This window comes from Apodemus sylvaticus, chromosome 9 (genome assembly GCF_947179515.1).
Source record: "Apodemus sylvaticus chromosome 9, mApoSyl1.1, whole genome shotgun sequence".
Taxonomy (NCBI): domain Eukaryota; kingdom Metazoa; phylum Chordata; class Mammalia; order Rodentia; family Muridae; genus Apodemus; species Apodemus sylvaticus.
The window spans coordinates 112,075,704-112,147,792 of NC_067480.1; the positions used below are offsets into that span (position 1 = coordinate 112,075,704).

General features: G+C 40.3%; 1 long non-coding RNA gene across 2 annotated transcripts; it reads left to right on the forward strand.

Moving 5' to 3' along the window:
• Positions 1–3,834: 3,834 nt before the first annotated feature.
• Positions 3,835–19,135, forward strand: LOC127692409 (uncharacterized). 2 transcript variants are annotated; one of them, XR_007979459.1, is made up of 3 exons: positions 3,835–3,975; positions 14,754–14,883; positions 18,662–19,135. It is a non-coding gene; the product is annotated as an uncharacterized LOC127692409 (long non-coding RNA). The 2 variants fall into 2 exon arrangements; XR_007979458.1 differs by having other exon boundaries at positions 18,701–19,135.
• Positions 19,136–72,089: the final 52,954 nt, after the last annotated feature.

The following is a 72,089-nucleotide window of genomic DNA, read 5'->3' on the forward strand; positions in this document are numbered from 1 at the left end:
AAGCTGACATCATCGCAGCGCGGCTGAGAGGGGAGATTGTTCCTGGGCACTGAGCGGTTTTGTGTGTGTGTGTGTGTGTGTGTGTGTGTGTGTGTGTGTGTGTGTGTGTGTGTGTGTGACAACAGATTCCGGGGTGGGGATGCAGATTTGTACCATGCTAAGCTGGTCTTTCTTTGATTTACAGAAGACAATTGGATCAGGTCCCCAGCTCCAGGGAACACCAGGATTATTTCTTCACAGTCAGCTCCTTATGGCCAGTCACATCGAATAATAAACTGGGTACCAGTGGCACATGAGCTCGGCAAAGGTGGAAGCATAACGGGGTGGGTTGAAATTTTGGACAGGAGGGTTGCTGGGCCATGGGGCAACTCCTCAGCCCCTGGCAAGGAACCATGTGATGGTTTCGGTGGGGGACACACAGGCTGGTTGCTACTGCAGGAGTCTGCCCGCTCTGCAAAATGGATGGTTTCATGGGAAGCAGCAGAGACGCCGAGCGAGCTTATTGCTGCTTCCTGTGTAGAGTGTGCCTGTGTGTGTTGCAGGATCAAGGTCTGCCTTTCAGAGTGACTGGCAGCTAGCCTCAAGAAAGCAGGAGGTATGAGCCATCCACCGGAAGCGCTGACTCCCCAATCGCCTCTACAGCTGAGGAGGACCTCTTGTAGATTTTCCTGTTTCCCCCCAAGACTGGCTTTGCCACTAGAAAAAGGAGAAGTAGCCTATGTTATTTGCTTATCATAACGGATTTCTTATAATTGTTTGCGGTTGCTCCCAAAGGAGTGAGAGTTTCTTGTGTTTCTTTTAGCACTCCGGTTCTGATTGCCCTGATGTCTGCTGGTGACACTGGACTCAAACTCCGTTGGCCCATAGTGGCCAAATCCATGCCAGGACACTATAGACCTTCCTAACTGAATAGCCCATTCAGGTACTTTTGCCCATCTCCAATTTCCTCTACCAAAGAAAAAGAAAGAAAAAGAAAAAAAAAGTTCAGTTCTACAAAAATATTGCCGTCCTATCTCCCCGAGGGGCTCTGGTATTAGTTTGTTCTAAGTAGCTCATGATTTAGAATACAAAGGCATTTCCAGAGTGCATGTTTAACAAAATGACATAGCAGATAATTGAAATTTATTTGCAATTTTCAAACTACAATAAACACAATTCTCCTTTTCTTTCATTAATAATCGCACGGCTAATGCATAGCAATCCCTGTGCAGCTTTTACAAGCAAACTTGAGCTGCCGTGCTGTAATAGCTGGAAAAGTTAATGTAGCTTGAACGAGGTTTCTAATTGTCCCTGTCTCTGTCATATTTGTCTACTTGAATGGTCCTAAATACCACAGCGATTAATTACTACAGAGCAGGTATTACAAGATGTTATCATCTTTCCCCAACCGTCTGGGTGAATGGAGAGAAGGGGAGATTGTTACAGTGTTTCATCTCTGCTCTTCCTGTAAGACACTTTAACCAGAAGATTTAACGTGTCAAAGTTAACAGCGTTTCTAGCAGATATTCACATTCTAATTAAAGATTAAGAACGTACTACATTACACTGTGATTTGTCATACATGGCTTGTTAAATAGGAAACCTACCGGGATTCCCTAACATTTTATAAACATTATTCAGGGCTTTTAATGTGGGCAAAGTGAAAGATTGTTCAACTGCATTGCAGCACAGAAAGCAGGTCGCCCTCAGTCCCTCCCCCACCCAGCTCCCAATAAATAACAAGATGAGACGAGTTAGGCTGTTGAGAGGCTGGCTTGCAGTGGAGGTTCTGCTGGAGCCATGAATCACCTCTGGTTAGTATTTGGTGGTAGAGGGAAGATCTTTATTATTAACCCTAGACTCCCTTTTTTTTTTCTTCTTTTATTTTTCTCTTCTTTCTTTCTTTCTTTCTTCCTTTCTTTCTTTCTTTCTTTCTTTCTTCCTTTCTTTCTTTGTTTTTTCCCCCCACTTTTGCTTTTGGCTGCTTGATAAGTAGAGGAAGGTAAGAGTCTTTGTTTAAATCGGAGTACCAAAGGACAAAATAAAGATGAAACAGTATTTCGATATGCAGCCAGAGCCCTCAGCTGCTCCTAGGGGCCCTGATCGGACCAGGTCTGGTACTAGTGGTACAGGACTGGCTCACATTCGATGACTGCCTGCTGAATAAATTAATTAGATACTGAGCATTTGCATATTCACTGATGCTTGCTAGGTAGAAAGGGAAGGCCAGGTGTGCTGCATTTGGGGGTTAGAAGATGTACTAAGAAGTCACATCTTTCTCTTCCTCAGAAACGGGGTGCCCTAATAGTAAAAAACAATAGTCAGGCAAAACTCTTGCTTAATGAACACTCTGAGTAATTATAGCAGGGAGGTGAAGCAAGGCAAGGAGGATACTTCTAGCTTACAAGCCCCAGTGAAGCCAATGTACTGCCCTAGTTATAGAGAGGCCTAGATGCAATAGTTCAGGGGCATAAAGAGAACAAATCCCACTTGCTCTCTCTGGATTTTAGGTTTTAATTATGCTGGTGGTGTGCCATGGTACCTAATGCAAAGTTATCAATTGAAGGAGACCTTACACTTGTAAACATTATTATTGACTGGTTGCCAGTCTAAGCTGGAACAGGGGAAAGCTGTTCTAAGAAAATTACAGGCAAACCCAAACAGGGGGATGGATCTGGGCTGTTTCCATTAGGAGTGTGGGTCTCTCTATTTCCTCTGCTAGTGGCTGCTACCAGGCTGTGGAAAAAGCATCTTGTTTAAGGCATTTGTGTCTCACTGTGAAGCTACGTTTCTGTGCAGCTGTGGGTCCTGACTTGGAGGCTCCCGCAGAGCTGAAGGGTGCACAGCATACTCCTCAGGTCCCCCGGGTGATTGTAACACAGAAGAGTGACACCCATGATTTTCAGAGCATTGTACAGTGGGAAGTGCTATCTCGCATTTTTAATATTTTGCTTTTATTTTATATAGATAGTTTTTTTTCTTTCAAAATTGCTTTTATTTTCTCTTTCAAGAAAACAATTGGACAGCACTCAGCCTCTAGGAACTGATTATCAAAATGAAAGGATAATACAATAAGTATTTTAAAAAAAAAAAATGATGCCTATGCACTAACAAGTCCCACTCTGCCTCTGATTTCACGGGATCTCCTCCTGGCCAAGGCAGGCAGTGACCCTTCGTTGGAAACAGTATGTATACACACTGCAAGTGTACACGCATAATAAACAGATACCCACAGATTCCACAATGGGTGTTCTCTAGCTGAGTCTTTTTACTTAATTTAAAAATACTATTGCCAACATCTAAAGCTCTTTTTTAAAAAAAAAAGACTTTCTCCCCCATATTTACAAATGGTCTCTGAATATGAATTATTTAAGTGCCTTCCCAGGGAAAAATCAAAGAGGCTCTTAGTACCCGTTTCAGTGCTGCTTAGAACTTAAGCTTTTAATTTATTTTATCAAGGCTCAGAGGGTACAGTAATTGTCAGGACAAGCCCTCCACCCCCCCTCAAAATAATCTACACATGTTTGAAAATTCAATTTCTTTTTTTTCCACATACAAATTTTGGTGTGCTCATAAATACATAGAAATCAATTATTTCTGTGGTAAAATTACATCCAGGAAACTACATATCCTCATAAACTAAAAGAATATAGATTTATTAATATGTATCCAGAATAACACTTAAGAATTTTTTAACGTGTTTTTCACCTTGAAAGGACCTGCTTGAAGCCTGCACAGCAGCGGAAAAACCCTGTAGTCCAGGGTTTTTTTGTCACACACACAGAGCACAGATTTTTTTGATTATGTAGATTTCTTTCCTTACTGCAGTTTCATATGCAAAGCATGTATCGGCCACATCCATGCTATCTCCTAAAGCAGTCATTCTGAAACCCAATCTGGGGACAGTGCAGACTAAATAAAATTTCATTTTGATTTGGCCTCCTGCTGCGAACGGGACTGCTTTGTCTCAGCCGGCAGAATCAGCAAGCCAGAAAGGTATGTGGAGCATTGCAAGGCTGGTGGAGTGTCTGGAGGCTCAGGGTCGCCTCTGCTCCTGGCTCGCAGCTCTTCCACTTCCTGCTCCCCTTCTTCCCTCAGTGCTGCATGCCTTCTACCTGCAGGGCAGAGTGGTGGCTAACCCGCACCAGTCGTTGACTTTGGCATCTGTTTTATCGCTCCTGCGACTGTTTGCATACCCCCACCCCCCACTGTCTTTGTTATTGTTATGCTTTGGTTTTGGTTTTGGTTTTCTTTTGTGTTGTTTTCTCCTCTGCCTCTATTTTCTATTCTTGTTTTTTTTTCCCTTCTTCACATTGGTCTTCCATGTTTCTCAAGGTGTTGAATACTAAAATACTGAATGAAAGGGGAATTGTGTAAGTGCTGTGCTAATGCTCCAGAGATTCCACTGGAGAATTTGTCATGCTGGATTTTATGATAAATTTGAAGATGCGTTTAACAGTTTTGAAGGACTTTAGCATTCATGGCCCTTTGGAGTGGCCCTGGCAGAAAAGGAGTCACCCATTTTAGAGAAAGGGAGACTATAAAATAAAGAATATCTTCTCAGGGGACTGGATTGTTTGGAATCATGATATGTTGTGTGTGTGTGTGTGTGTGTGTGTGTGTGTGTCCTCAAATGCATTGTGGCAGTGCCTGCCTGCATCCCCCTGCTCAATATGGTCTCTTTTGAACAATGACCTTCACTTGGAGTCATCTCAGGAGAGGCCAATTGTGTCAAAGCTCTTCTTAGACTTGTCCCACCTTTCTGAGAGTGGAAGGGCCATCAAGGGACAACCTGCTGTGATGTTCTCAGAAGCTTTTCACACAGTGGCAGAGGGCCAGGGGATGGCCATTCTGGGAACTCAGTTTTCAAGTCTGAAGGTCTCCTTGGAACTGTCACTGCCCTTGACCAAATTCATAAGGTGCTGTGAGGGAAAGATGTGTTTCTCCCTGGTTTACATATTGGCATGTCATTAATCTAAATTAGATTATAGCAAACTGGTTAAAATGGATACAGAGTAAATGAAAAATAAATTGCCTAAGAGGAGTCCAGGGAGTAACTTCATTGTGACTCAGGAGTTCTGCATAAGTAATTCCACCTAAGAGGTGGGTGAGTGGGTGAAAATATCAAATAGCTTCACAGGGACCTCCCTGCCTCACCCAAAGCAAATGCAAAATAGGTCATGTCATGTAACTTTGTACAGGGTTGGAATTAACTTTTAGAAAGCACAGATTTTGCATCACCCCAGCCAATGGCCTTCTGCCTCTACTTGATGTGTTATTGACATTCATAGATGAGCGCCATGGCATCCCCAAGCTGGCTTCCTGCTTCTGCTGAGCAAGTCTTGGCTACAGAGGACACACACCCACAGCTCAGTTGTTTGTGGTGAGGCTCCCTACTATGTCACCATGTGGAACAAATGGAATAACAAAGTGTAAGTTGAAGATGTTGGAGAAATAGTAACAGGAATACAAAGCCAAATGTTGCTTGGTGGAGACATTGCCATATATGAAGAAAAACATGGAGATGCTAGGCCTTTCTTGAAGGTTTGGCTTAGGAGGTGGGTGGTTCCTAATACTACGGAGTGTCTTTTTGTTATAGCCTGAATATGAAAGCTACATGGTTATTTCATAGCTGTTCAGAATCAAATACAAGTTTGGTTTTATTTCTAAGAGGCCACTTATTTAGGTGTTATGTAAGTTTTCTTTAAATTAACAACTATTAAGCAAGCATGCCATCTTGAAAAAGCAGAATTTAAATAGATATTTTTAAAATATAAAGTATAAAATATAGGAACACAAGGGTTTGTGTTTTGAGTATGTATAAGTATATAACTATTTAGAAATAATGTACACATACATATGAATATGAAAAGAGACTGAATTAGTTATTTAATGAGAGTCAGCAAGATCATATCAAAAATAAAAGTTAACAAACGTATGTAGTATATCTAAACTCTAGTTCACTGGATATGTATAATATGCACCAAGGGTTAGTACTAAGCAACAGAATAGTATTAATTGATAGGTTCATTTTGGACTCATCTGGACTCTCACTGAAAGATAAAATTATTATAATATCATTTAAGCAATCATGAATTTGGGTGGGGCTCAGTAAAGAAGCAGTTGGGATGATGTATCCTACCTCCCTTTGTGATATCTGCAGAGCCTGAAGTATATCACCCTCTAAGTTCATGGGCTCCATAAACATAGCACTTCTATGTGTTTTCCAGCCCCAAATATACTCACTGAAAGGAATGTTGACAACTGTAATGGGGTCTCTTGTGGCATATTCCTATTTGTTTTGTGAGGAGCATCATCTAGCCTTGCACATTTTATTACCTGGGTCTGTTTAAATACAGAAGGACAGCTAACAAGAGTTTCACATGCAGTCAGGCCTAAGACAGAGAATTTAAGAAGCCAATTCCCGTACTGTTAGTCTTGGAGAAAGTGGTGGTCAAGGATGATCAGTGAAGGAATACATGAATGGAAAAGCACTGAGGGAGAACACAGAGGGCACATGCATCCCTAGGTCTCTCTCTTCATGCTACCTGGGAACCATCATTTGTGGGAGAAGATTTAAAACTCACAGATCCTCACCTGTGGGCCCCAGAGACCACATAGACCTGTTCACAGACTTGTGTGTTCCCTAAGGAAATTGCTTACCATGGTATGCTCAACTCTCCAAAGAGAGCATCTAATTTCCAAGAACCTGTGCATTCTAAGGTCAGGTCTCTCTTTCTCTCTCTCTCTCTCTCTCTCTCTCTCTCTCTCTCTCTCTCTCTCTCTCACACACACACACACACACACACACACACATACACACACACACACACACACACATACACACACACACACACACACACACACACACACACACAGGTCTAAGCAGAAGAAGGAGAATTATGACATTCTGTGAAACAGTCAGTATGAAAACCATAATAGATGTTCAGTTGACTTATATGCTGTAACTACTTCCCAGCTACAAAAAAAATCCCACAACATTTGCATAGAATTCATTTTACATTTTCATACATGAGACCATTAAAAGTCAGTGACTAAAGAAAAAGCCAGCTAGAATCCTGGTCCTGGGCTCTGGTGAGGCACCACTGGGAAAAAAACAAGCTCTTTAGTAGGATTCCTCAGAGTAGTATTCTTCACCTGGTCTTACAATAAAGCAAATTATCCTATCTTAATACAAATAAGTTGATTCAATAAAAGGTCATTTACTATGACCACCATGACATCTTAATTTGAAAAAGAGCCACAGTATTTACAAGTATGTAATAAGAGACAATAATCTAGATCCATTAGCTCTATGAAGAAGCATTCTTTTTCTTTACAATTAGGCAACCTTGGATAATTCCAACAGTTCAAGTGACTAGGGAAAGAATAGACAGTGCTAGTCTTTGGACAATAGCAAACCCAATTTTGCACGTGAAGATGGGACTTGTGAAGGGTAGTGGGAAGCCCTGCAAATCACAGCTTCCCTGTGCCAGGAGATGATCCCACACAACAATGTTTTATCTTATGGGATTGCAAATTTTAAAGTCTAAGTTAGATAGGCCCTAGAGATGTGTGGACATTCTCCACAGGATCTTCTCTAAGAACAGAATCCCTGTCTCTGTCTTCTCGTGCACATGGAGTGAAAAGTGTTCTTGCTTCATGGTTAAGTAGAGGAAGGACCTGAGTATCGTTGGTTACTCTTGGCTATGTAAAGCATAGGTACTGTGGTCACCAGGCCAAACAACCCTGCGTAAGCACAGCTGTACTGAAATCACTGCAAGGAGCCAGCGTCCTGTAGGCAGAGGGATAGAGGTTGTGTGTGCAGGAATAGTTGCTGGTTTTCCATGGTCAATCTGTCCAATTCCAAATAAAGGGTCAGATTCTTACCAGTCCTACTGTTATGGACTTCTATGGTATGCTTCTCTCTTGAACAATGACCTTCATTTGGAGTCATCTTATGACTAGCCATTTAGGGTACATAGAGATGAGAGATGCTGGAGTTCTAAAATTAAGATCCCTGGCTGCTTGCTGCTCTCCCACAGGACTTGGGTTCAGTGGATTGAACCTCTATCATCCATGTGGTGGCTCACAGCCTGTTTATAATCCCAGTTCTAGGAAAACCGATACCTTCTTCTGGACTCCTCAGACACCAAGTACGAACACGGTGCACAGTGCAGAGATATGTACTTTGGCAAAACACTCCTACACATAAAATTAAGATAATGTTTTAGGGTTTTTTTGACAAATAAGATTGAGTGACAAGATTTGAGGGCGGCACTAAGTGAATGGAGGAATCACTATTTATTCCTGTAGCCACCAGCACCCATAAAACATACACACACACACACACACACACACATATGTCCATTCTCCACCTTTCAGAACACTATCGTAAAGAACAGAAGGAGCATAGAAAGGAAACATGAGTCTGGGCAGTTTATCCAAATGTAAGAATGAGCACCAACTGAGAAAGACTGTTTAAATTATCAGGCATGACAGCTCAAAACTTGATTGGACATTTAATTAATTTCTCTCCCTGTCCTCACTCATGACTGACTGAGAGCTTGGGAAGAAGTCTCGATGAGCTGCAACTAAAACACAGAAAGTCAATTATATTTTCATCTTATGGACAAGTACTACCTCGACTGAGACTTTGAAGGTCAGGTACATCTGAAAGATTCCAGGTCAGGTTTTCACCTCTGTGTCTTTGCTGAAGGACTCAAAAATAAATAAATAAATAAAAAGTTAAGACTGCATATGTTAATCTCAGAAAAATCCAGGAGAAGTGTATGAATAAAAACTGATTGCATAGGATGAGTTAAACTTCTCAATAGCTCTGTGTAATGTAGCTTTAAGTCTAGAGAATCACATGTCTCTACTGTATGGATTTCTCCCAGTAAGTTCCCCTTCTATGAAAGGGATATTTAGAGCACAAAAGTGGGGCCAAATGTATTGTCAATGTCTGGTGTCTAAATCCACGGTCTAGTTTATGCACCAGGCTCAACGGGGGGTCCAAATAGAGCCACTGTCTCTCTCAGGAATTTAGAACATAAACATAAAAGCTGGCTTGCTGGAATTGTTGGAACAGGATACATTTGATGACATGGCAGAAGACACATAATGCATACATTTTACATTTGTTCCATGAAGCTAGAAACTGGCCAGCTTTCTCCTCCATAGTCCTGCTTGGTCAACTCACGTTGTGTTCTTTGAAATGCCAGAGTGTGTCTCAGCCAAATCCCTCCCTTATGCTTAAGTTGGCTAAAGTTTATTTCAGTTGTTTTCAACTTAAAAGAGCGTCGTGTTGCCAAAAACATGTGAACAAGAAATTCTTAGAAATTGCTGTACCATTTTAGACCTTCTAACACTTAGCCTAAGGGGGAAAAGATAGTGAATGCTCACTTAGACTTTGCTCCTGCATTAAGACTGAAGGGCTGTTGAATCTGATAATGGTGGCAAATATTCAAGATTTCTTTCAGAAGTTTCTAGAAGGTAAAATAAATACTAGGGATGTGACTACCTTGGAACCAAAGGCTGTCATGTTACAGCGATTGATCCTCACTTGTGGGTTGCAGATCAGAGATCCCAGATCAGATATTTCCATTACAATTCACAACAGTGGCAATATTACAGTTATGATGTAACAAGGAAATAATTCTATGGTTGGGGTGGTCACCGTGAAAAACTGCATTCTGGAGTCACAGCATTCGGAAGGTTGAGAAGCTCTGTGCTAGCTGAAATGTTCACAGGATAATTCCCTGAGAGATGCTCAAGGCTGCTTGCTCCTACAACTTGGTTAGTCTTGTAAAACATGCATCAGGTTGAATGTCAACTGAATATTGACTTAAAACCCTGACAATAGACAAAATAGCAGAGAGTGCCACTTTGCCCAAGGATCCAGGCCAGCTCAATCCACTACTGAAAAGATCTAGATCTATTAGTGCGAGGGAGGAGTACTAATTATTTCTGAAATGATTATCAGAAAGAAAGTTTTTTGAAAGCAGTTGGATAAGTAATCTCTCTCTCTCTCTCTCTCTCTCTCTCTCTCTCTCTCTCAAGCAATGTGAGGGCTTGCAACACAAGCAGTCTTTTTGTTTTTAACATTAAACTAAGTATGTGGAATGGTCCAAACTCCAAACTTCAAACAGAACAATCCATGCTGTTAGTAAAGCATAAACCAAATGCATGAAATGCTCTAAACTTTTGATAGAACAGTTCACGCAACAGATAAAACATAAACTGAGGCCTAGCGCTCTTAAAGAGCACCTTGCAATGCTGTATAGAACCACAAGGCGATGCATGTTTTAGTAGCATTTTATATACTAGGTGCTATAACACACCTATTATGTATGTGATATTTAATATTATAGAGTACTAAATATATCTGTGCAATACAGGAGTACATATAAGATAGGAAACTTTACCCAAGTGGTCCAAGGGCTTGTTCACGTCTGAAGGGCAAGGATAGGTGGCTCTAGTGTGACCATCACCACTTGGCCACATTGAGGATGCATTTATCCCCCTGGCCCATTACAAGCTGCTGTGCTTGCCATTTTCAGACCTTTTCTCTTGTTTTGCCTATTGAGAAAAATGCTGGAAATTTTCATGTTAAGGAAAGAATTTTAAGGGAAAAAATGTGTATTCTGAGAACTGATATAAAAAAGTCCTATCTGTGGCTTAACTACAGCTATGAGATGAACTGCTGCTTTTTCTTTCTTTTTCTTTGCCAGCTATTTATGAGTGTTTGGAGAGTGTGCAAACAGTAATGAGGGTGAGGAACTGGGCGGAACAAGGGGATCGGGGTTGGAGTAATGGCATGAAATTAAGAAAAGGGAAATTTAGGTTGATTACCAATTACCAATTGAAAATCTTCTTAATGCCAAGGTCTATTAGACTGTAGGGCAATCTTGTGAGGGAAGTAGGGGAACTCCCATTGCTTGGATGTTTCGAATTAGAGTGGACAGAGCGCCATCAAGGGCACCCTGTGGCGAGCCATCTACCCCGTTGTGTGAATGAGTGAGTTCACCTTGGTTGCCTTTATAGGCTCAAACTTCCATTCGACCTGGGGACAGAAGAGAAAAAAAAGCCACATAGCTGGGTCTGCCCCACATAGCTCAGGATTTACCCAAAAGATCCTGGGATCATCTGGAAATATTTCTTCTGCTTCTCATCTGGGGCAGTCTCTGAACACTTTGATGAGAGTTCCAAAGAGACAGTTTTGCTGGCAAGAAACACCTTCCCAAGATATATGTTTTCCACCTGGGAAGCTGACATCTTTCTGAGATTCATAGAAACCAATATCTTGTGTCATGCAGCACTCGGCTTCTCAGTAAAGTAAAAACTAAAGCAACCAGGCAAGTGACATTTTAATAACATGGCTATTGGGGCACGGTGGGTGTGCATAGTCTCTCCTTCCTAAAAGGCAAACAGATGAGAGGAAAAGATGATGAGAAAGAAAGTTTGAAGGGGAAGGGGAACAGGTTTGATTAGCGATTGATAAGCATTCTGACATTTGTCAGCAGCCAAACAAAGTAGACATCCTTAAAAATGTGAAAAAAAAAAAAAAGGTCATTTCTCTTTGTCTCTGGGAATTCATCTTGTCATATGTGAGAGGATTTCAGTGAAAGGTTTTTAGTTAGTAGGAATATCTGTAGAAGTTAATGTGTCCATGTGGAAGTGGTTACTTCTCCACATTTTAACCATAGGAATTCTGTCACCCATAAAATAAAATCAAATATTATATGCCATATGATACTGGTCTCCCTTTTAAATATTCTAGGTTAAATAAACATACCCAGATTCACAAAAAACAAGAGACATACAGCATGAGCTAACATGCATCTTGCCATAGTTTGTCTTCATTCAAAACTCACACATTGAAGTTTGGATGCCATGGTGCTGCTGGTAGCAGGGACTTGCGGAAGTACTTTGAAAAGGTCATTGAAAGGGAGTGAATTCCTACTCTCAGGAGACTACTTGAGATGCTGCATAGCTACACACTGCAGAAAGTCTGTGTCCTCCTTCCGGTTCCCTTTATGCATTGAAGAAACAAAGGCATTTGCCTATACCGTATGTTGGACTTCCCAACCTGCACCAAGGGAGTGAACCTCTTTTGTTTGCAAGTTACCCAATTTTAAGTTTTCTGAAAGTGGGTGATAGGCAAAGATTCACCTATGAGCTATGAACAGAGACTACAGTGAGGTCAAGTGATGGGTCACAATCTGGTATCTAGCATCCAAGGCCCTCATGTAAAGAATCTCAGGTGTTACGTGAATGTAGAGTTCCTCATCTGAAGACCTGTATTGAGTAGGTCATGTCTCTACCATGAAGAAGACACCAGGTGCTCTCTCTCCTTCCCCCCTCCATATCCTCTACCTTTTTCATGGCAAGGGGTTATAGCCATCACCTGTGGTCTACAGAGACAGAAATTAGACACAAAAAGAATTTAAGAGCATGTAGCACTGTCTCTGTTCTGCAAAGTATATCTGCATGTGTCTGTGGCTCTAAGTGTGTATATTTTTGCCTCTGTATTTACCTGTGTGTCTGACTCAGAGTGTGTGTATGTATGTCTGTGTGTATCTGTGTACGTCTGTCTCTAAGTGTGTATATGCATATCTGTGTGTGTCTGGGGGAGAGAGGGAGGGAGAGAATCTATTTGTGTCTCAGTGTGTGTGTATGTGTATTTATGTATGTGTCTCTGAGTGTGTGTATATATATGTGTGTGTCTATGAGTGTGTGTATATATATATAAAATTGTTTGAATGTGTCTCAGAGTTGGTGTGTGTATCTGTGTGTGTCTGAGTGTGTGTGTATATATGTATGTGCATATCTGAGTGTGTGCATATTTATGAGTGTGTCTCTGAATATGTGTATATCTGTGTGTGTATTTGTCTGTGGGTGATGTGCATGCATGTGCATGTGTGTATATGTATATGTGTATGTATATGTATATGTGTGCATGTGTATTTGAGTATATGTGTGTGTATACATGGCATACATGGGTGTGCACATGTGCTTAAGTGTCTTATTGCATGTGTGTGTGCATGGGTATGTTTTAATGTCTCTGTGTGTGCATGTGTGCATGCATGACATGTGTATATGTGTGCACATATGTGTGTGTGTTTATGTGTATGCATATAAGAGAGATTTGAACACTGTCTTGGGTGTCTCTTGTGCTCTTTTCCAATTCTCTCATATTTTGTTTGACAAACTCTGTATCTGAGTTAAACATTCTTCATAATACCACATGTCTGTAGTCTGACTAAAGGAGTAAAGTATCTCATGCCTCTAACAGGTTCCATACATGAGATTAATATTTTCTAGAAAAATATGAGTCTTTTCTCTCCCTATGTGATGAACAGTTTTTTTCAAAACCCACAGCTGTACACAAGGATGTACATATTTGAGGCTTTAGACATTTACAGGTGAGTATCCCTTGCTCACCCCCCTTTTCCTGGTGCCAAGTCTTCAGTCTAAGATCTTGCACATATCAGACAACTTGTTCTACCACTGAGCTACAGCCCCAGGCCAGTGTTCTTACCATCTACTCTTAACAACCTACTGATTGATAAAATGTTCAGATGCTATGCTCAAGAGTGGTGTTGAGGGAACTTGTTGTCTCTGTTGTGAGCTGTGTTGATGAGAACTTAGTAGTTTCATGACTATGAGTCTGTCCCAATGCCCAAAGAACTGACTCGGTCACAATCAGATATGGAGCACACTTTCTATCTTAGGCCCAGATTTGCAACAGGGGCAACTCACTAATGAGTCACACTGTCTCCACTGGGAAATAAGTGAGCTGATTCCCTAAGTGCAAACCAGTCAAGGATCCACTCTCCATGGACATGAAGTTAAATCACAGCCAGTGCACTGACTGCTGTCTGTCTGAAACACAAGCCAAATGATTCTCTGTTGAAAGAGCAGCACCTCCAAGAATTTTCCTTCAGATTTACCCAGAAAACATTGTATCAAAATTTCTGGTAATTTTTACTTTTTAGATTTAGTTTAAGGGGATAACTCTCCCCTTAAACCTGATCATTGCAACATATAGCTACAATGATGATAGTACTCTCTATATAAATGTAATTTTAAACACTTCCATATAGGGTAGCTCATCTAATCATTTAATAAATACTTAATTTTGAATTATCAAAAGCCATGCTAATTCTATGATATCTTAATTTTATTAACTAACTGCTAGAAGAAAAGTTGAGTTGGAAATATGAAATGATAAATTCACAATAACCTTGATCATAAGATATTTCTGACAGCTATGACCACTTGAAGTATTTCTATCATACTTTGTAAGTGGGCTTTCAAATAAGAGTAGAATGTTACATTCCATAAAAAAATATGACTGCCTCCTTGGAAACAGAGTTTAGATACATATTCCTTGCCATTTTGGTTTTGTACTTGGAGGCATGCCTGTCATCTATTTTGGGGGGTGGTTCACGTGGCAGAGACATCTTAAACTCTGGCCTCTTCCAATGATTGTCCAAAAGCCTCTGCAAATCATTGTGGTTGTAGCTGGTATGAGTTTGCACTTGATCTGGACCCAACGTCAACTGCTAAAGTTTTTAAAGATGAAGGCATGAGATCAAACTCAGGTTCAAAGGTCTCTAACAATTCTAGAAGCTTCTTTGCTCTTCCTTGGTGACTATGAAGTGGCACGCAGTACCCAGAATACATCTATTCACGAAGCATGAATTCAGTGTATTTACAATGGGATCTCTGTCTAACAAAGGTCTAGTGACCTTCTTCTGTGTTCTTAGGTACCAAATGTGGGGACAGATGTTCCTCTGGAACCAGCAGGAAAACTCTACAAAGTCCACAGTGTTCTTATTCCAAGTGTGCTGAGAGCAAAGGCCAGATATGAGTACCCTCACTCTGCAAAACAGAAAGGTAAACATTGCAGTCATTTTAATGTCCTGAGCTGATAAGAAGCAGAAGTGGTTGTCGTTTGTTGCTGTTGTTGTTTTGTTGTTGTTATTTTTAACCAAGTATTTAACTTCAAGTAGTTGCAGGCTTTAACTGACTAACTTATAATCTCCACTTCTACTTTTGATGAACAAGGCAGGGTTTGAATTATTATTTTAAAAGAAAGGGAGAGAGGGAGAGAAAGTCTGGGTAATGTTGAAGGCCAGAGACAATACCTTACTGGAGTTTTACATTGTTTCTCTATACTTTTCTAACTGTATGAAGACAAATAATGGCCAAGGAAGGAAGAAAACACATGGGAGCCTAGAGAATACATTTCACAAATAAGACCTGAAAAGAATATACATACACCAACATTACACAAACACCTCCCATCTAAAAATTAAGTAATTGTTTTTCCAATCAGCACCCCGGCTGTAAAACAGAGCTTCAGTTGGGATCAGCTGCAAAGTCTAAACCTGACCTAAAATGAAGTGATGGAAACCCCTTATGGGCTTGTTCATTGGCACTTTGCTTTTTGAATTTTAGTTTATTTTATTGTTATTGTTTTGCAAATTGACACAAAGCTAGAGACATATGGAAAGAGAACCTCAACTGAGAATATTACTCCATCAGCCTGGCACACAGGCAAGTCTGTAGGGCACTTTCTTGATGATTGATGCAGAGGATCCAGGACCCTGGGTACCCTACCATCCCTGTGTAGGTAGTCCTGAGTTATGGAAGAAAGCAAGGTGAGCAGGTCATGAGCAAGCCAGAAAGCACTGTCTTCCTTGCCCTCTCCAGCTCCTTCCTCTAGCTTCCTGCCTTGAGTCAATGCCCTAAATTCTCTAAGTCATGAGGTGCAGTGTGACCTGGAAGTTGAAAGATGCATTAACTCTTTCTTCCCCAACTTGCTTTTGATTGTAGTTTTTTGTTTTTTTGATTTTTGTTTTGGTTTGATTTTTGTTTTAATCAAACAAAAGAAACCAAACTAGAACACTTTGTTCCACAAAGAAGAAAGATCTCCAGACCTAATATCAAGGGCATTAAATCAAGCCTGAACCTATGTCAGTGCACAAGTCCCAGCCCAAAAAGCAGCTTATGCTGCTATGGTTTTTCCTGTACTTTACATGGTTTTACCTCAGTTATCTGATCTCAAGGAAAACTGCCTCAAGAGCTGCTCACAGAACAGACTGGTTTTCTTCCCAGTATCCTGGTCATCCAAGGATGTTCATCTTGAATCTGGCAGGCTTTCTGTTAATCAAGGAACAGTGGATGGATACACTCATTAGGACAGAACTCAAGTTATCCTGAGAATTTCCTCCTTAGACCAAGGCTCTGAGAGTCAGCTTTGAAGGCAGTATCTTTCATTAATCTTTGGGATAGAGTCGAGTGTATTTAATTTTAAATGGGTGCCCTTATCCTTTGGCACTGATCATTGACACTTCACATTAGCACTACTAATTAATAAACCTCAAAGACAGCTAAGGGGGCATGGACATTCTCTAGATGTAGATATCTCGTGTCCCTGCCGTTGTTCAGATGTAGATAGACGTCATATTGTCAAAGATCATCACAACATCTCCTGGCAAGTGTATCCTCATGGATATGTGATGTCACTGTATGTGGAGACCAAGGTAAGGCAACCTACTAGGAAACACCTAGTGTCTGTCAGAGCCATAAGGCGAAATGCAAATTAGCATGGTGTCACTCCATTACAAATGCCACTATTACAAGTGGCAGGCCTCCTGTGGTTGATCAGAAAGACAACAATGAAAACAAAGAACAAGCCAAAAGCAGGCCTCCCACCACACGCAGCTGATAGGAAATAGTTCAGAGCTCCTAGATTCTAAGACCAAAAGCAACAAGAGAGAAGGTGAATCTATACCTCATCTCACTCACAGCTTAGAGCTTACTAAGGAGAAGCATCATTAGCAACCTCAACATCCTCTAGTCTCACTGAGTGCCTCTGCTTGAGACATATTTATGTGTGCTAAATGCCCCTGAATAGCAGTTAGGTCGCTGTGGCCTCTGCTTCCACTGACTGTGCCTTCCCTGTCATCCAATAACATTTGCCTTTGCCATTTTGTCAATAAAATAAGGACAGTGTTGGTTTCTAGCATCCTGGTATTTTGTTGAGCAAAGCAACACTGTGGTGCGTGAAAGGCATGCCAAGAGATCTGACGTAAATGGAAATCATCTCGGCTTCCTAAGTGCGCACAACAGGTGCATGAAATAGATGTTCAAAATGCTTTCTATTATTTGGCTTTTTTGGAATCAAATCAGAATCAAGAACAATAGTGGCCATTTCAGATAAATTACTTCTGCACATTCTTGCAGACTGAGCAGCTGTAAAAAATAAGTGTCTGTGTGTGCATGTGTAAAGGAGGGGGGCGAAAGCTGGGGGTGCCAGCCATCCAGAAGGTGGATGCAAGTATGTCTCTCTACTATGTACCCTGCATACTCTGTATATTAACCTTTTGCCTTTCTTGTGCCATGATAAAAACCAGTTTCTTTCCACAATTGCACGATTCATTAACACCATACTTTAATAATTAAAGAGCACAAGTCTAGAGGCAAAATTAAATAAATAAAATAACCAAGATAAAAGTTTGCAGACAATCCATTATTTCTCAGACAGTCCCTCTGAAAAGTCCATGGAGATGTGGTTTAATGATTTAAGTTCTAAAATGGGCTGTTTAATAAAATATTGAGTGTTTATATAGGATCGCTCTCACAGGCAGCATCTCCACAGTCAGCAGGTATTGTTGCTAACAATGGGAGGAGGGTGATTGGCAGCCCGCCCTGTCCATCGTCACCCCATTCTGGACTCTCTCTGGCCATCTTCATGTCTTATTACTTCTGTTAGTAATTTTTAATGTTTGGCGGGGAAAGGATTGTTGTTGTTTTAGTTTTTTCTGTTAGCACATTCTATTTTATTAGACAGCATTACTAGTAGAGAGAGAGGGAGAGAGACAGGCCTTAGTTAAAGTAGATATATAGTTGGGTATAGTGGGATTAACCTATTATTACACTCCATATACTCCATATACTCCATATGTGTGTATGTGTGTGTATGTGTGTGTGTGTGTGTGTGTGTGTGTGTGTGTGTGTGTGTGTGTATAAAATTGCCCATAATGAAATCAGGGCAAAAGCATTAATGAGTTAGGCGGAGGGGGAGGAAGAGGAGGAGGAAGGAGGAAGCAGAACACTGTTTCCTTTATTGTAATTTGACTTAGGCACAAACTGCTTAGCAGACACTTGAAAAGAGCATTGGACTACAAACATGATTGTCCCCCATGTTCCTGTGATAACTGGAATGTTCCTTTTGTAACTAGAATGCGCAAGCTAGAACCGGTGCAGACCTGATGACCAACTGAGCTGCTCCCTTGATGATACCGGAGGGACTCCACAGGACTCCAGTAATTGTCCCCCATGTTCCTGTGCCCCCTCTAAGTTTCAAGTCTCTGCTCTGTAGGTTTTTTCCTTCACATTTCAATTGTGATATTTAGTTTTGCTACAACCTCAAGGCTTGAATCAAATAAATTCTCTCAAAATTTTAGATCTCACATAGAAACAGATAATGCTTATCAAAAATGACCTCTTTTTTGCTTTTTTTTTCAAAGCAATATCTCTGAACACCAATGTCCCCAGGTGGTGGGAATGGTAAACAAAGTTAGAGAGCCTATATTTATGCATAAATCTCCCCAAGTTAAAAACAATAAATTAAATTATAAAAAATTATAATGTGCTTTTATGTTAGAGTTGAAAAGAAAACTCATGTCTGTCTGCTGTGGTCCAGGCTGCTGCTGCTCCTGCTGCTGCAAGTGGAAAAAGGAAAGTCACACTGCGAGGACTGCAGATGTGCTGAACACTGCTAGCACCCCATGTCTGATGGCTTGCTCTTTGGCATGAGCATGCTGACTGATTGCTTGACACTTAAACTGTGTAAATATGCACAGCAAATCCTTTCTTCCAAGGATCCTTTCCCAGAGCTCTCTCTTTTACAGCAAAGCAGGATGCTTCTCCCCTCTTAAAAAAAAAGAAAGAAAGAAAGAAAAAGGAAAGAAAAAAGAAAAACAGTTCCGATCTCCTGATAAAGAGAAAATGATGTCATCAGCTTGGGCCACTCCTGTGTTTTGCTTTCCAATTCCTATTCTGATAATTTCTTCTCCTATCCCATTTTCTTGAAATATTGTATAATTCTCCTAAATAAAATCCTGACTCCCCAAAGCCATTCTGATTCCCAGGCTTGTTTATGTTAAGTGTGTGTTAGTGCCGGACATCCTGTCCGACCATTAAGTTTTAAATACTATTCTTACTCATGTGACAGGAGTACAAACCAGTGAAGTGCCCCATCATGTTGTGTGTTCCTGCAGTCACCTCTGCATCACCTGTGTGGAGATTAGTCCAGCTTTTGTAACTGGAATGGGAAAGCTAGAACCAGTGCAAGCTTGGTGGCTGACTGAGCTGCTCCCTTGATGATACCAGAGGAAGGGACTCCACAGGGGACTCACCCTGAAGGCTGCATGAAGATGCAGGATTTAACCTTGCAAAGATGCAGTTTCTTCTGTGTTTGATCTATCTTTTCCCTTGTATGAAATAGGCTTCAGGTCTCATGCATAAACCACTAGGTAGAAAAAACGAGGAGTCTTTTGCATGAAAAACGGTGAATCCAAAGGTGGATAAGCACTTGATGTTGGAAGTAAATTTTCACTTTCTTTCCATTCGTTTTTATTGCTTTGCAGAATAGAAATTCCACAGCCTCAGAAGCTAAGGGGCCTTTGGGGCTAGGGGGTGGGGAGAAAGAAAGTAAAAAGGGAAAAAAAGAAAAGAAAGAAAGAAAACCCTAGCCACTTTGGGATCTCAGCGCCAGACTCAGATAAGCAGCTCAGGGAGGTCTAAGGAGACCCTTGTTAGCTGCTGGATACAAGGCTTCCACTTTGTTTCCTGTGGAAACTGACACAGGACAAATTGAAAGGGTGATTATTTGCTGGCTCCACAGTCTTCCATGATCTAGCATCTCCAGGATTTTACAGCAACCAGAAGCAGGGAATGCAGGAAGACATCAGATTTGTCAGTGTCTGCTGGGATCCCTGGCAGAGGGCTCAAAGTTTGAGCTTTTCATATGAGCTGAAGAAATCTCTGTTCTTTCTATTTGTGAAACAAAAATGTTAGTTGAGCATCACCTTTGTCTGTACCTGTCCCTTCCTTGGCTTCCTTTTGCTGTGTGATTTTTTTAAAGGGAGGCAATGAAGAATAACACACAGGCTGCATAGGTGGTTATGTGGGAAAATTCAGACTTTGTTCTGTTCATTAACCCTTAAACAGTGGATCCCCTCCAACTCTCTGGTTGGTGACTGGCTTATCCAGCAGAATATTTAGTCCAGTCCTTTTATAAATCTATTGTTTTTTTTCTTATGGATTTTCTAAAATCCCTGCCTTTATGAGTTGGAGATGGGGAGACTGAAGTGTAATAGATACAGTTCCCCCCCCCAAAAAAATCATGAATTATTATTAGTGGTCAAATGTTGAAATTGAAAACTAGCATTATCTTCACATGGAAAATATTATTCTGGGTTGCATTGCTAGCATACTTCTGTAGAAAAACCCTTAAAAAATCATCATATTAAAAATTTCAGAACAGTACATTTGCCAACCTTGATCATCCAGTACAAGACAATCCATGATGCTGTTATTTCAAGCAGATACATTTTATAAGACTAGACTACAGCATTAACAAGGAAAGGTGATTTCCCAGTGTGGTAAAAAGGGATTTATTTTATGTTATTTCATTTTTAGCCAGCATTACTGTTTACTGGTCCCATTCTGGATCTTGCATGCTTCTGTCCAATGAGTGCTTTCATGGCGTTTTGGGGTACATTCTCCCATCCTTATCTTGTAGATGGGAAAATTGAAGCTGGCCTACATAACTCTGCTGTGTTGGACAGTAATGGTCTAAATGGAATGGGCTGCAAACCCAAGGCATCTGACTTGAGGAGCTCCTACAAGCATCACCTTTCAGACCCTGACTCACTCATTCCCAGAGACACGGGTGGGAAACAGCAACACGACATTCATTTCCTGATCGTCCCTGGAGGCCAAAGGAAGGCATCCAAATGCACACAGTGGTCTGCGCAGCAGATGCGCTCAGCACAGTGTGGCTAGGTGTTTAGTAGGACTGAGAGTTGCTTACAAAAACCTGCTCAAAACAAGCAAAGCTTTGATGTGACTTCTCAGGCCTTGGCCTCAGCAACTGGAACAGAGAGAAGGAGACTGGGCTGGGAAAGAGGGCGGGGGAGCCTTGAAAAGGTTCTCTCAGCCTTTCACAGGGCAGATCTAACATTTCTTAAAAACCAAATTTAGTCTACAAATTGTGGTAATTGTGATATTATACACAAGATATATACTGATATCTATAAGTTATATTTTATCTATGAAATATTTGTTCCCAAATCTCTAGCTGATGGCTCAAATATGTTTAGAGCCAAGCCTTACACATTCCATCTATAATATCAAGCATTTCCAATCAGGTACAGTAAAAAGGTTAACCAGAACCACCGTGACTCTTTTGTTTGTTGTCATTATTAATTGAAAACAAAAGATTAGATAACAAGAACACACAAACACTGTGAGCCAATTTGATGACCCCTAGGTACTAAGGAAACAGCCAGTTGATGCCTGTGGGTGCATAGGAAAAACGACAGTTTATGTTCCCGGAGGAATGGGACTGGATGGTGCTAGATTTGCCCTACTTCTTCGAATGGCACAACCTTTAAAAGGTATGCACTAATTCATGATTTTTCCATTTACCATTTTCAGAATTTGTTTGGGTCTTGAGAACCAAAAGTGAAACAAGCAAAGCCTCAGGTCAACAGGGATGGTATAGACATAATTGTGCCTTACAGAATGTCCTAGTATGATTAGTAGAGGCCATAATGGTGTGAGTAGTACAGGCCTTGATGGTGTGAGTAGCACAGGCCATGATGGTGTGATAGCACAGGCCGTGATGGTGTGAGTAGCACAGACAGTGATGGTGTGAGTAGTACAGGCCTTGATGGTGTGAGTAGTACAGGCCTTGATGGTGTGAGTAGCACAGGCCATGATGGTGTGAGTAGCACAGGCCATGATGGTGTGAGTAGCACAGGCCGTGATAGTGTGAGTAGCACAGGCAGTGATGGTGTGAGTGGCACTGGCCATGATGGTGTGAGTAGCAGAGGCCATGATGGTGTGAGTAGCACAGGCCTTGTTGGTGTGAGTAGCACAGGCCTTGATGGTGTGAGTAGCACAGTCCGTGATGGTGTGAGTAGCATAGGCCACGATGGTGTGAGTAGCAGAGGCTGTGATGGTGTGAGTAGCACAGGCCGTGATGGTATGAGTAGCACAGGCCATGATGGTGTGAATAGCACAGGTAGTGATGGTGTGAGTAGCACAGGCCGTGATGGTGTGAGTAGCATAGGCCACAATGATGTGAGTAGCAGAGGCCATGATGGTGTGAGTAGCACAGGCCGTGATGGTGTGAGTAGTACAGGTAGTGATGGTGTGAATAGCACAGGTAGTGATGGTGTGAGTAGCACAGGCCGTGATGGTGTGAGTAGCACAGGCCGTGATGGTGTGAGTAGCATAGGCCACGATGGTGTGAGTAGCAGAGGCCATGATGGTGTGAGTAGCACAGGTAGTGATGGTGTGAGTAGCAGAGGCCCTGATGGTGTGAGTGACCTGAGGCAGCACTCTGGCTGTACAAGGCACCGTTGTCTAGTTGCAGGAGCTTGGGTTAGCTCAGGCTCCCTGAAGCTTGGTCTGGAAAAACCTGCAACAAGGACGAGACTCAAATTCATCTTAATTGTACAGGGTGAAGTACCTTAGATGGGTTTGTCTGCTCGCAACAGTCTGAAGATGTTTGCTCTGCATTCTCAGTCTGGTGAAGCAGGTCAGGTCATCACACTTACATGGCGATTCTAGTCTACCTGAACCTGAAGGCCACATTCTTCCCACAAAGGAGTAACACCTTTCTTTAGATGTGTAAATGGATTTTCTTTCATGCACATAGATTAATTTTTATACTTGAAAGTATTCATCAGATATTGGTATATTGACTATTACTAGTGAGAGAGGAGCATCTGTGTATACATACACAAGCATGCACAAATAAGCACATCCAGTCATACATACATATCACACACATGTGATACGCGCACACACACACATGCACACACACACATGCACACACACACACACATGCACACACACACATGCACACACACATACACACACATAGAGCAGATCATTTTAAAGTCTCAGCTGGGATACCAAATAAGGAAAGAAACGATAGACTTGTCAATGAACAACTAGGAAGAAAAGATATCAAAAGTTAAAATTAGATCTCTACCTCATAGTGTTTCAAGAATATCCTGGAGGCATCTTAAATATGAAAATCAAAGCAGACACTTCAGAAGGGAGCATGGCTTTGGCCTGAGCTCTAAGAGTTTCACAAGGATTGACCAAAGAGGAGATGCCAACTAAGACACACAAGATAACAAGTTTCCTGAGGATTGATCACAAAGGAGATGCCACCTAAGGTGCAGGCAACATCTCCATTAAACTCAGCCTCTGAGAAGCTTGTCTGTATCCTGGTCATCCGGTGTCTGCCTGTCTGTCTTCCTCCCTCCCTTTGGCTCCCTTGACCCTGTTGGTTTTGCCTGCCTGGTTTTCCATTCCCTTTCGCCAGCATCTCCTTCCTGAGATGCTGCATTGCTGCTTACGGAACAACCCTTCTGCAGCAACACTTCTTAGAGACAGGCAACCAGACTCTCTGGTCTTTATAATTATAGTTCTGTTGCCCACCAACTACCTGTATTTGAACTTTTTCACTCATGGATTAACTGTGTTCTGCCAACCTCTCAACATATTATTCTGTTGACTTTCTTTCTTTGGGGCAGCAGAGGAATTTCCACTCTAGGATTTGGCTGCGTGTGGAAATATATTCAGGAGGAGAAAGAGTATCTCAGCAATAAAGAGGACTTGCCAGCTAAAGACTGGGATTAGGTTCCCAGCACTTACAAGGTAGCTCACAACCACCTATCACTGTGATTCTGAAGAACCCAATGCCTTCCATTTTATAGGCTCCTGCACAAATGTGGTACACATAAACTCATTCAGGCATATACTTGTACACATAAAAACAACAAGTACATTTATTTGTATACATTTTTAAAGTATTCAAGAGATCATAGCAGTACATTTTAGTAGAATCAAGTCAGGTGGACAGCCTTGCTTGTGTCCTTCATACAACAAGAACAGAAGTTGTGAACATCCTAGCTGATTGCAGTTGGGCCAATGTCTCAGAGCACATTACGCAAATTTCAGAGACTAAGGTAGCCTTCTATCTTAGAATTCCATTTCTATAATCTACTTATTGAGATACTTTGTCTTAGAAATTAGCTGATTTACATAGTACTGAGAAGTTACAAAGAACAACACCGGAGGACCAAAGATTCTTCTGTCCTGTGATGTGCCTCCCACACAGGTTATCCTTACAGGAGCCTGCCTGGTGTTGCTGCGGTGATGGTGGTGATGATGATGATAATGATGGTGATGATGGTGATGGTGATGATGATGGAGAAGACATGGTGGTGAAGAAGAAGAAAAAGAAGAAGAAGAAGAAGAAGAAGAAGAAGAAGAAGAAGAAGAAGAAGAAGAAGAAGAAGAAGAAGAAGAAGAAGAAGAAGAAGAAAATGTCCTTGCTATTTTAAACCCGATGAACCACATGGTGTTTTTATAAGTTATAGTAATTACTGGGACACATGTGATTTTGAATGTTTGTTGGAGAAAAGGTTAAATCAATACTGATTCCACAGCATAAATCAATCAAGGATGGTAGGAACAATGCACACGCGCGCACACACACACACACACACACACACACACCAGATGAGAAGTCACTTACTTGCAATGCCACTTCTCATTAGAAAGCTAACAGGGACATTTGTTTTGATCATGACGAAAGTGCAATGTCCTCCATCAGGAAGCTTCAGGAGCTTATATCTTGAGGAGAAAGAATTTCTAAATTTATAATTTAAAGGGATGAGAAAGTATTAGAGAAAAGAATTTGTTGAGAAGTGAGAGCACTTCCAGACTGGAAAGAACAACATTGATTCTCACATAGGGAATTGTCAGGAGAGTAAGTGGTTGAATCTAAGAATGTTTTCAGCATCTCAGCCATAGGTGTGACTTGATATATGTCACAAACAGTGAATGCAACTGTGAGAATTGTCCCACCATTGCCTGTTCTCAGAGCCTGTTACTGCTCACTCCCAAAGAGTGTCTCACTGCACGAGCAGACTACAATTTATATGAGAATATAAATATATTTTTTTATTTATTTATATGAGAATATAAATATATACTCATGGACGTGGTCATTCCCAGTTTGGGGCTGCTGGGGATAAACTTGGGTAGACTTTGGTGTAAAAGCTTTGCATGCACCTGTGTTTCCATTGTCTTTTTAACCATAAATCCTGACCAATAAGTCTGTGTTGTATGCCAGATGCTTTGCCTCTTTGAAGAAGGCAGACAATTAACCCTTCTGGGTCATTTTAACTGTAGCTACCCTCATGATCATGGAGTCTGCATCCTCATAGGTGGTTCATGAATGAAGGTCTTTCAATGAAAGAGTCTGTGAAAAACACACTTTGAAGTGCTTGGATTTCTTATTATATTTGGGAATGAATATATTTCAGAATGCAAGTCTTTTTTCTAATACATGTTTCAAGGATATTTTCTGCCAATTCACAGAAGTTTGTACCTACTAACTGGATCTTTGGGAAGAAGATTTTAATTTGATGAACTCCAAGTTTGTGGCTGTGTTGTTGAGCTAAGACATCGAATTGTTCCAACACCATTTTATAAATGTTGCCTTGCTTTGATGCATCTAGAATGTGACAGGTGTTCCGTAATGGAACATCTACAAACATTGTGTAGAGAAAACTCACAAAAGATTACAAAAGATTCCAAAGCTTCATTTTAACCTTTAAAAACCCTGAGATCAGAGACGTTTGGGGCCCCAAGGAAGGCGGAGGCCTGGTGGAAGTTGGAGAGCACCCTCTCAGAGGAAAGGGGGAGGAGGAATGGGATGTGAGAGGGTGACCAGGAAGAGGGTGGTCAACAACTGTACTGTAAATAAATAAAATAATTAAAAACAAAACAAAAAAATGCAACCAAACAAAAAATCTAGAGATCACTGTAGACTCAGTCCAAATCATGAGAAATTATACAAAATAGTAGCAGAAATAATTGCCCAGTTTTCCCAACATAACATGTCATATCAGTATAGCATGGGCAGGAAACTCACACTGAACAGTTGGTCAACACTGCTGGTTTTGTCTGACACATTCTTCTAGGCCTGTGGAATCACATCTCAGCTCCCTGATGGCTGCTGAGACAGAGAATCTTGTGCTCAGCTGCCGCCTGCGTCCTCACTGAGCTCTTCCTTTTTATCATATTATTATTTATTAATTATTATTATTATTATTATTTGCAATTTCCCAATTACATTGTCTACAAATATTATAGCCCAGTCCCCAGCTTCTCTTTTCATTCTCCACCCTGTTTGTTGCCCAGGGAGAGATGTGTTTCTGATGCATTCTAATTCACACTGTGCTTCTGACCTGGCGTCTAAGCCTCTGCTTCACCTCAGATCCACAAGGTTTTCCCCGCGCCTTCTAATACTTGTATATCTCATCACTCTCAGGCTTATGGTTCATTTTGACTTCATTTTGCGTAAGGTCAAAAACATGGATGAAGCTACATTATTTTGCACTTTTCTACGCATTCACTCCTAATGAGCTTCCACCTGCATTTAATAAAATATCGCTTCTTCCTCTGAATTGTTTTGTACCTTTGCAATAGGTACTTACTAGCAAATAGAGAATCTGTTTTCCTCAGTGGATCTTCACTGTGTGTCAACCACACTTCAGGGCATGCCCCATGCCCAGGGAATTGGCCTGTAGAAAACAAACGCTAGGTTTTGTGTATCCGATGGACTTTGTGTTCCATTTTTGTCTTACTGGATTTTTGTTTCTTTTGATTTTCTTATTTGTTTTGTTTTGTTTTGAGACACACACGGTGTACCTGAAGTCAGGTGAGAGGAATGTGGGGAGAATCTAGAAATTAAGCAAGGGGAAATAATTAAAATGTATTATATCAAAAGTTAAAGTAAAAACAATAACAACAATAAAAATTCAGTTGGGCATACACACTGGGACTATCTTGTGGTTTCTCTGCTTTATTCAATTATATGTCTTTCCCTGTACTGATTTATACCTTATTGTCTGAAATTACTTCTGTAATATTCTCCTATTTTTTTCTTCTAAAAAATTTCCTTCAGTTTAGGACTCAGAGTTTCCATGTGAATTAAAATTGTCTATGTTTGTAGAAACCAATGCAAGAGTTTGGTATGAATTACTTTACCCGAAGAGAACAAATTGAGAATTAATATCTAATAGATCAGGTCTTCCATTCCCTGAAACACTGCATATGTCTTCATTAGTCAGGTCTTTGATTTAGCTCACCTGCAAGGAATAATTTTCAACTTTGAAAATTTATATTCACCATGTTAGATTCATAACCATTTCATTTTCTTTGTAATAATTATATATTATATTTTTTAAGATTTCCATTCATTTGTTACTATTTCATAAAATTATAACTGGTTTATTTATCTATGTTGATTTTGTGGCCTAGAAACTTTCTGAACTTGTTTGTTATTCCTGAAAAATACTAATAACATTATTTTTTTATTTAGAAAATTATGTCAGCCGGGCAGTTGCGGTGCACGCCAGTAATCCCAGCACTTTGGTAGGCTGAGGCAGGCAGATTTCTGAGTTTGAGGCCAGCCTCGTCTACAAAGTGAGTTCCAGGACAGCCAGGGCTATACAGAGATACCCTGTCTCAAAAAATACAAAAAAAAAAAAAAAAAAAAAAAGGAAAGAAAGAAAGAAAGAAAGAAAGAAAGAAAGAAAGAAAGAAAGAAAGAAAGAAAGAAAGGAAGAAAGAAAGAAAGAAAATTATGTCAGCTAGAACTAGGGAGTTTTATCTCATTTAAATACACCTGTGCCCTGTATTGCCAGGCTATGATGGTCAGCATCACGTCCGTCAGATAAGGGTCCAAACTTCCGCATTCTTCTTAATTGTGGCTATAAGATGCCCTTACAAAACTGAAATTCCCAACCATGCCCATTTAAGTTTTAATAATGACTGACATTGATATATGTCAAGAAATTTTCAGCATTAATAGACATAAATATTTCTCCTTTCAACTTATTGATGTGGTAGATTGCATTGTTTATTGAATGTCAAAATAAGTCTGTACATCTGGAATAAATGTTGTTTGGTCATTGTATATAATTCTTGAACACATTTCTGGGTTCAATGTTTTTTTTAAGTTTCTACATAACTGCGTTCCTGAGAGATAGGGTCTGTTAGGTTTTGGTACTGTGTACCTGATATTAATTACTGATATGAGGTTATATTAGTGATTGTGTTGAGAAACTCCTGTATAACTTCTGAAAAATGATAGTGAGCTGGTGTTCCTTCTGCTTTGAACACTTAATCAGGATTGCAGAGAGATCTTTACTGGGAGCCTTTAAATTTACCAAATGCAAAAATCTTTAGAGGTTTGCACCTGTCTTACCTGTTTTGTTGAGTTTACTTAGTTGATAGTTTTGAGGAGTTAGGTTTCTTTTTCTTCTGCAGCACTGATACCATAATGTATCAGAGACTGTTTCCTTACATCTCCTCATTTTTTACTTTTTCTTTTTAATTTTTCTCTCCTTCCTTTTCTCTCTTTTTATGTTTGCCATGTCAGAGAATGAACTCAGCAACTATGCATCCTAGCTAAGACTTCTCCCACTGAGGTGTACTTGTACCTCAGACCTTCTAGGCAACTACAGATTCTCTCATAATGCTGCCTATTTCAGTCTTGGAGCTGATAGCATCTGGCTTACCATCTTTCTTGGGTTTTCATAGCTGACTTTTTAATCACACTTTTTCCTCAGCTTTCTGTGCCAATAACATTTATTTCTGGTTTGTGTTCTTATACCATTACTCAACTCACTTATTGTATGTTTTCTCCTTTTTTCTTCTTGATTCTGGGTATAGGAACTTATATCTACTAACCTGGGATTTTTGTATTCTTTTCTAATGCAAGCATCAATTCTACGAACATTTCTCTCAGCCATACTTACACCTCACAGAGTTTGATATCTTTAATTTTTTCTGTTTTCTTGTTCTATTTCTTAACTTCTCTTCATAATTTCTCTATAAACTGTGATTTATAAATGTTTATATATAAATTATATGTATAAATTATATATATATATATATATATATATATTATATATACTGTGCTGGATAATTTTCAGGACTGTAGAACATTAGACTACAGAAAACATATCTGCAAGGTTTAATTTTCAAAACAGTAGAAATATTTGTGAGCCTGAATCTGTCCAATCTCTATAAAATCCATAAAATCTCCACATGTCAAAATTGATGGAGCTATAAAAAGAAGACTTCAAAAACTCTCTGAACAATCACTGGATCTATGGGAGAAAAAAACTGCCTGGGTAGGGAATTAGTGATTAACTCTATAGACTGAGAAGAGCCCAGAGAGTTTTTACAGAGAGAACCACATTGGGCTTGCTACCCGGGTGCTGGGATCTGAATCCCAATCCTCATACTTCAACTAGTACTCTACATCTCGGAGCCGTCCCTCCAAGTCCAGGATCGTTTTATTGTTATTAATCTTCTCTTTATTACTGTAGTCACACTTGTTTTCCAAACTAATACTTTCATCCTCTCTTTTACAGTTCATCTGCTGCACACTTACATATGCTTTTGTATCTGACGTGCGTTTCTTGTAGGTAGTATAATGTTGGATCCGTTTTGAAAAAAAAAAATTCACAGCACCAATTTTTATCATTTGATTGACATCTGTAGCCAAGAAAGGATCACAAGGGCAGATATTGATATGCAGGTATCAATCCCTAAAGTTACTGTTTTCCCAGATCTCCTTTGCTTGTATTCATATTCTCAAGATTCCATCACGATTCAATAACAATACTATTGACTATATAATTTTAAGAAGTTTTATTAGGGGTTGTTTTATCAAAATTAAGTTTTAATGCATGCTTATCACTTGAATGGGGCCTAAGAAAAATTAAAATTTTTTCATTTTTTAGCAATAACATTTCATCAGTACCTAAAAGATAAAATATGGTCAGAAATAGGTTCATGCACTAAAAAACATTAGAAGAAAATATGAACTTTGTAGTAAAACACTAAATAAAATTTCAATAAACAAAATGATAAACAATTTAAAAAGAAGCCTTTAAAATTTTAGCTACATGAAAAAATGGGCAAAGATGCAGTGGCACATACGATGAGTTTGACTGAAAGACTTTAAACCATACTTCTGAGGTCAGTTAACACACATACATGTTAACTATGTAACTATGTAAACTACGCAAAATTAGCATTAACTATATAAATTATATTAACTATATTAAATATTCTATAATAATAAAAACATAAGAATAACCAAATCCAATCAGAATAGCAAGATAATAAAATGGGCCTAAATGTCTTCTCCACTTATTTTAAAAGTTATAACAATTAAAATGTGATGTCCCTCACAGAACAGCAAGATTCACTAATAATCAGGAAAAACATTACAAAACTGAAATATAAAAAGGAGTTGATTTATTATGTAGATAATCTTATTATTTAATTAAAATTTGCAAATTTAAATTTGAATCTGGTATTACATATCCCTATTTTGTTTTGTGATGCTAAAGAGACTAAATCCTATGAGTAATGCTTTTTATTTAGAAATTATATTTATTCATCAGTTATATTTTTATTATAATAATTTATTTTTCTGTAGCCCCTGGTCTACTTATCTTATGTTTCTAAGTTAATGATGTGATTGTGTCTTGTGATGTATATGTTCTAGTCTAAATTTATGTCTGATTAAAATAGTAACAATATATATTTAAATATGTAGAGTTAAATAGGTTATTTATTAATGACTTATGGAGACCACTTCCCCTAGCATTTGGCATGTGTTATCTATGCCTTTTATTTATTTAAAGATATAGTTCTATTTTTTTTTTTACATTTCAGCCATTGGTTTTTTTAAGTCAATTTATTTTCAGAGATTATATTGCAGTACATCTGAAAAGAATTATTCTTTGTAGGACACAGCAAATGGTATCACTCACTTTTGTCCTGGGATAGACCATCTAACATTTTCAGGCATCATCTTTGTTCAGCTCTCCAATGATCATGAAATAATATATAGCATAGCACGAGTTGAAACTCTTAGGTATCTCAAGGCATAACAGTTCTCATCATGGTATGGCCTCAAAAAATGGGTAATTATGAAAACTGGATATTTTGGACCCTATAAGAATTTTACATCGTGTTTAATGATAACTGCCCTTCTGTTCTTTTTTTTTAATTCTCTCATATATTACATCCTGACCTCAGTTTCTCCCCCTACACTCTTCCCAATCTTCTTCCCACCTTCTCTCTCTGCCAGATCCACTCCTCCTTCCTTTCCCTTCAGAAAAGATCAGGTCTCATAAGAATACCAACAAACATAAATTAGAATAAGATTCGGCACAAACCTTCATATCAAAGCTAGATAAGGCAAACCAGTGGGAGGGAAAGGGTCCCAAGAGCAGGCAAGGACACACTCCAACTCCCATTGTTAGAAGTCCCACATGAACGCCAAGCTACACAGCCATAAAGTACATGCAGAGACCCTAGCTCAGACCCATACACATTCCCTGAGTGTTACTTCAGCCTCTGTGAGCTCCTATGAGCCCTGAGTAGTTGATTCTGTGGACCAGCATGTTTTTGTTGTATCCTCGACCCCTCTGGCTCCTACAGTCTTTCCTCCGCCTCTTCCACGCCATCCCCCCAAGCTTCAATTAATATTTGTCTGTGGGTCTCTGCATCTGCTCCCATTAGTAGCCAGATAAAGTCTCTGGTGAAGATCAGGCCTGCACTGATCTATGAGTATAGCAGAATATTACTAGGAATCATTTCATTGGCTGTTTTTGTCATTAATGCTTGGTTGTATCCTAGGTCTCTGGGCTATCATCCAAGCCTCTGGTTTTTTGGCTATCTAGGCAGTGTCAGATGTGGGCTCCCTCTCGTGGTGTGGGCCTCAAGTTAGACCAGTCATCAGTTGGCCATGCCCACAAGCTCTGTGCTGATGTTTTGCAGGCAGGACAGATTCTAAGTGGAAGGTGTTGTGCTTGGGTTGGTGTCCCATTGTAAGGAAACTGAGATATTTCTGTGGGAATAATATTGACATTTGTTTTGTTCTTAATATAACCATAATATATTGTCACTAGGTGTGGGACCTGGGGAGTACAGGCCTGGAGCAAAAGTGGGGTTGAATTGTGTCCAAACCCCTGAAGTCTTGTCCTGAGACCAGCAGGCATAGGATAGAACCCTTCCTGACCCAGGTCTGTGTGTTCAGGTTCACGTAAACCCTGCATGCCATCTTTGCTCACCAGAGGAGGTCAAGTAGCCCTATAGACAAACTGAACTGCCTCTCCCTTTATAAGGTCATGTCCAGCAGCACTTGGAATTCCTCCTTATGCAAATGAGGTATCCCCAGCACCCTGGCCCGGGTCAACGATGTGAACTCACATGGAGCCCTCAATGGTTTAAATGGCCTTTCTTCATTTCCATTCAAGAGTGGAGCTGTCTCACTGAAGCTGCTTCCTGAGAGTCTGTTCTTACCGTGCTCACTCACTGAGGTCTCTGGCTAAACCGCTTAGTTTCTCCTCCTAGGATCTGTGGGTTCCAATCACAGGGCCATCACACTGTCAAGGCTGGGGAGGGAGGTAGAGCCTGAACCTCAACTAGGTATGTAGAAGGGTGATAGAATATCTATCACCCTCCACTGGGTGGTTTAGACATTGCATTAGCGTTAATCCCTTCAGATCCGAGCCGTTAAAGTCTGATAATGCGTATGCAGTTCTCTTCCTTCTGTGAATGCTTATCCACATCCCTACTCCCCAAAGGTACCTAGTATGAAGTACGCAGTACTTATGCAGTATGAAGGAGGAAACCTTGGGATAAACTGCCACTAGCATTACGTTCTTGTGAACGTGTGAATAATATTTTTAAAGTCCCTCTTGATTTTGTCATCTGCCATTTTTCATTTTCAAAGGCATTCTTTGTGGTGGTACCAGGGTACTTTGACCTCTTTCCCTCTCATTTCCTAAGTGATGTACTTGGTACTTTATTATTATTATTTTTGTTGTTATTGTTATTGTTATTATTATATTTGTATTTTATATTTATTTCTTTTTTCTTTTTTTTTTTTGATGATGAAAACATGTCACTCAATTAGTTTTCTTCTTGTAATTTTGAAGGCTTTGATCCTGTTTTAACTGAAGTAGTCTCACTACCACCTCTGCCCCTCTCCTCTTCTCTAGTACAAGAGATTGACCTTGGGGTTTCCCATATACCAGGGACACATCCTATCACTGAGCTATACAACTGGCTTGCCTATGAGGTTCCTTTAAGACACAGATGGCTTTGGAGTAAGGTCTTGCTGCTGATTCCTTCAGGCACCAAGAGAATTTTTTATGTACCTCTGTTTTGCTGTCTGTTCTTCAGCCAAGGGAATTTATATGTTATTATTTTAACGTTGAAAAAAATAGATGCTATGTTTGTAACCTGTTCTCAGTCCTCTGTATGGGGACAATAAGCTTCCAAGTTCTCTAACTACTTTCCAATATAGCATAGTCCTCTCTTCAGAACAGGGAATGAGAATTTCCTGTTAACTTTTTTTTTTTTTAAATTCAGCTCAACATCTCTATGCCTAACTTGAAGTTTTGGAAAGTTTTCTAACACAACTTAAATTTCAAGAATAATATTTTTCTCCACTTTACTTCCTGGTAGTCTGTTTGCTTGTTTTCATTGCTATTGCTTCTGACTTTTGCGCATCTTAATTAGACTCTGTGGACAGAGGATTCAAACCTGAGTTCAAGGTTGTTCTTAGCCTAGCTGAGACTAATTGTCTAGGTCTGATATAACACACATCGTGGAAGGAAAACTACAAGGTACTTTTTAAAAAGGCAAATTAAAAAAAATCAGTTTCTCAAATTAAACTAATAACATGTATCGTTGTGTATATATACTGAATATAAGATCAACTAAAGAAAATGGATTTTATATCCTGAAAGTGGACCTGGTTTGTTAATCATATTTTAAATCTGATATTTAAATATGTGTGGGAGTATTTATTTACTCAGATTTCACAGGAAAATATTTTTAACGCAGAATGGCATACCCTAAAGGTGAATAAACTCTACAATAGAGTCAAGAGTGATACTTTTCAGACATTACAAATAAAATTTAGGTAAAATGTTTACAGTCCAATGTCTCTAGAATCATTTTAGTGATCCTATTCCGGACAATTTTTTAGGTCTTTCAGAGGACACAAATGCATCTTAACTTTAGAATATTTAGAATTAAGACCTATGTAGTTTACAAAGATAAAGTATCTGGAACGTGGAGGGGCCAATGTAGTGATCTTCCAAAATGTCAACTGTTGTGGAAATTCTTCCCTGTTCTGATAATTTCCCTAATGTGAATCATAGTGTGACAGACTAAGGTCCCATTGGGGAATGTTTTTTTTTGTTAAAGACATGATTATAATTATTTGGGTTATTTTTAATAACTACTTTTAAACATCAACTAAATAAATTGTCCACAGTCTTCTTTTCATACTTACAGCTGAAGCTCAATTTATAGTAGTGCTTTGAACTGGAAAGTAGGAGTTTGAATCCCTTGTTTTAATTAAAGGTTTATTTCCTCATCAATAATTCATTCTACAAGGACATGCACCAAATAATACACTAATGGTAAACCTTGGAAAGGTTTTTAGATAATATTAGCAAACCGTTGTATTTACAGATGAAGAATCGGGTCCCACATCAGTGATCTGTGTGAGAAAAGAATCACAATATTTCTAGCTTTTTTGTTTTCCAACCAGAACAGGATGAAGGCAGAAATGTGAAGTTCCTCTGGACATCTCTGATCAAAGGGAGTTGAAGTGTCTGAGTTCGGAAAAACCTGTTGGATGCTTGCCCTCAATTAATGGGACAAATCCCATATATTCATGCTATTTGCACTCCCTATGTTTAAATGTCTAATGGAGAGTGACTATGTACATATATGAAATACAATACTCCTTTTGCTGCTAACACGTATTATCCATTTATTGTGTACTGGCAACTGTCGTGAGTAAACTACACACACCTATAAAAATCCCAAGCTCTTCTCTGTAAATTCAGGAGCCTTTTGCAAGTCTACAAGTCTAGGGAGAAAATTTGACCAGAAGGAAGACTTTGTACATCTAATTGCAAATGGCATTCACCAGTCTTTGTGTAGATTGTGGCTAACAGATTCCTTGGATGCCTTTGCAGAGTTTTGGTGATGTTGCCCATCTCTCTTCCTTGCTTGAGAACCTCTCTCTGAAGGAACAGCCCATGGCTCTTTTGTCATTAATATCCAGCTCCATTCTTTCTCTAAGTGAGCGCCTGAAATCTGACTTATCCTCCAAAGTCCCCAGTGGCTCTGTCACTTTCTTACCTTCTATGCTCTCCCTGGTCCACTCTCCCTGTCTCCCATCAGGTTCTCTTGGGAACTTCTCCCTCACACACAGATTCCCATCCCCTACATTCCATCCATTTCTGAGAACCCATCTAGAGTTGACTATGTATCCAGCCTGGGTACAGGGAACATGGATCTAGTGGAAAGCATCCCAGTCAGTTGCTTTTACTTTCATCGGTCATCTCTCCTTCTGTTGGCCATCAGAGAAGCTTCCCAGTACTGCAAGCATATAGTTGCTGAGAACCTTGACTCTTTAAACTCTACAGACTTGGAGGCTTATTTGTAATCATTTGCAAAGAAATGGTTACATACTTTTCCTCTTCAGCTTTGCTCATTACAAGAGATTCCTTATTGATTCTCATCATAAACTATTTCCATTGTCACTGGAGATGTGTAAAACTGGAATGCATGTCTCCCTTTAGATCAAGCTCCTTCATGCAAAGCCCCTCTGAGCAGCAGGCATTTTGGAAACTCAGGCTATTGCTGCAACAGGAAATGTGTGTGCTCATCAAGCTTATATCTTTCCAGAGTTCAGTGGCCCTGAGCTGATTCTATGTCATGCCGTCTTCTGCAGCTGCCCAGACTCTGAGACAAGAAGACATCTTTATCTCTGGATGAGTGATGCTCTCCTGAGCCATGTCTCTGCTTAGTTTCCTGGTTTCATCTCTTTGTTCTGCATCCATTTTGCCTGTCTTCCCCTGCTTCCACAGCTTTTCCACGACCTAGGCCAACTGCAAAAGATTTCCTTCCAAGCCAATCCCATCAGTCTTGTGGTAAAGAGAATAATTAGTCTTGTGTAGTAATTCTACAGCAAACCCATTTCCTTCACTGAGAACTGAACCCCTAGCAATAGTTACCTTCTGGGCTTGAGGTCCCTAAGTCTCACTTCGAACCACTCTGTTTAGGGAGAGTTGGCATGCTCTCGATGGTTGTTATCTTTTACTTGGTCAGAAGAATCTCAAGATCCTGCTGCTGTAAGCCACAGTGTTTCCTTGTAGAAAGAAATCAGTCACTCTAATGGAGGGAGGCCTTGTCACTCACTGGCTTGCCTCCCTGGCTTATTCAGCTTGCTTTCTTATAGAACCCGGGACCACCAGCCCAGGGACAGCAGCTCCCACAATGGACCCTGACACTCTTAATCACTAAATGAGAAAATGCCTTACAGCTGGATCTCATTCAGACATTTCCTCAAGAGAGACTCCTTTCTCTAGGATAACTCCAGTTTGTGTCAAGTTAACACACAAAACCAACCAGTACACCTGGTATCTACAACATGCTTGGAATTTGGTGTTGAAGCAAAGACTAGTTCTGGAATGGTTTTCGCCATGCAGTCTCTGATTGTCTGCATACTTTGCATGTACTTGGCACCCTGAGGCAAAGACAACACATGGGTGGCAGAAGACCCCTTCAGTACACTTCTGTACCCAAGTCAGAAGTTTTGCAAGAGAGGCAGATACTGGAACTTCCTCATTTATAACTCATAACAATCGAGGTTCAGCCGTAAGCATCCCAAGAAAGTGAGGATAGGAGAGCAACCAGAAGTCCCCTTGTGTGCAGCAGCATGGCTCTTAGAGCAGATGTCTACACCCTACCTCTGTAGCCACAGTGAAGAAGGAAAAACCAGGAGAAGATGCAGACAGGTACCATAAGAGCCAGTGGCTCTGGACACAGGACAGAGAAAGAAGCTTCTCAGAGTGTGCCTTGTGCATGACCAACATAATCCCGCAGCTCAGGAAAGAGGAAAGAGTAACCTTTTACCCAAAAGCATCGATACAAATTTCTATTCTGTTTGGATATATCACCAAGGCATGAAAATTAATTTACTAAGGTACAACTGAGGATGTGCATTCTTTAGCTGGTGGACTTTGTGGAGGCAGTTGCTTAAAGGGTTAAGACTTTGACTTTTGGGCTATGATCTTGGTAAGGAATTACAAAATAGGTATTTTCAATAATTAAACAAAAGAAGGCTCATACTGATAGGCACCATGCAACCTGTCCCCTTCCAGCAGAAGGCCATGTAGAACTTCTTTCCTGGCTTTGCAGCCTATATCTTCAGTTGAATACAAATGAGGAACAAAAGCTTCATTGTGTCAGACATTCGCAAGTGTAGAATCATTTACCAGTGGATTTAAGAACAATTGGAAGCTTTTCCTGTTTGCAGAGGGAGCTGAGACAATACCTCCTGATGACTAGAAGTTGTCATAATTGTCCTAATTGATGTTATTCTCGAGTTATCTGGGTTTATTGTGTATTTATGTGCATTTGCTTATCACAGGTCATGCTTCAACTTGGGTTTTCAGCTCCATTCATATAGGAAGCTAACAAATCAATCAAGGCATGTATGCATATTTCTCAGCCCCTCTTGTTTATGTCAGATGGGCCTGCCATATGTAGTCTCTATACATTTTATGCCCACATGTTTATATCCCGCAGATAATCCATCTGAGATTGATTTCCACTTTACTTTTAAGTCCCTGGAACTGACAGTGAAAATATCCATCCTGAAATACAAGCCGAAGTTGTGATTTTTGCCAAAGAAGAACAAAAAGAGCTAATTTTTTTTTCTCTTGTAGCTCTGTTATGGATCTATTTAAAGTAATGTTCCTGTGGCTTGTTACTAGATTTCGCCAGAGAAGAAAGTTACCATCGGGACGCTGCACTTCTCCAGTTTCACGCTCTGTATTTCCGTTCTGGCCCCTCTTCTCCCCCCCCAGCAGCCCTAAAAGCAAAAAGATGGGGTGAGGGAAGCACAAAGAAGGTCCCTTGCAGAGAAACACATTCTGACATCAAGCATTTTCATCACCGCTGACAGAGAAATGGCATGTTCAATTTGCACTTTATTTACAAATGATAAACATCTATGCACACATGCCTACTCACCTTTCATATCCCTGTATCTAAAACCCAAGCAAGGGAAACAACCCACGTACACGAGTGAGTGAGAATGTGCCACAGCTTCATCCAGTGCATTTACAAGTGGACCAACCACAAGTGCACCACAGGGAAACATGCTCCTCTGTGTGTCAGAATGCCAGGATCTTAGTTCACACACATGTGCAGCTGTAGGCTGCCTCTTTTTATACCCCACCACCTCTCTAGCCACAGAGGGGCGCCGATTGGAGTTAGCATGCACAATTCAGAGGCCTGATATTTTTGTACCCTAAATAATTCCGTCATCAGAACTGGGAAGAAATCTCTCTTGCACGTGTGGCATTTGGATGTTCAGAGGGATCAACATGTGGGAAGAACAAAGTATGTACTTTAAGGTCCAGGGCCTTAGAAGGGCTTTTGTATTTTACTTGCTAAAGTATCCAAATGCAAGCATCACCCATATTGATGGTTTGTAAGCAAATCTTCTGGGGGGATGAAGGAGGGTTGCAGTGTGAAAAATAGTCTTAAAAAACCTGCCAAAGCTATCAGGATCCATTGTGTCTTTCCAGCTGCTACACAGGCATACTTTACTCATGTGCCAAAATGCTTACTAAGTTCTTCTCTTAGGAGAAAATAAACTTTAAGTACACAATAGTCTTTGTCTGCATTGAGGCTGGCTAATGCAGGGGCTCTGCACACCAGGATCACAGGTGCCCTTGCTTCTGTACCCAATTCTTTAGCATTCTACCCTCCCTGAGTGCTACACAGTGAACCAGGGCCCAGGGAAAGCTCTGTGCCAGGAAACACCTGATCAGGCCTCTGTACCCAGCGCCTTAAGACTGTGCCTGCTATCTTCCAAGTCTGTGACCTCAGAAGTCTTTGAAAGCATCCTCCATATGGAGGTTCACACACTGCCAGGATGCTAACAACCCTGCTCCATAGTGATTCAGATGTTCCACTGCACTTAGACGCATCAAAGAGACTGATGACTTTGCAAACACACAGGGCGGGAAGCAAAAATAAATAAATAGACAGATAGATAAATAGGTAGATAGATAGACAGATAGGTAGTTAGATAGAGAGATAGAGAGATAGAAAAAGAACAGACAAAAGCATGGAAAATGTTTTATTACAAGAAAAATAACCAGGGTGCTAGAGAAAAGCATCCACACCATACAGAAATAGAATCATCCAGATTCAGAGACTGAGGACTCTGGCAGCAACATGCTACCAACAGGACTAAGACACCCAGGTAGTTTGCACAGGAAATTACATAATTCCTGGTTCTGAAACAATACAAAGGCCTAGCTCTCTGAGCTCCTAGTCCAGTGTTCTTCATACCAGGAGCACCAGCCCATTCTCTGTGTAGCAGAGTATTCAAAATTAGGCAGGTTCTTTTATTTTTTTTTCTTTTTAAGAGTTTATTTTGTTTCACAGATTGGTAAATCCAAAAGCATGATGCTCTGATTTTGCAGACTTCTGTTATGGGCTTCAATGCTATTTCAACTCATGGAAGAACATGAAAATGCAGTAAACGCTCCTGGAAGATGGAAGGGGAAAGCAGGCTAAGCAGTTTACCCAAAGCTGCTCTCAAGGCAACTAAGCCATCCATGTGGGCACAAATCTCATCCCCTTGTGAGAGTGAAGTCCCCAATCCAAGCCCCCGGAAGGTCCCTCGACTACGCAGAGGACCACGCTTCAGTATGAATTATGTTAGGGATGAGCCACACACAAGCAGCAGCAGCACACTCGGCCTTTCTACCACACCCACACAGTTCTTGATAGAAAAAAAAATGAATGGAATTCCAGAAAAAAATAACCATGTAAATTAAATACTATGGCACTATATGTAGAGATTTTATGTACACTAAAACTCTTTAATGGAATTATTGTTAAGAAGTAAATGCATGATTCCCTCCCTGTCCCCCGAGACATTTCATTTCTAAGCTGGGCCCATAAGTAATCATTCAACAGAATTGAAACTACCATATCCTGCTTTGAGACTATGAAACGAACTTCTTTTCTTTTAAATAATTTCTGTCCAGTGTGGCTCAAATAACCTTGCATGAACATTTCTCATTTATGTGTTCCTTTAAATATAAAATTATTCTACTTCTAGCTTGTGGTCTTCACCTAAGTTTAGGTAATTCTGATCTTTTATTCTGGAATTCTTTGAGGTCAGGGAGTCTGCTTTGGGACTAGAAGACAGGTATAAGTCCCCTCCAGAGAGACAATCACAGGTCATCTCAGCATGGGAGTCTCACAGAAGCAGGGGCCTAGAGTACTATCTGTACTTGTGAATGGAGGCTTGCTTTTCCAGTTAAAATTCAGGGATTATTTTTAAAATAAGCTATTTTTCAATCTTGCTATAATCCATCTTGTACAGAAAGAAAATACTTTCTTCTCTTATGACTTAAAGCCGATTCACGTTATTTTAATGAAGAGTTGGCAGTTCAAAGCATCAAGGTAAACACAAACCTGTAACAACACGACAGGGACTTTTCACACCGCCTTGCTGCTCTCCCATTAGAACGTGGTCTTGTGTTAATTGGGAGCACGGGAAGTTAGAAGAACATGGCATGCCACAAGACAATTTGAGGTGAGTTCTGTCTGGGACTGTCCCAACAAGGTCTGTGAGATGCTAGATGGATTCGGTGTACTGCTGAGGTAATATATGGGGTGCTTCCAGTGCAAAGAGCTAAATGAGTCATTATGAAGTTTTCATTACTACAGCTTCAACTAATGGCTCAAAGAAAAGATGTGGTAAGCTCTAGAAACTTTGTAGCCAATGAGAGAGCAGAGAAATAATGAGGTAAGCTTGTCCAATCTTTAGGTAGATAAAATTCTAATGAGCTTCAGTAGGGGGTAAGTGCTTGGAGTTCATGTTCATTGGTTCCAGGTGTGTGGTGAGGAGAGAGAGAGAGAGAGAGAGAGAGAGAGAGAGAGAGAGAGAGAGAGAGAGAGAGAGAGAGAGAGAGAGAGAGAGAGAGAGAGATTTCATTCCTAGAAAGCATGTTTCTATGTTCTTGTCATGTGCTTGTTTAGACACTATTGAGTGTTATGTTTCTGCAACACACTTCAGAGTCTGACGGAAGCTGTGCATTCTGTGAATTGTGAATCAGTATGCCGAACCCTCTAATAACAGATGTAATAAATGTATTTTGACATGTGTTTAAGAAGCGTTCCTTCTCTTGATGCTAAATGTAAAGAGGTACAATAGAAAACCCTCAGACATATAGGTACATTCGCATTCAAGGAAGGTAAGTGGAGAGATCAAGCGGCAGATCAGGCTACAGGCATCAGAGAAGACTCTGTTTAAAACCTCGCTGAATCAAGGCATTAAATTCAACATTGGCAATCTCTAGAGAAGTTGCCTACTCAACCCCATGTGTTGTCCCTAGCCATCTCTAATATCTGATGGTGTTAAGTTCGCCCTAACATTTAACCTACCTGCCCTGTTGCACTCAGTGCTTATTACTTCTTGTTTTGTCCCCATTGGCATTGACTAGTGATCATTGGCCCTCATCCTCTTTGTAATGCCACTTTACAGGGGTAAAATAGATATCATGTGCCCCTTGGTTCTTCCCTGTGAATTGGATGTGTCCCGTTCTCCAGGCATCTACTCATGAATCACTTATTTTCAATCATTTATCAGAAGTCCCCCTTGTTAGTTCTTTCTGTGAAAGGCAGGATGGGCAAACACAGGATCCAGACAAGATATGCCCTCATCAAGCCAAACAGGATTACTAAGCAAGGTTTATGCATGAACGCCTCCTAGCATAGCATAGCCAAGGCAGCTCCGTCTGTCTTGGCTGTCTTCTCATCTAGCATTTTATTGCATCCTAAACAGCAACCATCACCTGGAGAGAGAGATTAATGGCCTGTCTCTGGGAAGCTATCTCAGTCCTCTCAGCAGCCTTGCACTTACTGGAATCATTCTGCCAACAGAACCCTTGATTCCTTTATGGGCTTCTTTGAACGAAGCTCTTCTGCTGCGTGGTAAGCTTTCACATTTTACATTACAGGATGAAGAAACCCACCTGATCTCCCTTTCCTTCTTTCCTTTTTAAGAGTCATTTTCAGTTCACAGCAAAATTGGTCAAAAGGCACAATGATTTCCCATATACCTCCAGTGTACACATGTGCATATGCATGCACATGCATGAATGCCTATGGGAACATAGACACAACCACAAGCACCCCCATGAAGATGGAAGCCAGTGCCCTGAGTTTGTGTTGAATGCTGCTCCTGTTGTTGGCCATTATGCGGATTTCAGCAAATGTAAGAACATGCGCCCATCTTGTTTCACAGAGGGTCACTCAGTTGGCCAGAGAGTCATCCGGAAAGACCCTATGCCTTCTTTCCACTAACTCTCTTCCGCTGATCTCTTTACTAGTACCATGGTTTCTGCTCATCATGAACTTTATATTTGAGACTATGAATTATGTAGCCATTTATGAGGATGAACTTTTAGTTCTCAAAAACAAGTAAGTTGATAGCATTTCAGAATCATCCAGTTGGTCTTAGTTCTCTCTCTCTCTCTCTCTCTCTCTCTCTCTCTCTCTCTCTCTCTCTCTCTCTCTCTCTTTCTCTCCCTCCCCCTTTTCACTTGTTGCATTTTATTAGTTCTTTGAAAACTTTCACAATGCACTCTGATCATACTTCCTCCCTGACTTCTTTCAGCATTTGCTATCCAACTTGGTGTCTTCCCCTACATTCCCCCACCCTAACAAGTACAGTTTGTGCTGTGTGCATACTCTTGGATGTGTGGCTTGTCACTGTCGTATGGTTTAAACATCAGAGGCTGCACCCTTTAGGAAAACTAATCTTCCTCTCTTGGCAGCCATTTCATGCTAACTAACGTCTATGTGTTGAGTTTGGTAGGGATGCTAATGGGTGATTGTACATGATAGAAACTCAAAATGTCAATGAGCAAAACATAATGTGAAAGGACATATAGCACCAATAGTGAGTCCCACAAAGCAGACCCAGGCAGAGATGCTGGACTTCAGAGCCTGTGAGTGCTTTCAGAAGATATCTGTAGTCTGCTGGCATTTGCCTCTTTGTATTTATTTAACTGTTGTTTCTTGGTCTTCCAAGGCACTATCAGAAAAAAAATAAACATTTTAATGACAGATGAAGAAACAGACAAAATATGAAGAAGATAATGATTGTGGGAGGCACTACTCACTTGAACCCTTCCTGAGCTCAGCCCGTGGATTTCCTCGTTCAACTCCCTGGCCACCTCATGAAATAGACTTTTCTTGCTGCTGTTTTTGACACTGCCAGTAACTCAAAGCTTTGTGCAGATTAAGTACAAAAGGTGTTTATGTCTCATAAGTCATGATTTAAATGAACTTTACAAAGTGTTAAAGCCTGTGCTCTACATAATGTATTCTCTTTGCCATCTGTCAAAGAAAAATGGCAATACCCAGAAAAGCATGTGTTAAGTATATCTAACAATCACAGATGTAGTTTAAAAAAATAAAAAGGGAAAAAATGAAAATAATTATAATAGGATGAGATACAATTTTTTCTCTAAAACTTACAATTAAATGTGTTATTTTATCATACATTTCCTCTTGAACAAAGAGATGGCAAGGCCTGCTGAGAATCAAGGTCTTCTGGACACGGCACAGCCTTTGTGTTCCTGAATGCATAGCGGCTGTGATTATCTGCATGAGACAGGCACGTTCAAGGCATTAGACGTTCCATCATGGGTACCAGAGGGGTTCATGAGGCTCCAACTCTGGCATAAAAGCTTTTGGCCATTGATGGTTGCTTAAGGCAAAAAAACAAACAAACAAACAAACTGATTTTACTGAGAGGGGGTGCACCTGCTGGTAGCTGCCAATGCTCCAGTGGGTGGCCCCATACCCAAGCACATGCAGGCAGCTCTAAATAGACCTAGTAAGGTAAAAGAATAGGGCAGGGCGTGGAGTTGGGAAGGAGAAGTGTTAGGAAGAGTTCTAAGCAGAGCTAGAGACAGGATGGCTGGAGATTATGATCAAATACAGTATATACCTCTATGAAATTCTCAAAGAATAAATTTTAAAAAAGGAAAAATAAGCAAGTTGTTCCCAGGGGCATTCTGGGTATTCAGAGAGGTGATCTTTAAATGAAGTCAAGATGCAAATACAGAGAGACCTGAGACTTTCTACCTTTCTGTCAACCATAAGTCTTATTCTGTCCAGATAAGACTCTGTTTGTGACTCATTTCAGTACGAAACAGTTCTATTCCATGGCCTCAGAAAATGGCAAAACCTCTACTGCCAGCCATAGCTCCTAATTTTATGATCTTTCAGCAGTTGCATTTGGGGGTTTGACAACAATATTTGTACACACACACACACACACACACATACACACACACACCTCTTACTCTCTTTTTATGTAAAAATAAAATATGAAATCGCTTTTAAAACTACCAACAGTTATAACCAAAAATATAAAGAGTTCCAAGCTCACCAGCCACAGCCTCCAATTCCAGGGAACACACAGACATCCCTTGTATCCCTTCTGAACTCTCTACCACAGAATCTGCACGTATCATAAAATGAATGTTTTCAAGGACCTCACTTTGGAGAAATACCCTGGGCAGCCATAAATAACTGGAAATTTTACCTAACCGTTTTGAAGAGTGTCAGTGTGTGTAAGATAAAGCAATGTTACAATTAGGATCCAAGCAATTCCTGGCTTCCCAGGGTAACTTTCTTTAGCAAGACATACCACCAGGGAGAGAGGCGAAGACATACCACCAGGGAGAGGTGAAGAAATAGTCACAGCTGCTTAGGAATGTCTGACTCCCTCAATATCTGTGAAATGACTCCAGTCTTGAAGCCAACCCAAAGTCTCAGGCAAATTGTAACACCCCAAAATACCTCTTCTCCCCATCTCCTCCTCCTCCTTCTTGTAGTGCCGGAGCCTCAGACACTCTGTGCTCTGCCTCTGAGCTATATATACTCTCAATTCCCAAACACACCCTTCAATACAACTTTTCTTTTTAAAAACCAGTACTAATTCCAAGACCATTAAGTACACACCTCACTTTCTAAAGCGCCCTTCCATGAGTTTCAAATTTGCAATTGGGTACAATATTTTTTTATGCTTCAAACATACTTAAACTCAAAGCACTGTATTCGTCCAAAATATTAATTTATATCCTATATGTGATATATATTAAAAAAAAACAGTATATTCTGCTAACAGAATGCAAAATTCAAAGAACAAACTCTTATCCAAATCCTGAGAAAACTGGCTCTCACTTGCCTCTGACCACTGCAGTGGTTTTACTCTTCTACGGTCTTGTACACTACGGAGAAACTGGGCAGCCTGTGCTGCAATGTGACTTCTTAGTGAGCTCGCTGCACTCTGTCTCTTTTCCTCACTGGGGAACATTGCAAGCCCAGGTGGTCATCACAGCTCAAGCTCAGAAAGTGGAGATGTCTCCTCTTTCACCTTCTTACCACACCAGCTATTCACAGGAAAACTTTGCTTCTTTGGTAGAGATGTAACAAAAGGGCGTTTCCTTCTGCTGGCTGCTTGTGCCTTGTGGGTTCGGTTTTCTAAGCAGTAGAATCTCTTGCGCTCTTCTTTTTTCTCTTTTCAGATATCTCTGTTCAGCATGTGTTTGTGTAACTGAGATAAATGCCAAGCAGGCTTCCTGCTGTGTGTGGTCCGCCACCCCTTGGCCATAGAGATTCCAGCTTTTTACTCTTGGAAATGACATTTCTTCACACTTCTTCTAAGATAGCAATGTATGTCAATCACTGGGAGCTTTGCCTATGACAATGCCAATGGATTTGAATTTCCCATTCATGCTAGGGTGAAGGGGCTATCTCTTTGACTTCTCCAACTGGGGCCTTTCATCTCACCCAGGAAAGTTTATTTCCCAAGGAATTTTCTTTGTGGTCTCAAACTCATGATGACCTTCCTTTTATAACCTCTGATATCACCCAGGGTTTTATTGCCAGGAAGTACTTCCTAGTTGTCATGCTTAATACTGGGTTCCTGTGATCTATTCGAGGGAACCCTGAAACTTAGAGAGAAAACTGAGGAAAGTGATCTGGTTTCCATGTTTTGGAATACTACCACACCACTGATCTTTAAGGCTAGATGGGAAAGTACCTGTAAAATGCAAGTTCTAAAAACCATTCTGTTCATGCAATAGAAAGATGTCTCCATATATCAATATTATTGTGGAGTTTTATGAAATTCTATGTGCATTGTGGGCACTGGAATGATGTGGAAATCTCTCAGATTCATAGCAATGGTTCTCCATGTGTGGCTCTCACATATCAAATGGTTGTGTCTCTACGTGGGTATGGTTGACAACAGTTCAACTATGAGGGGAGAGAGAAAATCTGCACAGCAGTCACATTTCACTCATATTTGCACACACCTTAGCCTATAGGTGGCCAGAAGATTTTTTATTCCACACAAGCAGTTTGCAAATTTGGTTTGAAGGGGTGAGCAATGCGATTGTTATCCAAGGGAAGGAAGTTTTAGCAATGAGCAAAAGATGTGAGCTGGAAGGAACATTCTACCCATCCTTCCTCTTCACCATACGCTAGTGACAAGAAGGATACTTGGCTGGCCTCCCCAGCTACCCTCCTGTCCTAGCAGAATATCTAAGAGCAGTGCAGGGCTGCCTCCACTCACCTGACCAGCTCTCACATGAAGGAAGAAAAGGGAACAGCTTGTCTAATACCAAGACTTCCTGGCCTGGAAGGAACTCCCATTTTTCTATGCCTGGACCAGGATAGGCTTGTTGTCCATGCTGGGCATGGCCATCCTCACCAAGGGCTATGGCAAAGGTCTCTGGGCACTTCCAAACCCATAAGCAAAGATTTATCAAATCCCTATGTTCCTCATACTAATAACGTCTTCAAAAAAGGGACATATTAATCAATTTTCTCTTGCTATGATAAACTATTTGAAATGATCAACTTAAAAGAAAAAATATTGTTTCAGAGCTTCTAATCCATAATGGGTTAACCCTGCTTTTTGAATAAAGTAACACTTCACAGGAGAGCAAGAGGTCTTAGATCAAAACCCAAGAAATGAGAGGTCCCCTTTAAAGGCATGCCTTCACGAACCTGAACCATTTTTCTAGCAGCAGTGGGCTAACCCACGGGGCTTTTGAGGACATCTCAGAATCAAGCTAAGAGTGTCTGAGAAACAATCTTCTTAAGGCCCAAATCCTTAAAAACTATTGCAGACTGGTTCTCACAATTCTCAGGAAGTGTTGTCTCCCTTTGAGCTTCATTGAATGTGTTCCTAGTCCAAAGTCAGTTTTACAGTATTTGATTTTCTGACTAGTATTTTGGTCTGGTGGTTTAGGGTGGCCACTAAAAACCCCACCTTTCCCTCTGGCCTTGGCAACTATGAAAAACTCAGAAGAGACAGAAATACAAATGAAAACATCCAGCTGCAATGTGACTTCTAAGCTGATGATTTAAGAATCTGGTTTACCTCCTGTCTACACCTGGTCTCTCCAGGTCTGAATCCCACACAGGCTACTACTGTCATGGTCAGCGCTGACTCCCAAACTCTACTTCCCAACCCAGAAAGAAGGTAGAAATGTTTCTCCTTTATTTTTCCAACACTGGAAAAGTGAACCAAAAGTTCCTTCTCTCTAGGGGAAGACATAAAATTAAAACTAAACAGTACAACCAAAATGCTTACCAGAGTGCTCGCCATACACAGTAGACTCCCAATCTTCATAGCTTCGTTTTCTGTCTGACTTTTGCAACCATTGTTGAATATGAGAATTCATAGCACCTCAGATTCCAAGGTATTTGTTTCTAAACAAAATGAAATACTCTACTTACCAATCTAGTAATGATACTTGGTTTTTTAAAAATGCCTGCCAGTTCTTTGACCATAGCCCTGGGAGAAAAAATTGAAAGATATAGATGCAGCTCCTTGAACAGGCAGACCCACCACGAGAGTTCCTAAGGAAGCAGATCTATGGCAGGCTTCTCAGTCCCACTGTGTGGGTTTTTGATCAAGGAAAACTTGTATACCTTTGCCCTCATCTCTCCTTCAGGTCCTTCACCATCAGAGTTAGAAGTAAATAACATAGCAAAGCAAAGCAACAGACCACAGAGCCTCCTTCCCTCAAGCTACCTTGAAGTTTCCATGGCAGTAGTCTAGATACATGGTGTCCACATTACATGTCACCAGTGCCTACACAGGTATAGCTGAAGTAGGCTGATATACGAGCAAACAAAGGTGTGAGCAGGCTGTACACATAGGATGAGATGACTTTGCTAGATGCCTTTCAGATGCAGTTATCCCGTATGTCCCTGGAATGACACACAATACTATATCTAAGAGTGTTCTGTGGACTGTGTTAGCATCTTAGTGTTCCTTCTAGGCTCTGCCCAACAGTTACCTAGCAACAGCCAGGTAGACCTGGCTTGCTATCAAAGGGACTATTTGACCTCTCTTAGCTCTCTTTACTCTCTCTCTCTCTCTCTCTCTCTCTCTCTCTCTCTCTCTCTCTCTCTCTCTCTGACCCTTTTCTCTCTCTCTCTCCTTCCCCCTCCTCTCCATGTATTTTCCATCTTCTTTTTCTCTTTGCTTTCTCTCTCTCTCTCTCTCTCTCTCTCTCTCTCTCTCTCTCTCTCTCTCTCCTTTCTCTCTCTCCTTCTTTGTCCCCACCCCCACCTCTACTCTCTTCTTAATTTCCCTTCTCATGTGCCGAATAAACTCTATTCTGTACTATGTCTGATACTTCAGGGGGAGAGTTGTCTCCGCATGAGCCCACTGAGGCACCCCTCCCATCACACCATGTTGTATTCTACAAAACATATCATTGGCCTTACAAATCATATTAGATTGCATGGTAATATGCATGACAGGATGGTATGCCTTGAGAAATCACAGATACATTGTGATAAAATGCCACTGCTGCTATTTATGCGTGCACATGAGTACCGCATGCCTGTGTGTGTGTGTGTGTGTGTGTGTGTGCGCGCGTGCACGCGTGCGCGCTATGGTATACCTGTGGAGGTCAGAGACATCTTGTGGGAGTCAGTCCTTTTCTCTCACTGTGTGTGTTTCTCAAGTCATCAGATTTGGTGACAAGCACCTAGCCATCACAATGGTTATCAGAGTTCTCATTCTATAAACAGATGCAGTAAATTTCCAAGAATAGAAATGATTACGTAAAGATTCGATGGCAGTTATGAGACTGGTTCATATTTCTCTAATGTGGAAGCAGGTTTCATTTTTTTTTAATTTTATAGCAAAGCAGAGATAGTTTGGGGCTATCAAAGTTACCTCCAAACTTTATTGATGCATAAGTTACTGGTGTTTCTTTTGTTCACTCATTCATTATTCTTCTTCCTCTACCTCCTCTTCTTCCTCCTCCTCTTCTTCTTCCTCCTCTTTCTGCTCTTCTTCCTCCTCCTCTTCTTTCCTCCTCCTCTTCTCCTTCTTCTTCCTTCTCCTCTTTTTCCTACTTCTCTTCCTACTTTTCCTCCTCCCCTCTTCTTCCTTTTCTTCATCTTCTTCTTCCTCCCCCTCCTCCTCTTCCTCTTTCTCTCCTTCTCCTTCTTTCTCTTCTTATTCTTTGGTATATATACTATACACCTCTGCAGTACACTAGATCCAGAAAATGCATAGGTTACCCTAATGACTCTAAGACAACACACAGAATAACGGGAAAAGGGTTTAGATCAGTCTATGGCCAGAAAAGAACATCTGGGTAGCCATGGCTTTTTGGAGGTCTGCTGACACTGGTGACAGGCTCCTGGCAGAAGGAAGAGTCAGCAGCATTTAGCTAGAAACAGTCTGGGCTTTTGGGACTGAACAACATGAGAAAGGAGGATACTAAGGCCGGAGGATCTCTATTGTAGAGGAAGAAGCAATTTCTGAGATGTACATATAGCTAAAAGCAGCCCAGTAGAGCCAGACCCAAGAACAGCATAGGGTGTTTGCAGAAACAGCACTACAGGAACAGGAAGTAAGCAAGGATCCAGTCCAAGGATATTGCCTTCACCCCACCATCAATGGGAACGTCTGGAAGTACCTGAGATTATCTGGACTACAATAACCATCAACTGGAAGTAAAAGACAGAACACAAGTCACAAGGGAAGATATTCGTGTCAATTATGTCCTGTCATCTGGATCTTTGGAGAACAAACAACTAAATCTAAGATGGGCTCATCCATCTTTAAACCAAGTAAAGTTGCTGACCATGGCAAATGGAAACTAACCAGTGATGTCATAGACAATACTTACCAAGACTGTCATCTTAAGATGGTTTGACTTACAGTTCAGTGTTACATGTTGTGGAAGCCATAAGCTCTTGGGTGGAATAGATTAAACCATGTATTCTGGTTGATTTGGATGGAGTGTTTTTCTTTCTTCACCTTGATACAAATTAGAGTCATCTGGAAAGGAGGAACATGCACCCATCAGATTAGCCTGTAAACAAATCCATGGGGTATGTATTTTCTTGACTGACAATGGATGTGAGAGGGCTCATTGCACTGTGGGCAGTGCCATTACTAGGCAAGTGGATCCAGGGTTTATAAGAAAGCAAACTGAGCAAACCATGGAGAGCAAGCCAAGAAGTTCCATTCCTCTATGGTCTCTGCTTATGGTTCCTCACACCAGGTTACTGCTGGCTTCCTTCAGTGATGGACTGTGACTGGGCCTTTTAAGTCAAATAACACTCCCTTCCTCATGGTGTTTATTGCAGTAATAAAAAGCAAACTAAGACAATACATTCTCATTTGGAATTTGACAATTTTCCTGGGCCAAAGTGATCCCTCTTCACAATGCTAAGCACAGTCACAGAGCACTGTCTCTCCCCCTCAGGATGGTAGATTGTCTCCCCTGCCATCCTGAGGGGGAGACAATCTACCATCCAGTGTGCTGTGCTGCTCTGTGCTGTGCTGTGCTGTGTATCCATGTAGTTCCATAGATCAGTAGTGTTAAGCATATGTTCCATGAGTTCCATCTGACAGTGGGTTCATCAGGACAGAATCTCATCCTGTTAAGGGGATGAGATATTAAATACAATTTAAAGTTATATAAATTATACATGAGATCATTTGACTCTGCCTACCTAGTACATGAGTAAAAACCTGGTATTGGTTCCTTGGGCTATGGAAGAATAGTGGTGGTTTTGAGACTCAGAAATCCTAAGCTGAAGAAGGCTTTCATATGAACACTATAGTTTTCTCCCCTTCCCCCAGAGGATCCAACTTTCCTTTATAATTCCTGATTCCAGATTTTAAAATGTGATCGAGATTTTAGACTTTCTTTGGGTATTTCAGTTCTTTATAAAAATGATTTGGTCAAACAAAAACCCAGGCCAATTCTGTTTCAAATTCCCCTGGCCTCTGTAGAGCTGTCAATTTAAGCTACCTTCTGTCTGGATTTCCCCTGCCAACAATTTGCTGCTTGGTCACTGTTTCCAATTGCTAAAGTGACCCTGAGCTGCATTTGCTGGAGAATATCCTGATTGAGGAAAGGTGGTGGACATACCCTAGAATATAGGGCTGTTTCATTGACCTGGCAAACCTTGCAAACACTTAAGTAGCTACATTTTCTTCTGCCCTAATGTGTTACTGATGTTGTATCGGGGATAGGGTGTGTCATCAAACACAAGAGGCCATCTCTGAGGCTATCAGTATCAAAGACTGCACTTTGTTGTAGGTTCTTAGCTTTAGTTCACTACCCACAATATATTCGAAGAGAACTGTGCTTTAATACTCCTAAAGGAACTTGTTAAGACTGTGTATGTAAGCTCCTTTCCAATAGATACGAACGTGCTCCGAGGACCTGGGTAGATGTCTGAAGCAATGGGCAGTATACAGCCTCATACACTACGGTTGTTTCCACACACACACAGCCCTGACTTAACTTCATCTCTTCCACTTATGTCAGGCACATCACAGGTCTCTAGAGAACATCTGAATTGTCAGTACCACTACACTGTGTCTTTTATGGGTGAAATAAGGATGATTGAACGCAAGTACATTGCACCATTGCACCAATATCTGTGACAGTTAGCAGATGACCAATGAGCAGGTGTGCTGAACAAAGAAAAAATATTCTTCCTGTGTGGAATGCAGAGACAGAGCCATCCTGTCCACGTAATGGAATGTTTACAAATTCTTTATATCTAAATTTTCCACTTCATATTTTCAGGCTACAGTTGACTTAAAGAAACCTGATACTATAAACAGCATAGAAGGTCCACTCTCCTGATTTGGGCACACCATCTGAAGACTAAGAATGTGCCTTTTCTATTTGCTCCATGGGAAGCTCAGCAAAGAAACTTAAGTATTAACGCAAGAGAGAAGGAATGAAGCCTGGTGTGTGACAGTACAGACATGGGATCTCAAGCTCCATTTCAGAGCATGTTGGGAAATCGCTGCAAATTGAAGCCAGCTTGGGCTGTACATTTTAAAGGATCCAGACATGGGACTCTGGTTCTTATCAGTTTCCCTCTCTCCAGCTTCTCTGGCTCTCTGACAAGTGATAGGGGTAATGTCACATGATCCAGCAGTCATGTTCTCTAATAGAGTAGTTCTCTACCTATTATTTGCGACTCCTTTAGCAAGTCTATCTCCAAAAATATTTATGCCATGATTCATAACAATATCAAAATTATAGTTATGAAGTAGCAAAGAAAATAATTTTATGGTTGGGGTCACGTTAACATGAAGAACTGTATTGGGTCACAACACAAGGAGGGTTCAGAACTACTCTATCTTCTTCAGTGAAACTCAAGGAGAAGTTTACTCTTGGTTCTGGATGTTATAACTGCCCAGAAAATAAGCCCAGATACATCTTTTCTAAATGTTTCTGAAAGTGGACTGGAAGTTATAATTTCATCTGCTCATGGACACATTCATTCATTCAATATGTACTGAATATCTTTCATACACTATCAATGGCAAAGATTGCTGGAAGCCATGAAAAGAGCAAATCTGGGTCCTGTGTCCTAGCCAACAATTCTGTGTATGTGCCGTATGACTCTGGGCACATATGTGTGAATGTTTGGTACTGAGGAGCTAGAGGAGGACAGCGGAACCCCTGGAGATGGAGTAAAGCAGCTTTAGATGGCTGTGAACCATGTGATGCAGTGATGAGAACTGAACTCTGGTGCTCTATAAGAACAGTGAGCACCTCTGAAATTAAGAGGTAAAGCTGCTGCCTACTTAGAGCCCTCACCACTAGTGACAAGTGTTCACTGTGCTGGAAGGGTCTCTGCACACTACCAGAGGGGAATGGCACACACCAACTCAGTTACAAACCCTGTGACCTAGAATGGTGATCAGCCTGCAAGTTATACTAGTGCAATAATGACACAAAAGTTGTGGGAGTAGGCAGCCACTGCCTGCCTGGAATGAAGGCCCACTCCATGAGATAAAACCCAAGGCTGACATTGCTCAGATTGTGAAGAACCTGAGGTTAGATAAGCAGCAGTTCAAGGATAAGAACAAAGAGTCCTGTTCTGCTAAAGGAATATATCAATAAAGTGACTCCTGACAACATCTGCTAGGCTCATAGATCAGTCTTGCTCAGCCACCATCAGAGAATCTCCCTTCTGCAGTATATAGGACCAAATACAAAAGCCCACAACTGGAACACTCATTCCTAAGTGGGATGTTTCCATCAAATCAATGAATAGGTGGCCCAGTGTTCTGGGCTTTCCAACATCAACCCTAGGCCTCCACAGCCATAGGCAAGCATGCATATACACATTCATACCACACCACATATGTACAATATACATATACACATGCATATACTTATGCATAGCAAACACACATGCACACATACATATGTTTTAAATTTTACAAACAAGAATTGTCGTGATTTGAATGTTTCTGCTCCCTACACCCAAACATCCATGTGTTGGAGACTTGATCCACAGAGGACAGGGATACCTTTAAGGAGTAGTGCTTTATGAATTTTTGTCAGCATACTGATGAGGTGTCCCCAAAAGGTGTCCTCAAAAATTGCCTTATCCTAGCCCTATCCTTCTTTCTCTTTTGCTTCTTGACATGAGGTGTTTTCTCTGTGTCCTGTTTCCCCACTACAATACCCTACTTCATCAAAGCCTAAAGCTTCCTGCCAAACTTTAGTAGACAGGCAGTTCTAAAACTGTGAACCAAAATAATTCATCTCATTAAGGTATCAGTAAGGTATCAACAAGGTGATCAACATCTCTCAGGAATGTTGTTAGAAAGCTAAAACAATAACTGAAATACATCCAATTAACATTACCCTGGACCAGCTCAAGATTATTGTATTCTGTGAGAGACAATGATCCCTACTTCATAAGAGTACTGCAGACACAATGGTACTAAAAGCAAAGTAGTTTATTTTTCTATCTTGAAAAGTTGCACACTAGACTTGAGAAAAGGCAAAACATCTGGTAAAGCAATGTAATGCCAGCTGTTTTTATGATAACATGATTTTTAATTGTGAAAAATCCCTGCCCTATTTTTCCCTTTGGCTGATACTCTAGAGAGTTAGACTATTTCCTTCTCATCTAGCAGAGCACATGCTCTAAATTTCCTATCCTCTAGAATCCTGAAGATTTCTTCCCTCTTTTGTGACACATGGGCTCAATCATACAGCCGACTTTAAGGTTTCAATTCTAAGATAAAAGAGAAAGCTCCCAGACCAGCAGGTTCTAGTGAAGGCGGCGTCCCAGGGAAAGTGGCTGAGGGCCTCCTGCTTTCTTGTGATTCACTGATGAGCTCTAAACAAACCTCTAACACACTAAAAATGAACAATGATAATTGATTTCTTACATCACCCATCTCAGGTAAAAGTCATCCAACCCTTCCAGATGGTCAGACCAAAACTCCTCGATTTCTCTTGTTTCAAGTCCTTCAACCAAAATATCAATAAATCCTACCCAAAGATACAGAAGAACAAAACAAAATAAAACCTTTTGTGATATATTCATAACACAACTCATTCTGTGATTCCAAAAAAGTATGCATATGCTTTGTATTATTATTCAAAGAATTCTGCTTAATTATTATTTTACTTAATCACTTCACATCCCTCTCACTACCCCCTCCCACTATTCTTCCCCCCATCCTCTTCTCCTCTGAGCAGGTGGGACCCCTGGGTACACCCCAACTCTGGTACATCGAGTCTCTTTAAGGGTAGGCACATCCTCTTCCACTGAGGCCAGACAAGGGAGCACAGCTAGAACATATCCTATTTACAAGCAACAGTTTTTGGGATGGCCCTTGCTACAGTTGTTTGGGACCCACTTGAAGACCAAGCTACACTTCTGCTATGTATGGGCAGGGAAGCCTAAGTCCAGTCTGTGTATGTTCTTTGGTTGGTGGTTCAGTCTCTGAAAACCCCAAGATACAGGTTAGTTGACTCTCTTGGTCTTCCTGTGGAGTTCCTATCTCCTTTGGGACCTGCAATCCTTCCTCCTGTTCTTCCATAAGAGTCCCAAGCCCCATCCATTGTTTTGCTGTATGTGTCTGTATCTGTCTGAGTCAGCTGCTGGGTGGTGCCTCTCAGAGTATGGCCATGCTAGACTCCTGTCTATAAGCAAATAGAGTATCATTAATAGCATCGGGGATTGGTGCTTATCCATGGGATGGTTCTCAAGTAGGGCCAGTTATTGGTTGGCCATTCGCTCAGTCTCTACTCCATTCCCCCATCCCTGCACTTCTTGTAGAGAGGATAAATTTAGGGTTGAAAATTTTATAGGTGGGTTTGTGTTCCCCACTGGTGATACCTGTTCCTACCTGAATACAGAAGGTAGCCTCTTCAGGTTTCATATTCCCAACACTGTGAGCCACAGATAAGGACAGGCCCATTGATTCTTGGGTATCTCCCTTTTCCTAGGTCTTTGTCTCTTCCTGGAGATACCCCCTACATTCAGGATTTGACTAGATAGCCATGAGAATCAATGGAAATCTGAAACTGATAGGGGTGGCGAGGTAGGGTGCATTTGCAGGAATCAAACAATTCTTAACAGACAATGTTGGAGTCTCACCTGGTCAATTCAGTTTGTGCAGGTCTCAATACCAGGCTCCAGCAATGCCTGTTTACAACCTACAGAACCCTGGTGTACCTTTTCCACACGCCTAGATAACATTTTGTGCTACAGTCTAGCCAAGTGAGTCTGCTTGATCCTCCTATCAAAGGTACCTCTGGCACACATCTTTACCCCCAAACTTCAGGCTGAGAACAGGATGCACACCCTGCATGCCAGCCTCCTAAATTCACTGGCCTTTATTACATCTAAGCTATATCTAACCGTTACCTCAAGTACATCCTGTGTTCTTTCCCAGCCTGCTGTTTTCATATCAGACACAGAACGTGCAAAGGAAGTCCTTGTGCTCAGACTGCATCACAAGAATGTAAGCAATATGAAAGATCAAGACAGTATTCTAGCCCCCAAGAGCCACCATTCCTATAGAAATATTCTAGAATAAGAACTACCTAGATGTACCTCAGAAAACCAGTTCTTACAATTCTAAACTTCATCAAAGTACTCAAGAAATTTAAAGAAAATGCAGAGAAACATATCAACAAACATAAAGAAAATTAACTTAAAGAGAATAAATGCTTGAGTGATGCCTAGAAAAATGCAAACATAAATAAGACTGGTTGAAATGATCAAAACAACCCAGGACTTAAAATTGAAGTTCAATAAAGAGATAGCAACACTGAAAATAAATCAAGCTGAAATGAAGGCAGAATTAAAAAACTCAACAACCCAACTACGAAAGTCAAGGGACAGCTTTATAAGGACAATGAATAAAGCAGAATGAAGGACATCAGGAGTTGAATATAAAGTAGAGACAGAAAAAGCAAATGATATGAATGTAAAACACAAAAAGAGAAAGAAGGGGTAGGAGCATGCAAGAAATGTGGGATGCCATGAAAAGAACAAATTTCTGAATTATATACACAGAAAAGGGAGGAGAATCCCATGTTAGTGACATAGGCCAGAACATAAAATAAAGCTAAGAAAAGGCACACTCATAGCTATAAACACACACCCACCCACATACACCCACACACACATACAGAGACAGATGGAGAGAGAGAGAGAGAGAGAGAGAGAGAGAGAGAGAGAGAGAGAGAGAGAGAGAATATCAGAAAAGAAATTCCTCATAGCACATCATAATTAAAACATAGAACAAAGAAAGACTACTGGAGACCACAAAATAAAAACACAAATTACACACAAAGGAAAAAATATTAGAATAACAGTGGATTTCTGAGGAGAATTTGTGAAAGAGCCTCAGGCAATGCATGTCAAGTTCTAAAAGACCAGAACTGCCAACCCAGACAAGGTACCAACTAAATGATTTGTTATAGTTGAAAGAAAAAGAAAAACTTTGCACAACCTAAAAGGCCTAAAAGGTGTCTGTCCAAAAGACCAAGCCTTAAAAAAAAATCATTGGGAGCAAAACTTTAGACTAAGGAGAGGAATAAACATGGGCAAGAAACTGTAGAAAGAAAATAAATAAAGTTATAGTGAGCCACAAAGAACTAATGAGATGACAAAAATAAAACTTAAACGACTGCAATCCACACTCAGCTTTCAATAATAATTTTTAAATAAAATGGCCTCGAATTTCCAATCAAAAGATTCAGGCTTGGTGAATGGATCAAGAGATTCCATTCATCTGTTGTCTACAAGAAACTCATCATAGCTTTAAAGATATTCATGCCTTGGAGTGAAAGAATGGACAAATGCTAGAACTAGGAGCAGGCAGGGATTGCTTGTTCAGATAGGTGAAAACAACAGCACAAATAACAGTACCAACAACAACAGCAAAAATAGCAGCAGCAACAATAGAAGCAACAGCAGTAGCAACAACAGAAGTAACAGCAGCAGCAGCAGGAGCAGCAACAACAGGCCCCTACCACATATGTAACAGAGGACTGTCTTGTTTGGGCTCAAAGGATGCACCTAATCCTGTGGAGACTTGATGTGCTAAACTGGAGGAATACAGGGGTGGGGAACCCTCTCAGAGGTGATGGATGAAGGAAGAATTGTGCAAGGGGCACCAAGAAGGGGGACAACATTTGGGATGTAAATAAATAAAATAATTAATTAGTTAATAAAAAATAAGAAGTTCTGAATCCAGAACATATGAAGAACTCAAAAAACAAAGAGTGAAAAAGTAAATGACACATTTGAAAAAATTGACTATGGACCTGGACCTGAACAGAGTTTCAAAAGAAGATATAAAAATGGTTGGCTAAGAGATAAATCAAAATAGTCCATCATTTCTAGAAATTAGGAAAACACAATCAAAACAAATTTAAGTCTTTATCTTAACCCAGGCAGAATGGGAAAGATTAACAACAATAACAACAAACAAACAAACAAACAAACAAATGTTGAAGAGAGGGAAGAAAACAGGGAACACACACTGACTGATGAGAGTGTTGGAAATGGTGTAGCCACTTAGCAATTGAATGTGGATAATCCTCTAAAAGATGAAAGTAAATTTCTTATATGACCCCTGTATCACTCCTTGCTATATGGTCAAAAGGACTTGACATCCCTTCCATGTTCATTGTTGTTATATTCACAACAGCTAGGAAATGGAAACAACCCAAATGTCCTTCAGAGACAAATGGATAGTAAAAATATGATGCATAGACACCATGGTATGCTACTCAGATGCAAACATCTGAGAAACTTACAGGCAAGTGGATGGAGTTAGAGAAGACAATACTGAGTTAACAGAGACCTAAAAAGGCCAATGTCGGATGCTTTCTCTCATCTGTGACTCCAAGCTCCAAATCTTTCTGTGAGAGTATATAATGAAGTAACAACAGAAAGAAAGAAAGAAAGAAAGAAAGAAAGAAAGAAAGAAAGAAAGAAAGAAAGAAAGAAAGAAAGAAAGAAAGAAAGAAGGAAGGAAGGAAGGAAGGAAGGAAGGAAGGAAGGAAGGAAGGAAGGAAGGAAGGAAGGAAGAAAGAAAGAAAGAAAGAAAGAAAGAAAGAAAGAAAGAAAGAAAGAAAGAAAGAAAGAAAGAAAGAAAGAAAGAAAGAAAGAAAGAAAGAAAAAAAGAGAAGTGTTGGGTGGGTAGGCAATACAGAGAGAAATAGCAACATACAAATGATTCAAGGGTGAGGAGTGGGAAAAATGGAGGCGGGCTAAATTAGGTAGTGGGAAGAGAGGAAATGCAGAAGGAAAGACAGAAGGATGAAATCACAGTGATAATATCTTAATAGAAATTAATATCAATTTAACTAAAATTGCATATATAAGTCTGCATAAACACACACAGATGCACACACACACATGCACACACACACACACACACACACACACACACACACACACAGTTTAAATGAAATTTTAACACCTGTCCTGACAACATTGCACCAAAGAACCATAAACTGTCTAACAAAAGCCTCAATACCAGGTATTAGAAACACGATTTCAGATATTGGTCAGGGGAATACAGAAGACTTATAAGACATTATAATCTTTTAGTTGTGCGTCTTGCATCTCCACAGAGTTTAAAAGGAAGTCCCTATTGTTGAAGACTACATTCCCTTTAAACACAGGACTCAGAGACTCTTAGCTCAGTCTGACCTAAAGCCTTGTCCCTGAAGACTAGCTTTTATGGCACCAGAAATTTCTTTGCAAACTTGTAAAGGAAGGCTGCACCCAGTAGTTCTGCCCAGCTATGAACAGCATGGCACATGTGTAATGGTGGCACACATATCTTGGGAGCAACCAGCGGATCTCTGACTGGGTTTAAGATTCACCAAGAGGTAAATTACACTTGGTACTGGAAATAGAGCCAACTACCTGAGGCTAGAAAGGTCATAGATCCTGGAAGACTTATAGCCGCCACTTACTAAACTAGCGAAATCCTAACTGCATTCTTAATTGCAGTTCCCACTGCTAGACAAAGATACTTCACTTTGCAACAGATGTAGACCTCTACAGAAAACCTCAGCCAATACAAGGCAGAGAATAATCAACTATGAAGTTTCTATCCTCACCTGACACATCTATAATGCACCTCCTTCACTCAAGGATTACAGAAGAAGAGGGTTGGAAAGATTATAAAATCCAAAGAAACAGTAAGTCTGCTGTGACATTGTGTTTCTTCAAAATGTTAGGAAAGCTATTCCTAAAGGGATTTGTACTGTATGCAACATTATATGGACTTATTGAGTTGTATTTATATATTTTTTGTATTATATAGATTATATATTTAAATAAATATTCATATACACTTATATATATTTACATTTATATGTACAATTTTTAAAAGCTATACATTTTCATGAATTTGAGAAATAGAAAGGGAAGTACATAGGATGGGTTGAGTGGGAAGAAGAAAAGGGGAACATGATATAATCATATTTTAACTGAAAAACTAAAAACAATTATAAACACACTCAAAGCTATAATGATAAAAAACAGTACAGTACACAGAACACACATGTAGATCAATGAGTATATACAATTACAGCCATCTGCAATTTGATAAAGATGCCAAAATTTACACTGGATAAAAAACAGCATATTCAGTGGTGCTGGGAAAACTGGATGACCACCTGTAGAAGGATATAATAAAATTAGACCTCGGTCACCCTAACTGTATTCCTCTTCTACAGTCTCCTTTGACTCCTCCTGATGAGCCCCTCCTCTAAGTCTCCTCAAGTTTTGTCCTCTTTTTAAAAATTATTTCTTTTTGTTTTTAAGATTATGATATAATTATACAATTTACCCCTTCTCTTTCCTTTGTCCAAACCCTCCTATATGCTTCTATGAATCCAGTCAGATCTGGCTGTCCACGTGTGGGTGTAGGGTCATCCATTGACACATGAGCAACCTATCAAAGGTTACATTTTGATAAAAAAATGTTTTTTTTTTCCATACCAGCCATCAACTACTGACTTCAACCTCCCTGGCCTCTAGATCTTGTAGTCTCTCCACCCCATCTTTCATGATGTTCACTGAACCTCAGTAGAGTAGGAAAGTGTATATGTGACTGCAATGTCCATTTAGGACTGATATCTCAACAGTCAGTTACTGCACTGTGACCAAGTCATGGGTCTCTCTCAGTATTAACTACACGACTTCTCAGTGACAACAACTGGAAGCTGCACAAATCTGGGAGTAGAGAGATACACACATTTAGAAGGCAGTTTGTTAGTTCACTTAGCTAAATAACAGCAGTAGATTCACACTATGGCCTATGACCTCCCCAACCATTGTTCTTGGCCAACTTTACCATATCAGATATCAGCCATGGGATCCTGGTCACATTTTCCATACCAGACATGAGATATTTATAAGTTATATTGTAAGCAGTTATATGAAGGGATTCATAGGGTGAGGTCTTAAAGAATTCTGAATACAGCTTTTCCTTCCCAGGAACCTGGGCATTCCCTCCTTCATGGCCTCTCTGTGCACTGTTCATTTCTCCTAGGTAGAAAGCAGGATTCCTCCTGACCAAGTGTTTTTATGATCTACTATCATATAAGATAGGTCAGAGAATCTCTGCACAAGCCCCATGGAGAGAAAGAGGGCAAATTCGTTTCTATGACCTGCCCTTAGAGATGAGTTCTACAATGGCTGCTTTGTGAGGAGATTAGAGAAGAAAGGATAGAGAGGGGGAGGAAGGGAGGAAGAGAGGAAGGGAAAGACAGAGGGAGGAGAGGAAGGGAGAGAGGAAGAGAGGGGGAGAGGAAGAGAGACACAGAGAGAGGCAGACAGAGTTCTGAGCTCTGTTTACTTTCTAGAGTCTCTGGTACCTCGATATTTTAAAACCATTTTTCATCTTTATTATTCCAAACCCATTTTGACACAATAGGAGCAAAACCAGCTATAAGCCATGAACCATGGAAAATATAGTCACCACACATCACATCCTATAAGATTCATCTTCCAATTATGTCCACAGCACGACCTGTCCACCACCCAGCAGGCAAACAGTATGTGTAGTTCATACCCTCTGCTCTAGGATGGTTCCCTCTCACACACAAAGGCAAAGCACTTTGTCCTTAGGATGGATGGTGTGCTGGTTCTTGGTCATCTTGCCTGTACCTGCTAACCTTCGTTACTGCTCAGGCTGTTCAGGAGGCCTGGGCCCACTTCCAATCAGACCCAGCATGGGCAAAAGGTGCACATGCTCTTCTGTGAGAGATCTGCAGACTCTCTTCTTTTCTCACATTGCTGAAATGCTATCTTCTCAGCTTTCCCTTCACAGTCAAATTGCACTGCGCCACTACCTAACCCCTCAACATTGCCATGGGGTGTCTGGTAGCGATCTGCACATTCTTTAGGTAAACTCTTCCTCTCCCAGGACAAGCACATTCATGCTCTCCTCTTTTTAATCAGTGAGGACACATACCCATAGCTACAAAGCCAAACACTGACCCTGGAGTTCCCACCTCTTCTCACATCTCATACTGATTGATTATAACTTTCAAAGACACCTACCTAGTCTGTGACCATCCTTAGTAGTATGACCTTGAAGTAAAGCTGCTTGGTTCGCTTTAACTACTACATCTTCACTGGCTATTCTTCCTTCTTTGCCACTGTGGCCTCCTAAAGCTCAAGCTGAACTATCAGGTTCCCCTGCTTGATACGCTCCAGCTGTCCAGCCTCATGCCAATAATCTACTGAAACCCATGATATTCTAAGTGACACCTCCCCAAACCCCTCTGTCCTCAAAGCCAAGTGCTTCTTCTTCCAGCTGTACTGGCGTCCACTTGGCTCCCCTGCCTCAAAGCTCTTGCATTGATATGTCTGGAGCCTACCATCCCCCACCATAGCCCCAGGTCTGCTGTACTCTCCTCTAGTCATTTAAACTAAGAAGCCCATTCTGACAACTTAATAAAGCTCTCTTCTCCAGTTCATAAGTCACTTAACTCTGCTATGCTAATTTGTTTGCATATATTACCAGACAAATAGCCTCCTTAAAAGCTGAGGATTTGGGTTATTTTACTCAGAGAAAATATGCCTAGCACAACATAAGTAATTTTTGACAAGTGAACACTGTTTTTCATAAAATAATTTTACTAAAAACAAAATATATCTTCTCCTTGGGGGAATAAATTTTCTACCCAAAGTAACACATGGCCTCTACTTCACACTACATACAGTAATTAACTCAAACTGGGTCAAAGATCAAGTTGGGGTAGCTCAAATTATAAAACTTCAGAAAGAGAAAACAGAAGTAAATCTTTGTGACCTTTGATTTGATAGTAGGTTCTGCAATGTGACATTCGAAACACAGCAACCAAAGAAAAATAAGTTCTTCCTTAAAAACTGTGTTTCAAAGGATACCATCATAAAAAATAGAAAACATAAGAAACAAGGAAGATACATAAATCATGACTCTTATAAGAGGCATATCTAGAATATGTAGAGAATAAAGGACTCTTAGATGTGAATAATGAAAATATAAATAGCACAACTAAAAATAGGCAACAGAGCTTAATGGACATTTCTCCAAAGGAAATACAGGTGAAAACAGGCCCAGGGGGCATCCTCAGTATCAGCTGTCACTACAGGGAAACACAGTCACAAACACTACCATAGCCACAATGAATTGGGAAACAGGTGGCAGGAGCTGAAGAGAACATGGAGAAGCCGAATGCCCACCCCCCCCCCCACACACACACACATACGGTTGAAGGAGTGTGCACAGACATAGCAGCCCTGGAAAATAGCCCCGCAGTTCCTCAAAAGAGAAAGCAGAGTTACTATGCATATCAACAAGTCCTGCTTGAAAAGTTACCTTTTAAAAATCTGATAATGGGTATGCTTATTTTTAAAAATTAAAAAAAAAAATAGAACGGAGGTAGCTTACATGGGTAGACAGAAGTGCTTCAAGAAGCTGTGCATTATTGAATGAAATCCCAGTGTCTTCAGATGGGATGCTTCTAAAGTTGTTAGACAGGGAGGACTCTGGGGTTGTCAAAACAATATAGACAGAATACCACCAGAAGGAGCTGGTAAGATGCACTTACTGAAGACACCTAATAGTCTCCTTAAAAGACAAAGAGAAATCAAGCCAGAACTGGCCTGGAATTTTCCTTCCTGGAGTCGAGCCCTCATAGTTCTAGAACATGCTTTGCAGGCCTGGAAAGAATTGTTATTGACAGTTACACTCAGCTGTGGACCCTGCATGCAATACTACCAACCAGCAAAGGACGGTATGCCCACTAATGTGAAAGTGGTATTTCTGTTATGGGAGAAATAAACTACTTTCTGTTTGGATTTAATGCAAATTCTCAGAAGGAAATCTATGTCTTGTTCTACAAAGCTGTTTAAAACCCCATGGCTGGGCATGTCAGAGGAGGTCTGAGTGGAGTAGCCATTGCTGTTGTTTTGTTAAATTTATGTGATGGGTCCCTTAAACTGCTGTCTAAATAACTGTGGCCATAGAGTAGTGTTGCCATCAGCTTTGGACTGAGAAGGTTCCTTTTGTAGTGGTTAGCAGTCATAACTGGATAAATGCTGAGTCCTCAAGCATTTTATCCTCTTCTTCCCAGGTTCAGTGACCATCACAGAATAAGAGACAGAAGGGCTATACATTTTGGAGGAAGATTGAGAAGTGAGGTTGAATACTGATTCTTATCACAGTATGGCCACTGTACTTTTGAGTGTATACCAGATGAGATCATCTGCACAAGATTCTGCCTGTCAGAATCCTATAATGATTGGGTGAGGGGTGTGTGAGTCCCAGCTCCTTCTAAGTAAGGAGTCATAGCTGCTGTGTGGGGTAAGTTCCAGTGGGTACCACTGTTAAGGTCCCTATGTTGCTATAACAATTCCTCACCCATACTCCTTAAGGAACACTAAGGGAACTCATTTAGTCATTAAAAAAAAAGAAAGTGCAATGGAGAGTGATTTGGGAAAGGAAAAGAAATGAGGAGACAAGAAGACATAAAGGAAATGAAGACACACACACAGGTATACAATGTCATGGTGACACCCATTACACATAATTACCATATGCCAATCAAAACCTAAAAAATTAAAGCATATATTCCCTCATAAATTTATGTATTAATGTTCACAGCAATCACAATAAGATAAAAGAGACACACCAAAATGACCATCAACTGACATGTAGATAAGTAAAGTCTACATCTCAGATTATCTTCCAGCAAGAAGGAAGTGCTGTTATATATGCATAGATAAACATTTAAAACTTGTTCCATGAAAAGGCTGTGTATTGTACAGTTGTGTTTTATTGCAATATCTAGTGTAGATAAAAGTTACCAGGAATAGTTAAATGACTGTCTAGAACCAGGGGAACAGTAAGATGAAGGTGACAAAGACTGAAAAGTTTTCTTTCTAGATAAAAAGAGTTCTGGACTTGATTTTGTTGGTGATTAATATAAACATATTACATCTCTGTTTATTATCTGATTCAAAACAGAGAGTCATGGTGATTTGTACTTTACCCTTTTCACTGGTGTTTCCAAAGAGCTCAGAATAGTGTGTGGTACACAGTAGGTGCTCAATAAGTGTTGTGATTGCTAACCCTGTCACAGCACTGAAAAAACATCACACAGCCAGACCTGTCCTGAGTACACAACTGTGGCAGAGGGATCTGAGATTTTCCAAACAGATAAATATTCTAGATTGAATTATTTTATTAATTGGCAAAAAAATTATTTTTTTTCTTTCAGCAAGCTTTTGATAAACAGAAGTTGCTGCATGTTTAAATGTTTTAATGAAGTGTCCTCTCACAGAAATTGTTTCGCCCAAACACACTGGAGTCACATCTTGATTTTAACTTCGCTAATTAAGTTATACAGAATGATCTGCATAGAGATTTCAGAAGATATCAATGTCAGCACACACTGAATACAGTGTGTGGTTGATACCTCTTACACTTCCTAATGACTTTTAGATACTGGCCAAATCATCCTGATTATGTAGCCCAGTACTGATACTTTATTAGATCTATAGTTGATTTCCTTAGGAATCCAGCTATCAGAGCAACATCTGTTTGTTTCCCTTCTGTGGTTTCATCTTCCTTTTAATTTTACTATTGAAACCAAACTACCATTTAAATCCCTTTTTATTCAAAATTCTTCATTGCATACTCTGTGGAGTACTGCTTTCTCTCGCCTTATGCAGATGCCACAGTTTCTGAATTTTAAAAAATTGGTTAGTCCCAGAAGAACCACCAACATTCAAATATCCAGGAAAATCGGAGATTGACCACAAGGTCAAAATGCAAATGTATATTTGCTATCTACAGTATCCCACAAAGATTTTTATTGAGTTCAGGGTTTTTTAAGATATAATAATTTCCCAGTAATCCTAAACTCAAAGAATTTGAATCACATGCACACACTCTTATTTTATACTAAATATTTTCACTGCTTCATTTGTTCTGAGCCAATGTAAATTTATTCCTCTTCCTCAAAAAGTATATACAAATCAAACACTATAATGAATGGCATTTAATTGTTGTTAACCAAATGTGTCATTAAATATAAAGAATCATAAAGAGTATCTTTTAAGAATTTTAGAGGTGTGACAAGTCATGTTACAGCCTGTATTTTTCTACATGAAATGTACAGTAATTGAAAGTGACACAATCAAAAACACCTTTGTGCTTCATATTAATATATTTCAAATGAAATGGCCGTGTGGAAAGCTAGCTGTGTTTTGGTTTTCTACTCTTGGTCTAGGGTTGTCATGGTAAAGAAAATATTTTTACCTGGGACTGGGAAGTGGTGGTCTGGCCACTGGCCCCTGCGGTGCCTGCGGATGGATGAATGGTGTCTGCATTGGCTCCAGGTACTGCCGTCCTCACCAACAGTAGCTGTGGTCCTTCTGGGGGGATCTAGAGGGGATTTGAGGAAGGAGAAATCAGCACAAAATAGAACTGAGTACAAATCCACAGAAAATATTTTAAACATCAGTGTGAAAGACAAGGATAGTGGAGACCAGAACTCCACTAGCCAGCTACCATCCTTCCACTTAAATAGATTCACAGGAGAACTAGAAAAATTCCACTGCAATCCATTTTGCAAATTCCAGTACCCAACAGGATAAAATGCATGTAACAGTGCTAAGTTTCACGTGCAACTCCAGCCAAAACAGTGAGTGCTGAAAACTCAACTTCAGAGCAACATCTTTGGGAAGGAAGGCTATGGTACCTAGCTTGTGATTAATTGATTCCCTGATTGCAAAAGGGGCTTAGGCCAGGGATACAGCTCAATTGTTGGGCAACACAACTTACTAATTAGTTATCCAATATTTATGCATGCCCATAGGATGTATTTTGTAGGAGGGTAATATTAGTTTAACTTTCCCTCCTGATTGTATTGTAGAAACTCCATCTGCAATTTCATGGTTTTGTTAAATTAATGATTAGGATCATTTTTGGCTTTTGATTTGTGATTTTTGACCAAACTGTCACTTGTGTGAGCTTATGCAAATCAGTCTTGAGCTCATCCTAACCCCTTAGCCACAGACAAGAGACAGTTATTGGTGGCAGTAATCAATGGAATCTTACATGGAATGCAAAAAAAAATTAGTCATTGTAGTGCACACTCATTCTCAGATTAACAGCATAATTGGCCATAACTGACCCATAGTCCTAATGAGGAAGTGGGGTGCTATATAATCTCAGTGAAAAGTTAGTGAAATCATAAAACAAAGTCACAGAGAAAACAGCTAAGCAGAGAGTCATTCTTCCCTGAATTCCTATACATGCCAGAAAGCCCTCAATTTAGGATTATTTTAAAATTTAAAGCATTATGAAGGTGATACTTATTCATTAAAACTATCAGTCAATTTTCAAATTATCTCTCAAGCAATACAGATTAGAATACTTTTCTCCAATGAAGTACAATGGAGGTAACTCCTCACAGTCCTGTCTCCTCTCTGCAGGGAGGAGACAAGGGCAGTAAGAAAAGAGCTTTAGGGCAGAGCTATGCGTATTAATGGGTGTCTTGTCTTAAATGCATTCTCACCATGGGACGATCTCAAGCTATGATAAATTTACTGCAATATCACCCCAGCTAAACTCAAGGAACATGTTCACCAAGTGACATGTCCTGAACTTGCTGCCATGTGACTAACAATCTATAATAAGATTACAATCGTTCTTTTAACGGTTATCAATAATCCTGTCCTAGAGTGGTGGACATACAACCAGAATGTTTTGGGTAGCAATTGGAAAGTGGTTAGCGTACCAAGGCTTAAGAAACACCCTGACAAATTATCTTAACTTTTTATTTCCACCGGATGTAGGGACATCACGGGCGCCTTTAATGCAGACAGGTCTACTAGCACTAGCTCACTCTGTCTTACAGCTGTAACAACCTACTGTTTGTGCCTAATAAATCTATGTTGAACTGTGCAATTCCACAAGCAAATTACATTTCAGTTTTGGTGCAGAGGTTAAGGAAATTGTCTGCTTTAAAAGGTGCTCTGTGGACTCCAGGTTTTCACCATTACAAGTATCTTTACAAAGTCACTGAGGATACCCCCTGAAAGTTCTAATCTGTACTCCAAAAATACAAAACCTGATTCCTGATGAGTGTGGAGGTAAAACTTATATGATGTAATTAAATTTTATTTTCCTGTTATTTTCAAAGAATGTTATATTGAAGGACAAATTTGGACATTCAAAACATCTTTACAATCTAGCAAATAAGCAACTGTGCTGATAAGCTTTAGTTGGCTTGTTACAAACTAGAGTCCTCTAGGAAGAGAGAAGTTAGAGTGTTAGCTTGTTGGCATATCTGTGGCCATTATCATGATGAATTATTAATGTGAGAGGGCTCAGTCTACTCTAGGAAGTACCACCTCTGAAGGTGGTCCTGGGTTGTGCAAGAGAACAAAGCGAACAAGACATGAGGAGAAAGCTAAAAGCAGCATTCCTTCATGGTCTTTGAATCAGCTTCTGCTCTGGGTTCTTGACTTGAATTTCTGCGTAGTTCCCAAGACATATTAAACAAGTCAATCCTTTTCTCCAAGTTCCATTTGGCTATTGTTTTAGCACAATAGAAACCTCACTGGGAAAGCAACTTTGATGGTTTCTCTACCTACCTTTTAATACAGTATCCCCTCAGATACTACACTTTAACATGTTAATGCCAGTTAGCTTTGATGTTCACTCCACCCACATTTTTTAAAAATTTTTTAAAATTTTATTCAATATATTTTTTATTTACATTTCAAATTATTTCCCCTTTTCTGGTCCCCCACTCCCTGAAAGTCACATAAGCCCCCTTCCCTCCCTCTGTTATCCCACCCATCCCTTCCCACTTCCCTATTCTGGTTTTGTCTTATACTGCTACACTGAGTCTTTCCAGAACTAGGGGCCACTCCTCCGTTCTTCTTGTACCTCATTTGATGTGTGGATTATGTTTTGGGTATTCCAGTTTTCCAGGTTAATATCCACTTATTAGTGAGTGCATACCATGATTGATCTTTTGAGACTGGGTTACCTCACTTAGTATGATGTTCTCTAGCTCCATCCATTTGCCTAGGAATTTCATGAATTCATTGTTTCTAATGGCTGAATAGTACTCCATTGTGTAGATATACCACATTTTTTGCATCCATTCTTCTGTTGAGGGATACCTGGGTTCTTTCCAGCTTCTGGCTATTATAAATAGGGTTGCTATGAACATAGTGGAGCATATATCCTTATTACATGCTGGGGAGTCCTCTGGGTATATGCCCAGGAGTGGTATAGCAGGATCTTTCGGGAGTGACATGCCCAGTTTTCTGAGGAACCGCCAGACTGATTTCCAGAGTGGCTGTACTAATTTGCAACCCCACCAGCAGTGGAGGAGTGTTCTCTTTCTCCACATCCTCGCCAACACCTGCTGTCTCCTGAGTTTTTAATCTTAGCCATTCTGATTGGTATAAGGTGAAATCTCAGGGTTGTTTTGATTTGCAATTCCCTGATGACTAGTGAAGTTGAGCATTTTTTAAGATGTTTCTCTGCCATCCAAAGTTCTTCAGGTGAGAATTCTTTGTTTAACTCCGTACCCCATTTTTTAATAGGGTTATTTGGTTTTCTGGTGTCTACCTTCTTGAGTCCTTTGTATATATTGAATATTAACCCTCTATCTGATGTAGGGTTGGTAAAGATCTTTTCCCAATTTGTTGGTTGCCGATTTGTCCTTTTGATGGTGTCCTTTGCTTTACAGAAACTTTGTAATTTTATGAGGTCCCATTTGTCAATTCTTGATCTTAGAGCATAAGCTATTGATCTTCTGTTCAGGAACTTTCCCCCGTACCGATGTCCTCAAGGGTCTTCCCCAGTTTCTTTTCTATTAGCTTCAGAGTGTCTGGCTTTATGTGGAGGTCCTTGATCCATTTGGAGTTGAGCTTAGTACAAGGAGACAAGGATGGATCAATTCGCATTCTTCTGCATGCTGACCTCCAGTTGAACCAGCACCATTTTTTGAAAAGGCTATCTTTTTTTCCATTGAATCTTTTCAGCCCGTTTGTCAAGGATCAAGTGGCCATAGGTGTGTGGGTTCATTTCTGGATCTTCAATTCTGTTCCATTGATCCACCTGCCTGTCACTGTACCAATATCATTCAGTTTTTAACACTATTCCTCGGTAATATTGCTTGAGGTCAGGGATACTGATTCCCCCAGAATTTCTTTTAATATTGAGAATAGTTTTAGCTATCCTGGGTTTTTTGTTATTCCAGGTGAAATTGAGAATTGCTCTTTCTAACTCTATGAAGAATTCAGTTGGGATTTTGATGGGTATTGCGTTGAATCTGTATATTGCTTTTGGCAAAATGGCCATTTTAACTATTTTAATCCTGCCGATCCATGAGCATGGGAGGTTTTTCCATTTTTTGAGGTCTTCCTCTATTTCCTTCTTCAGAGTATTGAAGTTCTTGTCATACAGATCTTTCACATGTTTGGTAAGAGTCACCCCAAGGTACTTTATACTGTTTGTGGCTATTGTGAAGGGGGCCATTTCCCTAATTTCTTTCTCAGCCTACTTATCCTTTGAGTATAGGAAGGCTACTGATTTGCTTGAGTTGAGTTTATAACCTGCCACTTTGTTTATCAGCTGTAGGAGTTCTCTAGTGGAGTTTTTTGGGTCACTTAGGTAGACTATCATCTGCAAATAATGATAGTTTGACTTCTTCCTTTCCAATTTGTATCCCTTTGACCTACTTATGTTGTCTAATTGCCTGAGCTAGTACCTCAAGTACAATATTGAAAAGATAAGGAGAAATTGGGCAGCCCTGTCTAGTACCTGATTTTAGTGGGATTGCTTCAAGTTTCTCTCCATTTAGTTTGATGCTGGCTACCGGTTTGCTGTATATTGCTTTTACTATGTTTAGGTATGGGCCTTGAATTCCTGTTCTTTCCAAGACTTTAAGCATGAAAGAATCCACCCACATTTTAATACACTGTGTTCTCAGGTGTAACATTGTAACATGTTAATGCCAGTTTGGTCAATGTCATTGTACTGATTGGGTTTTGTCAACTTGAGGCAAAGAAGAGTCACCTAAGAAGGTCAATAGAGGAACTGTGTCCTCAGATTGGCTATGGGTATAACTTTGAGTGTATCGCCTTGGTTCCTTATTGATGGAGGAGAAGGGCTCAGCTCACTGTGTGTAGTATCATCATTGGGACAG